The sequence below is a fragment of the Xenopus laevis genome, chromosome 7S (assembly GCF_017654675.1).
Source record: "Xenopus laevis strain J_2021 chromosome 7S, Xenopus_laevis_v10.1, whole genome shotgun sequence".
In the NCBI taxonomy this organism is placed as follows: Eukaryota; Metazoa; Chordata; class Amphibia; order Anura; family Pipidae; genus Xenopus; species Xenopus laevis.
The window spans coordinates 12,338,357-12,410,445 of NC_054384.1; the positions used below are offsets into that span (position 1 = coordinate 12,338,357).

The 72,089-nt window shown below is 41.3% G+C and overlaps 2 protein-coding genes and 1 long non-coding RNA gene across 4 annotated transcripts; 1 reads left to right on the forward strand and 2 right to left on the reverse strand.

Moving 5' to 3' along the window:
• Window positions 1-4,474: 4,474 nt before the first annotated feature.
• bnip3.S (BCL2/adenovirus E1B 19kDa interacting protein 3 S homeolog) lies at window positions 4,475-21,583 on the forward strand. Of its 2 annotated transcripts, none has more exons than XM_018226872.2 (6): window positions 4,475-4,685; window positions 8,204-8,384; window positions 9,492-9,573; window positions 11,769-11,875; window positions 11,947-12,096; window positions 17,721-21,583. In XM_018226872.2, the coding sequence occupies exons 1-6, from the start codon at window positions 4,640-4,642 to the stop codon at window positions 17,764-17,766; spliced, it is 612 nt and encodes a 203-aa protein (XP_018082361.1). In that variant the 5' UTR covers window positions 4,475-4,639; the 3' UTR covers window positions 17,767-21,583.
• On the reverse strand, window positions 14,765-15,169 carry LOC121396204. The gene is made up of 2 exons (XR_005962879.1): window positions 15,121-15,169; window positions 14,765-14,867 (listed from the first exon to the last, which is right to left on the reverse strand). It is a non-coding gene; the product is annotated as an uncharacterized LOC121396204 (long non-coding RNA).
• A 6,374-nt stretch (window positions 21,584-27,957) lies between the features above and the next one.
• ppp2r2d.S (protein phosphatase 2 regulatory subunit B, delta S homeolog) lies at window positions 27,958-49,075 on the reverse strand (the record flags this gene model as incomplete). The annotated part of the gene is given in 10 exon segments (NM_001086149.1): window positions 27,958-28,245; window positions 29,640-29,731; window positions 30,822-30,991; window positions 32,843-33,007; window positions 34,433-34,610; window positions 36,112-36,224; window positions 38,593-38,758; window positions 40,456-40,553; window positions 47,121-47,195; window positions 48,845-49,075. Coding segments are annotated over 10 exon segments (1,344 nt in total). The 3' UTR covers window positions 27,958-27,965.
• Between the last annotated feature and the right edge of the window lie 23,014 nt (window positions 49,076-72,089).

Below are 72,089 nucleotides of genomic sequence, written 5' to 3' on the forward strand. Positions count from 1 at the left end.
CCAGTTTGGTCTTTATTCCATCCAAGGCAAAGTGGGTATCCCCGAAAACAGTCTACCCCTACTTATCTCTCAAGCTCACGGCATTGGCCATAGGAGTTCTAAGCTCACTTTGGCTGAAATGCAAAAACATTTCATCGCAAAGAATCTCAGACAGCATTGTTCTACCTTTGTTAAAACTTGCCTCACCTGTCTTAGGGCCAACACCTTAGGAACACACAAAGTACACCAAAATTTGCCTCCCCCAATTGCACCCTTTTCTCACTGGCAAGTTGATTTTACTCATATTCCTAAGATTGGCAAACTACAGGAATATTTGCTCGTTTTTACCGACCATTTCTCTCGCTGGGTAGAAGCTTTCCCTTGCCGTCACGAAGACGCCAAAACCGTTGTTAAGTTCCTAGTTAATGACATCATACCCCGATTTGGTTGTCCGCAACAAATTAATTCCGATAATGGCCCAGCTTTTGTTAGTAAGGTCCTCCAGCTTCTAATTTCCACCTTACAAATCACATGGAAGTTTCACATTCCTTACCATCCACAGAGTGCCGGTGTTGTTGAGCGAATGAATCTGCCACATGGAAGTCCTTTTTACCTGCAGTGCTAGCTGAAATACACATGACACCACATTCAGTTACTAAATTATCTCCTTTTGAAATTGTCATGGGACGCCCATTTCCCACTCCCTGGGTCAAAGGCCCCTTAGTCATCCAACACACTGATCTTAATTTAATACAGGAGGAGTATGTACGTAATCTTATTACTACATTGAATGGCATCTATGGTGATGTTTCTTTGTCTTTTCCTTTGCCCCCCCAGGAGCCGACCCATCCATTTCGCCCAGGCGATCCTGTTGTGGTTCGACAGCTCCATCGCTATCGAAAAGGGGGATTCCCATTTGGCCCACGAGTCACAGTGATTGCCATCACACGGACAGCAGTCCTTACCGATGCCAGCGACCATTGGATCCACGCTTCACGAGTGAAACTCGCGCCAACACTTCCAACGCCGGAACTGAGTAAAGCTGACAACACGGAACATGACACCACCACCAAATCCGTCACAGAAGGACCCGAAGATGACGTCTCAGGACCTCACACCCCTACCACCGATGATGATGAGGAAGTCCACAAAATATGCACTATGGTGCATAATTGGCACTTTCCTTTTTCTATTTTTCCCGATTATGATAATCCTTAACTACATATGTTACCCAAACCCTCACAGCCCTTTGGGATCAGTTTGTTACCAGTTTTTCAAGAGCAATACAAGACTCCATCGCCATGAATGATCAAACCCCATCGCCACCTTCGGAGGTCAGGCTACTAATGAATGATCAGTTGCAATCAAAGTGATGGCACTACCACCTTCTGGTATAACTCCATTGGCAAAAAATCTTAGCTCAGATTGGTGTCACCTTATTGATTGTCTTAATTTTTGTTTCATTTCTTTTCTGCTGTATAATTCCCTATATCAGGAAATTAACTTCATCTTTAATTACTTCTTCTGAGGGCTTGCAACTTAAGCTTATTCATGCTGCTCGCGTATAGTCACTTATGTGACTAAAAGGGGGATTGAAAGGGATTGCAAGGGGCTAATGTATTTTCCTGCCTGAACACTTGATTGCACAAGTATGCTTCTTATCAAATACACACAAGTTGTAGACTGTGTAAACATACTATAGCCACTCAGGTGTTCAAACATTACCAAATATAGGGTAGTTATATTGTGTATGACATCACAATGGAATCTCTTTGTTTACTATGCTATATAAGTTGTAGTACTACCCATAATAAACTGAACTTGTTTTGCAACACACAAGCCTACAGTGTCGTTCATTGCAAGTTCCCTGATCAGCACGCCTGGAGAGATGATATCAGATGGTTTGCCGTTGCATCAAGTATAAGACGAGCCGGCTCGCAGCTGCAAGGACAGTGCAGGGATAGCACAGTGGAGTTTATTGGCCCTAACAGTGTTGAGGGTGGCAGTAGTCCAGGGTTCCCCAGCATCAATTAGTGCAACCAGGGCCGCTCATGCCTCAGGGGCGGCAGTAAACTGCCAGTTACCAGAGGTGGCAAAAACTGCCTCTGATAACTTTAAGAGCCTCCGCTAGTTTAGCAAGCAGCCGCACCGGTATCTGCGCCGAGTGTGAGAATACGACGTATATGATCAAGGATCAGCTATAGGATATATATATGTGCAAGGAGCGTATTAAATGAATTACATCAATATGCACAAGAACTGCATCCATTTTAGCGCAACTGCACAGTTGTATTAGAAAATGACCCTTATGTTTGCCAGTTTGTCCATCTTCTCATGAATGTTGCTCAACTGCACCTTTGCAAGCTGGGGATCCGTGGACTTACTGTCACCAGGAGGACTAACTGCCATCTGGACTGGCCGAAAGCACCCGGGTTCCCACAACAGGTTCTAATCGAAAGAAATGGCTAGGTGCACAGCCCATTAAGCAAAAACCCACATTTCGGGAATTTTCCCCTGAAGGTCTATATACAATCGCTTTGTGAGCAATATAACATTATGCAATTGCTTTTGGGACCAATAGAGGCTTAATTGCTAAAAATGAATACCAATTATCTGTTGGACCTTATTAGCTTGCAAGTGTTGGGTTTAGTCCTTAGCAGTGGTATTAGACTTTTACAGCAATTCCTTATGTGGAAAAGTCAACAGAATTTCAAACAATGTGTACTGGTTTTTTTTTTGCTAAGATGTCAGGCCACATGTGGTACGCTTGGGAGCTCCCATTAAACAGTAATATTTTTAAGGCATTGTGTATATGTTTTAAATGGTGAGTTCATGTGTTCAAGTGCACTTTAAAGGAGAAAGTCTTCTTGCACTTGGGGCCCCAGGCCGGTGCTCCTATCAGCAGAAAACCGCACCGGCCCGGGGTAATACCAGTGAGCACCACAGAGCAATCCTCTTCCGTCTTCTTCTTTCTTAGCACGGCTGCGCATGCACAGTAGAACGAAGAGCCGAACTTTAACTAAAAAGTCGTCTATTTCGTTCTACTGCGCATGCGTCTGCCCTGGGAAATTTGAAGAAAAAAAGAAACCGGAAGAGGATCGATCCATGGTGCTCACTGGAATAACCCCGGGCCGGTGCAGTTTTCTGCTGATAGGAGCACCGACCCGGAGTTTCAGGTAAGTCAACACAATCACTTGGGGAGCCTAACATTTGGCACCCACAAGTGCAAGATGACTTTCCTTCTCCTTTAAGAATAATAATGATATCCTGATGAGTGTTGTATATTTGGCTTTTTTTTTATGGTCATCTCAAAATAAAGTTTCCCACAGCAGATTGTAGGGTTGACTGAGGTGTGCGAGGCCCACTGGGGCTGGTACTATAGGGCCACCACAACCCCTCTAGGGCCCTGACACCAGCCCCTCCCCCTGCGCACCATCCTTATATGTTTGCCATGATTGGGGGAGGGAGGGAAGAGGATTGGGGGAGGAAGGGCAGAGGATTAGGAGAGGGAAGAGGATCGGGAGAGGAAGGGCAGAGGATTGGGGAAGAAGGGAAGAGGATTGGGAGAGAAAGGGCAAAGGATTGGGGAGGAAGGGCAGAGGATTGGGGGAGGGAGGGAGAAGATTGAAGGAGGGAGAAAAGAGGATTGGGGAGGGAGGGCAGAGGATTGAAGGCGGAAGGACAAAGGATTGAAGGAGGGAGGACAGAGGATTGAAGGAGGGAGGACAGAGGATTGAAGGCGGAAGGACAAAGGATTGAAGGAGGGAGGACAGAGGATTGAAGGAGGGAGGACAGAGGATTGAAGGAGGGACGACAGAGGATTGGGGTCCACCAGTTTTGTTTCCAGTGTCCAGTCAGCCCAGGGTTGTGTCAATGCACTTGTGCCCAGGGCCTCCCACACAAACACAAATGATTTGATGATGAATGACACACAGACACAGCAGACAATGGTGCACTGAGGTGCGTGAGGTGCCATTACACTGCCATTATGGCTATTCATATAATGTTTATAACGGTTATAGTGTTGTGGTGCCATAAAGATTATTATTATATATACACCACAAGTAATGGGCAGTTAAGGAATATCTGAACTCGTGAGCCCCGAGGAGCGGCAACATAAGGCAGAATTCCTGTTTCATACAGAGATTATCCATGGTGAGTAAATAATAAGGATCACTTAATCCTCCTGTGACTCACCCACTGACAATAACAAGAGCCTTTAGACTCCCTGTAACTAACACAACTGGAGAGCGGGACACATGATTTTATTTTATTATGTCAATTGTTTTGGGGTGGCGTTCCCTTGTAAGGCCTGCAACACGCTGAAAACACAGGCGACCAATGGCGTGCTTCCTAGCAACAGCCTATCAACGCTAAAGTAACATGATGTTTACTCGGCGGGGGAAAGCGCTGAGCTGGCCTCACACACACATGATGACGTAGTGGGCGGTCGCTGCCTGCTGCCACGGAAGGCGGTCCTCCTTCCAGCCAATCAGATGGCGGCTACGTGTGCAACATCACGGAGCTGCGTGAGTTAGAAGCAAAACAATAATAAGGCCAACAGCGAGAGAGACAGAGAGAGAGAGAAGCAGCTGGAGCTGCAGGGCAGTGCTGAACCCGCAAAGGCTACTGAGCGAGTGCTCGGGGGGGAAACATCACCATGTCCCAGAATGAAGGACCGAATCCACAGGATGAACATTTGCAGGGTAAGGATTAGTCCCCATTTCTGTGTCCCCAGCTGTTCCAGAACTACAGCTCCCGGCATGCACTGCATGACTGAGTGACAATAGCAGCAATGACTGAAGATAAGCAGGCAGCCATGGTTTAGGGGTGTCAGGGGTTATTATGATCATACAGTATAGACTGTGTATGGCTGATAGGGGTTCTGCCTTCTGGATGGGTGCAGAGAAACCAGTGCAGGCAGCAGCAGGCTTGTCAGATGACTGATAATCATGTAGCATTACCTGGCAGCCTAAAGCTTCTGGCAGTTGTAGTTGAGTGACAGCTTGAGAGCTACAGGTTCCCTATCAGGTCCTGTGCTGGGAATGTTTGCTATTATTATATGGGCTGACTTTGCGGCACGGATAAAGATTTGGGGGTATGTGATCCCCCATTTTTGAGTCTGTACTGATATACCCAGCCTGTCATTGCCCAATGCCCTGAACTGGTCCTGCCAGGAAAGTTTGTAAAGAAAAAAATCAAGTAAGAAGGAGCACACCCTTAAAATAAGATAATATGTGGTGCTAATCCATACGAGGCTCCCCATAAGGGTCTCCAAAACGTACACAAGAAACCAAGAGCGGATTGCACACTCCGTTTACAAAAAAACCCAAAAAACCAATGTTTATTACATCAAAAAAAGAGGGGTTACAAAAAACCATCGGTGAGCCCGATGCGTTTCGACCATAATGGTCTTCTTCAGGGGCACGCATAATAAATAACCAAAAACAAAGCTTTCTTACACAACCCAAGAACGGATTACAAAACAAATTACAAAAAAATCATAGGCGTTTCGAGCATAATAGTCTTCTTCAGGGGCACAAATAATAAATAATTAAAATTGATTATTATTTGTGCCCCCGTTATGGTCGAAATGCGTTGGGCTCACCTATGATTTTTTGTAACCCCTCTTTTTTTGATGTAATAAACATTGTTTATTTTTTTTGCAAACTTTTGTGCAATCCGTTCTTGGTTTCTTAGATGGGTTTATTGAGGCATAAGGAAGATTTCACCAAGGTGCCCATTGCCAGGATTTAGGAGGCTTTGTTTACAGTCCCAGGAATGGAGTCTTCCCATGTGTTTGTTCCTCCCAGTCAGCAGATCCCTGACATCAAGTGCAACGTCAGCTCTGCCTAAGATTAGTCTTTACCCGACTCATGAGCGGCACTTCTCTGCCCGGCTGTCTGCCAGCTGCTCTTGCTCCTGTATGAACTGCACGTCTCATTCCTGTATTTGCCCTCTGTAATGTTCACTCTTTGGGGGGGAATTCACAAAAGTGGTGATATTGAGACAAAATAAAACTGGAGATAAAAGTGGCGGATTTCCCACCAAATTCACAAACCTCTATCTTCACTTTTGTGAATTTGTCTTTTAAACCGACAGTTTTCAGATTTTGGGGGGAATTCACAAAAGTGGAATTTAGGCGGATTTCTGTTTGTGAATATGGAGAAAGTATTTTAAACCAGTTTACCACCACTTTTACTCCAAAAATGGTCTCTCTTCAATTTTGTGAATCCCCCCCCCCCCCTTTGTGTTTGTCCATATTCATATACAGCTTATCGTTTCCTTGGACTGTGGGTGATGGGAGTTGTTGGGCCGCAGGTCGGATAGTACTATTTTCCCTACTGAAGCATCAAGCACAAAATGAGCTTCATCTGTCAGACACTGATGCCATGGAGGATTATTATATTTTAATGCAAAAAGCACTGTTTTTTGTGAATCTAAATTGCAATCACCTGTGTGTTGTGACATTCTAATCCCCTGTATATACCGTATATTGTGAGTGGGTCCCTAGGCTCAGGTAAGTGACGGCAGCCCTGAGCATGTGCTGGGAATCAGCAGAAAAGAAGGAGCTACTTTAAAAGAACAGATCCTCTTTGCTAATGGGCTGTGCTCCCCTTGGTTTAGGAATGAAGCTGAAGACATATGGGGTCACTTACAGATCCCCTGAGCAGAAGTGCAGGAGCAGTAAGAGGCATAAAGACAATTCTGCCCTGGGCAAATGGCTGTGAGTCACGGTGCAGTTTCAAGGGGTGCAGTCCAGCCTTATCCTCACCTCCTGCCGTCCCTTAATTATGATTTAAAGGGGTTGTTCCCCCTTAAAATTGCTTTTCGTATGATGTAGATATTCTAAGACAATTTGCAGTTATTTTTTGTATTTTTGTTTTTGAGTTATATAACCGCTCTTCAGTTTGCAGTTTCAGCAATCTGGTTGCTATGGTCCAAATTACCCTGGCGACCATGCATTGATTTGTTTAAGAGAATATCACTAGGAGAGGCCTGAAAGAAAGACAAGTACAGGTATAGGATCCTTTATCCGGAAACCCAATATCCAGAAAGCTCAGAATTACGGAATGGCTCCCATAGACTCCATTTTATCCAAATAATCCAAATTTTTTAAAATGATTTCCTTTTTCTCTGTAATAATAAAACAGTAGCTTGTACTTGATCCCAACTAAGATATAATTAATCCTTATTGGAAGCAAAACCAGCCTATTGGGTTTGTTTAATGTTTAAATTAATTTCTAGTAGACATAAGGCATGAAGACCCAAATCACGGAAAGATCCGTTATCCGGAAAACCCCAGGTCCCGAGCATTCTGGATAACAGGTCCCATAGCTGTAATAAAAAGTAGCAATAACAATACATATGTAGCCTTAAGGGCAGATACACATGTGAAGATTCAGAGAGATTTAGTCGCCTGGCGATAAATCGCCTCTTCTCCGGGCGACTAATCTCCCCGAAAAGCCTTCCCGCTGGCTAGAATGTAAATCGCCGGCGGGATGTCTCTTCGTTTCCCAAAGTCGCCCGAAGTTTCCTTGTGAGGCAAAACAAAGCTCTCCAAGTGCCATCCCACCGGCGATTTAGATTCTAGCCAGCGGGAAGGCAGTTTGGGGAGATTAGTCGCCCGAAGCAGAGGCGATTTGTCGCCGGGCAACTTAATCTCCCAGAATCTTCACGTGTGTCTCTGCCCTAATGAGCATTTGTTTTATTTTTTTTCGATGGGGTCAGTGACTCTCGTTTAAAAAACTGGAAAGAGTCAGGAGAAGGCAAATAATTTAAAAAACGGAAAAAAAAAAAAAATAAAGTCAGTGGCTGCAAACTAAAAATTCAAATACACTATAGGGATGGGATCCATTATCAGGAAATTCATTATCCAGAAAGCTCCCAATTAAGGAAAGGCCATCTCCCATTTTAGTCGCCAGGCGACTAAATCTCCCCGAATTGCCCAGTGTGCCCCTACCCTTAAGGCTCCCCAATAGTGCAGTTTGGGAAGGGAAGGCTTTGGAGGGAGGTCAGTGTATTACACAGGCTTTAGTTCTCCTTTAAACTCAATAAAGCCTTTATCAGTGTACGATAAATAAATACACATTTACAAGTTTACTCATTTACGCAATGTTTGTTGTGAGACGTAGTTGTGACAGTCCCTCTCTCATTTATTGGAGGCGAGGGCCCTACTGACCTTCTACAAACGTATCATGTTCTTATTTTTGTTTGGGGCCAGCAGGTTCCTGGGTAGAACTGCACTTCAATAACAATGGAAATTTCGCAACGACGCATCTGCGGGGCCAGGAACAAGGGCCGGCTTCTATATCTATTCACAATGGCGACATGGAAAAAATTCTCCTGGACGCTCAACACGAGTCCGGCCGCAGCAGCTCCAGGGAAAGTTCACACTGTGACAGGTATCTATTAATGGCAACAGCTCTGTTACGTCTCTCTCTCTCTCGGCACCGGATCACGTGGAAAATCCGGGACACACAGTACAGATGCTGGGTGGCATAAAAATTAAATACAGAAAGGCTTTCTGGGGTCCTACCATAATGCGGCACCCCCAAGACTTATGACTAATATTTGTTATATTTAGAGCCGCATTTATCAAGTGTCGAATTTCGAATTCATGTGAGTTTTTCTTTTTTAAAAAAAATGTATTAAAAAAAAAAAATCTAATTTCCTAAACTTGGGTGAATAGGATTGGCCCGAAAACTCGAATCAAATTTGATTCGAGTTTTAAAAACTGTCAGGTAGGCTGCAAGCAATTCCAAATTGATCCTAATAAGTTTCCCATTGACTTAAACAACAATTTGGCAGGTTTAGGTGACGTATAGTCTAATTAGAAAATCGAATTCGAATTTTTTTAAAAAAATCGAATCAAATTTTAACAATTCTTTAGTCGAATTTAACAGTTTTGGCCATAAAAAAAACCCTTGAAAATTTGAAATTCTAATTTTCAATTCGACCCTTGATAAATCTGCCCCTTAAAGAAGAAGGAAAGCTACGAGGCATTTTATTGCCAATAGATTAGCAGCAATAGTGCAAGCTAGAATGCTGTATTTATTCTGTAGAATGTTTTACCATATTTGAGTAAAAAGCTCTTGAAACTTTCTCTGTTTGTTTAGGATAGCAGCTGCAGTATTAGCTTGGTGTGGCATCACTTCTTGCCCGAGTCTCTCCCTGCTCACTTATAGCTCTGGGCTCAGATTACAGCAGAGAAGGGGGGGGAGCAAACTGAGCATGCTCAAGCCCTAGCCATGGAGGTTTAAGATGAAAACAGGAAGTCTGATACAGAAGCCCATGAGTACACAATAGAAGGAAAGAAATGTGGTGATTTATTTGACAGAGGACTCAGAGCAGCATTACTTTGAGGGTTTACTGGTGTATTTATATAGACCTTTCTGACTTACTTAATTTTAGCCTTTCCTTCTCCTTTAATGTACTCTTGACTCGCTGCCGAGTTGATTGGTGTCAAACATTGCACTAATCCTTTCTCTGTTGTTGGTTTACATATAAAGCCCACCTCGCTCTCAGACCCCGAGTATCCAGAGATGCAGTGAAAGCGATACAACGGGGAGCAAGGAAAAGAGCAGCTCACAGGTAGGAGGCCTCACCCAGTGCGAGCTGTCCTCTTTGTGTTATCTGGGTGCAACTGACCCATTAACTTTCTAATCTCTGTGCTAGAAGAATTATCAGTTCTTCCCAGACCAAGGCTTAAGGTGGCCATACACGGGCCAATAAAAGCTGCCGACAGACCGTGTCGGCAGCTTATTGGCCCGTGTATGGGGCCCCCCGACGGGCTTCCCCGATTGAGATCTGGCCGAAAGTCGGCCAGATCTCGATCGGATGGGACGAAAAATCCTGTCGGATCGCTGCCGCATCTTTTCGTTGATGCGGTCCCGCGATCCGACCGCCCATTACTATTCGTTAGGATCCGCTCTTTGGGCCCTAGGGCCCACGATCGGATCAGCCCGATATTGCCCACCTCAAGGTGGGCATATCGGGGAGAGATCCGCTCGTTTGGCGACATCACCAAATGAGCGGATCTCTCCGTGTATGGCCACCTTTAGGTGCATTCTCTCATGTAGCTGTATAATTTAGACTCTGTGTGCCACCCCTATCTACTTTACCACAAGAAAGTGAGCACTGTCAATTCTGACTGTGTATCTGAAGTATCTCTAACATATTAGTGTAATCTGATGATTTCCAGTTGCTAATGATATAAGTATTCCAGCCAGCCTGTCCAGCCAACCACTTATGTTGTATAAACAATTTCTAGAAGATCTCTGGCTGCCTAACATGCCCCATACAGCCCATCAAACTTACCTTTTATTATTATTATTAGTATTATTATTATTTATGGATGCACCAAATCCACTATTTTGGATCCGGCTGAACCCCCCGAATCCTTCTCTAAAGATTCGGCCGAATACCAAACCGAATGGGAAGGAAGTGGGAAGGGGAAAATATTTTTTACTTCCTTGTTTTGTGACAAAATGTCACACGATTTCCCTCCATATGCAAATTAGGATTTGGATTTGGTTCAGCCAGGCAGAAGGATTCGGCCAAATCCAAATCCTGCTGAAAAAGGCGGAATCCTGGATTCTGCATCCCTATTATTATTATTAAACATTAGTGATGTGCGGGTGGCCCGATACCTGCGGGTTGGGCAGGTTCGGTCTGACCTCGCACGCGGCAGGCACCACCGGTGAAGAAGCATGTGACCGTCAGATGCCGGCTTCCGACTTCCCGGCTCGTCTTTTATAGATGCTGCACCTGCTCACCCCGCCCCTTTTGTTACGTCATCAGCGGGGCAGTCGGCGTGGGTCTATAAAAGCAACGCAGAAGTGCGTATACGGGCGGGCGTGGGCTAATGGAGGGCAGGTTAGGGTCGGGTGCGGGTCAGGCAAATCCGACTATTAAACACGTATTTTTAGAGCGCCAACATATTGCGCAGTACTGTAAAATAAATGTACTTATACAAAGAGATCACATGAATTACATACATATAACAACAGAGTTACATACATAACCAGTACCTGTACCAAAGGTGAGGCAGGCCCTGTGCAAAAGAGCTTACAATCTAAAGGGGAATGGACCTAGTTCTATACCACGCTCGGGCAACTTTCTGCTCTCTATCATTAAAGGGGACTATTGACTTTAGAATTTTAGTATGATAGTTATATTCTGATGCAATCTGCAATTGGTCTTTTTTTTTATTATTATTGTGTTTTGTTTTTTTTTTTAATTATTTCTTATTCAGCTATCCCGTTTGGAATATCCGCATCTGTCTGGTTGCTATGGTCTAAAGTACCATTGAAACCTAGCAGTGGCTTGAGAGAGAATGGAATATGAATAGTGGAGGGCTTGAACAGAAACATAAAAGATAAAAAGTAACAATAGTTTTTTTTTTTGCCTATAAAATAAAGGATGAAGACCAGTTGAAAAGTTGCTAAGAATTGGTAATAGTAAACGATAACTTAAAGATGAACTATTAATGGGCCTCTTTAATACGTTTAACCTTCCTCCCGGTAATGAAGAGCAACCAGTTCGCACTTACTTCATCAGTCTAGTGCGGTTAGTTAATAATGAAAGCCCATTTCTGATTGGTGGCTATTGCACTTGTGTAAGATGGATGGAGCCAACTTCATGTAGGCATGTGGCTCAACATCACTTATTTAGATCCGTATGATCGAAATGTCTTTAGGACAGAGGGGGGGGCTCTGAACTGGGAATACAAATGGGGAGCAGTGAGTTGCATGGACATTGGCCAGTGCTGTTTTGCCTCTTTGCAGTCAGAAGAAGATTACATCGAGCGGAGGAAAGAACTGGAATGTTTGCTGAAGAGAAATTCCGACTGGATATGGGACTGGTCTAGCAGGCCTGAAAACATCCCACCAAAGTAAGAGCGGTGTCAGGTGCAGGTGACCCGGTGCCAATGGGAGAAATCTGTACTTATTGTTTGTTTTTCAGAGAGTTCCTTTTCAAGCACCCAAAGCGCAGCTCCGCCCTCAGCATGAGGAACACCAGCGTCATGAAGAAAGGGGGGATCTTCTCTGCTGAATTTTTAAAAGTCTTCCTCCCGTCGCTGCTGCTTTCTCACTTGCTCGCTATTGGACTGGGGTGAGTGCGCGATGACAGAAAGAAAGAACCAATAGAATTGCCTTTAGGCTTTGTCTTAGGCTCTGCTTCTTCATTATTACAAGTAAAATGGCTTTAAAGGAGAAGTCAACCCCTTCGGCGCTAAAATTCCTCCCCCTCCCCTATGTTGCCCTCCTCCCCCCTGGGCAAATGGCCCTAAATTGCTACTTACCACTCGGCGCAGGTCCTGTCCATGGAGTTCACAGGCGCCATCTTCTCCCGTGCGGTTTTCTTCCTGGATTGCCCGGCGTTTGGCGGCGCATGCGCAGTAGGAGCTCTAATGCACATGCGCCGAAAGTCACGAAGTTTCTGAAAAAAGAAATCTGAAAACTTTGTGACTTTCGGCGAATGCAGAGTAGAGCTGAACCGGCAAATACTCCTACTGCGCATGCGCCGCCAAACGCCGGGTGGCAGGACCTGCGCGGAGGGGTAAGTAGCAACTTGGGGGCATTTGCCCAGGGGGGGAGGAGGGAGGGGGCAGGGATTTTAGCAGCAAAGGGGTTTAGTTCTCCTTTAAAGGAGAAGGATATGCTCGGTGCACTTGGGACCCCCAAGTGATTGTAGTGACTTACCTGAAACCCCGGGCCAGTGCTCCTATCAGCAGAAAACTGCACCAACCCGGGGTTATACCAGTGAGCCCCATGAAGTGACTCTCTTCCGTCTTCCTCTTTCTTTGTGTGGCTGTTCATGCGCAGTAGAACGAAAAAGCTGAACTTTAAATTAAAAGTTGGCTATTTCTTTTAACTATAAAAAAAACCTACCCCACAAAGACCCCCCTCCTCCCCCCAGCCTAGCGCCCCCCCCCCCCCCAGGGAAATGCCCCTAACTTTTTACTTACCCCTCGGTTTAGATTCAGGGATCGCAGTTCACGGCAGCCATCTTCCGGGTCTTCGTGTCTTCTTCCGTCTATTTTGGCGAATGTGCAGTTGTCGCTACTCGGAAAAATGCTCCAACTGCGCATGCGCCGCTTCGCTGGTCTTGTTGTCAGGTTATCGAAGACCCGGAAGATGGCTGCCGTGAACTCCGATCCCTGAATCTGCACCGAGGGATAAGTAAAAAATTAGGGGCATTTCCCCGGGTTAGCAGCTAGGCTGGGGGGGGGGAGAGAGGGAGTGTACCTAGGGTAGGGGGGTAAGGTTTTTTTTTTTTTTTTTCGTTAAGGGTAGAATTCTCCTTTAAGAGTTGAATTGCTTGGAGCATAGACAGGATCTATAAAAGCTTGTACAGGTATGGAATCCGTTATCCGGTAACCCGGTATTCAGAAAGCCCCAAATTACGGGAAGGCTGTCTCCCTTAGATTGAATTTTATACAAATAATCCGGATTTTAATAAATGATTTCCCTTTTCTCTGTAATAATAAAACAGTAGCTTGTACCTGATCCCAACTAAGATATAATTAATCCTTATTGGAGGCAAAACCAGCCTATTGGGTTTATTTAATGTTTATATGATTTTCTAGTAAAATTAAGGTACAAAGATCCAAATTACGGAAAGATCCATTACACAGAAAATCCCAGGTCCCGAGCATTCTGGATAATAGGCCCCATACCTGTACTTGGATCCATTAAAATCGCGTCAGTCTCGCTGTCCCCGTTAAGGATAGCCCCTTGTCATGTCAGATTTATCCCGTGTAAAATTTGTTGCCCGTTGACTTCAATGCATTTGGCAATTTTTTCGTCATTTTGAGAAGCAAAACGGGTCAGATTCACCCGTCACTAATAGGGAATAATAAAATAGAAGGATATTAGAAGTCACTAAGGAGTTCCATGACCACAGAAAAAGCACAAGGGTGTTCTATTAAAGTTAAATATTTGCTACGGCTAAATAATATAAACCCTTGGGTGTTACAGCATAAACGACTTTCAGTTTACTTGAGGAGTTTCAGTGAGAGTTTTATTAACCTATCTCATGAAATATTTGCCACACTTATTTAATGAACTGCCCTGTCCTTGTTTGAACTGTAATAACAGAACACAGGGTGAGAATGACATGGTTTATTAATGTACTCGGTACATTGTGTCTCCATAACCTGAACTGTGCCCAACAGAAGTGATTGGAATGTATACACAGCTGTGCTCCTATAAAATCATCCGTTCATCTGTTATTCCGCTACCTGGAATGGGTGACATCCAAAGACCAGTGGCAGGGGAAATAGGATATAAAAACCTTTTACAAAATTGAACTGAGGTGGTAGAAAGCACATTATTTCTTGGTATTACACCTCGCTTATTTGGTTGCAACTGGACTTAGGAAAGGCAGTATCGCCCCAAGCATGGTGTTCTGTTCTACGACCTGTTGATCTGCACGTGGAGCTCTGTTCTTTTGACCTGTTGTTGATCTGCACGTAGAGCTCTGTTCTGTTTAAACTGTTGTTGATCTGCACGTGGAGCGCTGTTTGACCTGTTGATGATCTGCACGTGGAGCTCTGTTCTGTTTGACCTGTTGATGATCTGCACCTGGAGCTCTGTTCTGTTTGACCTGTTTTTGCAGCTGGACTTAGGAAAGGCAGTATGGCCCCAAGCATGGTGTTCTGTTCTACAACCTTTTGATCTGCACGTGGAGCTCTGTTCTGTTTGACCTGTTGTTGATCTGCACGTGGAGCTCTGTTCTGTTTGACCTGTTGTTGATCTGCACGTGGAATTCTGTTTGACCTGTTGTTGATCTGCACATGGAGTTCTGTTTGACCTGTTGTTGATCTGCACGTGGAATTCTGTTTGAACTGTTGTTGATCTGCACGTGGACTTCTGTTTGACCTGTTGTTGATCTGCACGTGGAGCTCTGTTCTGTTTGACCTGTTGTTGATCTGCACGTGGAATTCTGTTTGACCTGTTGTTGATCTGCACATGGAGTTCTGTTTGACCTGTTGTTGATCTGCACGTGGAATTCTGTTTGAACTGTTGTTGATCTGCACGTGGAGCTCTGTTCTGTTTGACCTGTTGTTGATCTGCACGTGGAGCTCTGTTCTGTTTGACCTGTTGTTGATCTGCACGTGGAATTCTGTTTGACCTGTTGTTGATCTGCACGTGGAGCTCTGTTCTGTTTGACCTGTTGTTGATCTGCACGTGGAATTCTGTTTGACCTGTTGTTGATCTGCACGTGGAGCTCTGTTCTGTTTGACCTGTTGTTGATCTGCACGTGGAGCTCTGTTCTGTTTGACCTGTTGTTGATCTGCACGTGGAGCTCTGTTTGACCTGTTGTTGGTCTGCACATGTAGCTCTGTTCTGTTTGAGCTTTTGTTGGTCTGCACATGGAGCTCCACAAGGTACTGGTTTATTATCACAGAGAAATAGGAAATTGTTTTTTAAAATTAGGATTATTTGGATAAAATTAAGTCTATGGGAGACTCTGTAATTTGGAGCTTTCTGGATAACAGGTTTCCGGATAACGGATCCCATTCATGTACTGTTATAATCATACATGTATGCTGGAAATGGAATATCTATGTAGCATTGGGCAGGTTTGATTATTGTAGCTGCCTGTGCACCATGTTGGCCAGTGCTTGATACATGGGCAGATAAAGAACTGAAGAACTACAGCTCTTATTTAATGCCCAGTGTTACAGGCTCAAACAAATGGAACAAAAGTCGACTATACACTATAATCCCTACATCAGACCTGTCCATTTGGCCCTTGAGCCGTATACCATACAGGATCCCCATAGTATGACCAGTCACTAAATAGTGCGGTGTGAATTGTGTTGAATTAGATGTTGGGTTACGTTGTAGGACCACAGTGCCAAGGGTTTGTGTAACTATTGTGTTGCTTTTATCTGTCCTCAGTCTGACTTGGGAGACCTAAAGAAATGCAACAGGTTGTCCCCTAATAAGGGAAGGAAGCAAGAAGTGGCAGGTAACCTGGAGAATACAGCCTGCTCTAGGTCCTGAGGAACATGGCAGCTGAGAGACTCCTCAAAATATCTTTGTAGCTGCCAGTTGCTGTGGGATTAGCTAGAACATCCGTTATGACTTTCTGGGAGTTTGTCCTTTAAACAAATGTGGCATGCCCCTCAAATTAGTTTTAAAAAATTCCTCACACATGAATCTTTAAAGGAGACCAATCATATAAATGAAAAAACCCTAATTTTGTAGGCAATTATAAGTAATATATGGTGTTGCTTTTACATGGTGCTAAAAATTTATATTATCAGTCCTTTATTGGAGCTCCCTATAGATGTTCTCTGGTCCCTGTCTGTGTTTCAAATGAGGGGTGGGCGTGTCCTAACGGTCCCTGCCAGAAGCACAGTAGGAGGGGGCAGCCAATCACAGCCCTGCAGTCACACAAGCACAGAGAGGCTTCAGTTCCCTATCAGGTCCTGCTAGCTGCTGATTGGTTCCTGTCCTACAGTGCAGTGAGCTGAGAGCTGCCGGCTCCCCTGCACAGCCTGGGAATTCAGGAAGTGGAAGGGAGGGATTATTAGGGTTTTTGCAGAAATATTCAATAAATCAGCCTTAAAAACACTACTTTTTTAAGCACAATTCTATCTAAATGATTATAACGCACTGGTACATTTTAATTTTTTACACAAAATGTCTCCTTTGATAGTTTGGACTTTTGAAGGCAATCCCGCTTTAAAAAACAGAAAACTGACCTAAGAGGAGGATGTAGCTTCGTTTTATCGGTTCGCCTGGTCTGAGGTGGCGAAGTAAACTCTGGCAAAAGAAGTAGCGTTCAGTAATATTCAGTAATATTCAGTAATATTCAGTAGCATTCAGTAAAGTTCGCATCTTAGAAAATTTGTAACGAGTAGGGATGCACCGAATCCACTATTTTGGATTCGGCCGAACCCCCGAATCCTTCCTGAAAGATTTGGCTGAATACCGAACCGAATCTGAATCCTAATTTACATATGCAAATTAGGGGTGGGAAGGGGAAACCCTTTTTTACTTCCGTGTTTTGTGACAAAAAGTCACACCATTTCCCTCCCCGTTCCTAATTTGCATATGCAAATTACGACTCGGATTCGGCTCAGCCGGGCAGAAATCCTGCTGAAAAAGGCCGAATCCCGAACCAAATCCTGGATTCGGTGCATCCCCAGTAACGAGCATTCGCCTGAGCACAAAGTCGTCCGGCGATAGGGTTCGAACCAACGCTAGCGACGGCCCCATTCACTAGTGAATTTTCCTCTACGCCTGCCGATGTCCCTGTGGATGGGATTTCGGGCAAATTGACGCTAGCGTCGACCACTTTGCCTTTTAGTTAATCTGCCCCATGGTCTCGCAAGTAGGGATGGACAAATTTTTTCGCCTTGTTTCGCCGCGGAAATGACGCCCATAGACATGTATGGCGCCATGAGTCAAAAAAAAAAAGACGCGCGCCAAAAAAATTTTTGCCACGCGACAATTTTTTGGATGCCCATAGACTTTAATGGGCGTCTGCGACATTCCGCCGGCGGCAAATTTTTGGCGAAACTATACAGGTCAAACTCGCCCATCCCTACTCGCAAGACTCAAGATAAATATAGGGAGCCTTTATGTACTAAATTCTGTCTCAAGTCCTAAGCCTCGAAGACGGTGCCTGCTGCTTATTGACCCAACTTGTGTCCCAGCAAATAACAACAATACTTTATGTGCCCCATATTCATTATCTGTTCTTTTTCCTTTCGATAGTGTTTACATCGGCAGACGCCTCACCACCTCCACCAGCACTTTTTAAAGGAGAAACTCTCAGCACGAGATAACGGTGAACACCCAAGGGCGCGACTCCTGCACTCGATATACGTTTTAGCCTATTGTTTTTTTTTTTTATTTGCTCTGTAAGTGAATTTTGCTTGTTACGCTCAACGTATCAGAAAGTGGGTCCCTGAAACCAAGGTGACATTTTTAACGTCAACATTCATCTACTGTGAAACGTAACGGCTTCTTGCGATAGTACGAGGTTCTTTTCATGCAGACGCGTCGTGTTCTTTTGCCTAATCCACTAGGAAAGGAATGTTATTTTAAAGCCCCCCGCATGCACCGACCCTTGTTTTGTCTCTGCACGGGAGAATTTGGGTTTGAGGAAATGATTGTATAGAAATATAAACGTTTGTACTGTGATTACCTGTGGGTTTTTTTTTAATTTCTGGAGCCATGTGCATAAATGATTAGCCCATTGATAACTTACTTATATGGTAGTCAAGAATGTGGCCATTGACCCTCGTTATTCTCATAGCTACCTACCTAGAATTAAAAATAGAATTTAACCAATCAAAACAAGGGCTACGTTGTTCAGGAAACCCCAGAGCAATACCTGTGCGTTGGATGGATACCCCAAAGCAATTGGTTGCCACAATGCCTATAGCCTGCAACCATTTTGATTAAGTAGCCACTTTTTATATATAGCGTCAAAGCCTCAAAATAATTAGGAGTAGTACCAGGTTGCTGGGAGTAATTGTGTAGTAGTGTCAGGTTGCTGAGAGTAACTGTAGTATCAGGATGCTGCAGTAACTGTGTGTCACTTTCTACTAAGGATGCGCCTAATCCACTATTTTGGATTCGGCCAGACTCTTCTGAAAGATCCGTACGAATACCGAGCCAAATCTGAGTCCGAATTTGCATATGCAAATTAGAGCTGAGAAGGTTAAAACATTTTTTACTTCCTTGTTTTGTGACAAAAAGTCACGCGGTTTCCCTCCCCAACCCTAATTTGCATATGCAAATTCGGGTTTGGCCAGGCAGAAGTATTCGGCCGAATCCCGAAGCGAATCCTGGATTCAGTGGATCCCTTCTTTCTACTGATTTAATTGGGTAGCACCTGACTGTGGGATGAATGTGGTGCCTCCTGTTGGGGAAGTGACTTATTCCAATGCCCAACATTTTGTGGCTGCGACTTTTCTTGTGTCAGGCAGCTGTGATGGATGCCCCCCATAACCCTTACTTATTGGAACAGCAGAGCTAAAGGTGAGGTCTGTGCATGTTGACCAGACAATCCCAACTGAGAGCTCTGTGCTATGGATAATCCGTTGCTTAATTAATCAGGCAGGAATTTAATCTGCCATTGCATCAGGTCCATTGGCAGATGAGGAATTTGCATTTCCTCGTCACTTCCTGCTGTTCCCACTGTTTCAGATGTTGGACCATGGGAGCCTAACTAAAGGAATTAGGCTTGCCACCCAGCCGGTATTTTACCGGTAAAACGCCTGCCAAGTCCGGGGCCGGTACTACAAATTTATCGGCAATGTAGTTGTCGTATAAATAAAATAAAAGCCCTCGACCCGTCCCCAATTCGCTCAGAATTTACCTATTTTTCAGGCTTCTGGTCATCGCGCGATGTTGCTCCGCCCCTTTTGTATCATGGTATGTGGCCCCTCCCCCTTTTGCGCCACGGACCGCCCCCATCGGGCGGTAAAAGTTTTCAGAAAAGACGGCAACCCTAAAAGGAAGGTGACCATACCATGCCAATGCCTCCTCCTTCTGTCTGGCCCATGGGCCAATCCCTTGGATATTGTGCCGGACTGGCCAATGCACAGCCATCTTTAAATACTTTGCATAGTAAGAAAGAGTTAAAGGAGTGAGGTAACATAAATTTGAGCATAATCCCTCGATATGACGTAGAGAAAACATTATACGGGGGCAGAAGTAGGGCAGGGTAATGTGAATGGTTTATTCAGTTTGCCACATACCCTTGTAAGTAACCCAGATGGGGCTAACAAGTATGTACTAACAATAGTCCAAAATGCCTACTTTGTAGCAATGGACAAAGGGCCGATGGATGAAGGCGACAGTACACTATAACAAAAGGAAATGACTTTAAAATGAATTATTAAATATATATATAGAGATAGTTCCTTGAAAAACAGATGCACACCGGGAACTTTTAACCATCAAAAATAATTCCTTTATTTAATACATTTTAAAAGACAATTCAGGGCCAATAGATAAATATTTTAGCAGAGTTTTAAATTTAAATTTTAACCCCAGTTCTAGAATTAAAGCCTATGAAATGTGTTTAAAATTGTCCCAGGATTCTCAAAGCACCTTAAGAGGGGAATATCCAGTAGGGTGAGCTGTAATGGATCTACAACTCCCAGCATTCAGTAGGGCGAGCTTATCGCTGTATCTGACCTACAACTCCCAGCATCCCTTATCAGGGGATCGGACGTCCCTGTTTGAAGATAAAAAGCTCGGTAGGAAATTAAATGTGAAGTTACTTTTTGATACATTTTTCTGTAGCCAATGATCGGTGTATATACATGGAGATTCATTATCGATGAGGTTTGTTTTTAAGCCAAAGTTGTTTTCTAAGGGCAGAGACACGCTGCGATTCGGGGAGATTAGTCGCCCGGCGACAAATCTCTTCTTCAGGGTGACTAATATCCCCAAACTGCCTCCCAGCCGGCTAGAATGTAAATCGCCAGCAGGTGGCACTTGGAGCACTTCATTTTCCGAAGTTGCTTCACAAGGAAACTTCGGGCGACTTCGGAAAACGATTCGCTCCGAGTGCCATCCCGCCAGTGATTTTCATTCTAGCCAAGGGGAAGGCAGATCTGGGAGATTAGTTGCCCCGAAGAAGAGGTGATTAGTCGCCCGAAGAAGAGGAGATTTGTCGCTCAGAAGAAGAGGACATTAGTCGCCTTGAAGAAGAGGAGATTAGTCGCCCGAAGAAGAGCATATTAGTTGCCCCAAGGAAGAGCAGATTAGTCGCCCCGAAGAAGAGGAGATAAGTCGCACCGAAGAAGAGGAGATTTGTTGCTCAGAAGATGAGGACATTAGTCGCCCCGAAGAAGAGGAGATTAGTCGCCCCGAAGAAGAGGAGATTAGTCGCCCCGAAGAAGAGGAGATTAGTCGCCCCGAAGAAGAGCAGATTAGTCGCCCCGAAGAAGAGCAGATTAGTCGCCACAAAGAAGAGATTTGTCGTATGGCGACTAAACTCCCCGAATTGCAGCGTATCGCTGCCCTAAAGGGACATATACTCATGCACTTAAGCAATGTACATTTTTGTTTATGTTTTCATGGTAACAGCACACTAAACTCACAGCTACTATCCTGACTGTGTAAGAGGAGCACCCCCTGCTGTTTCGAACAGATGCAAAGATCTTAAATTACCAATCCCGGAAGCGTCTCCTGGCGTTTCTCAGATCATAGTGAAAGGAGCTACAGAACTGCACGAGCAACTTCAGTTTTGCAGCCGTGGGCGCTCCCCACAGTTACGATATCATGAAAACAAACAAAGAAAAGTAATTTAAATAACAAAAGTGCTCAGAAGAGCAATGTGACATGAAGTTGAAGTATATGTCGCCCTTGTACTTAGGGATTTATTCACTGTAATATGTTTGTACTGTTTGTCTTTTGTCAGATGCTGATTTAGAGTAAAGCAGGTCCCTCTCATCTACTTTATGGCCATTGGTGGTGCCATAGTCACTCACTAGACTAGTATTGTATTCAGCGACCCCCCACGGCACAACCTGTAGCCCCCGGGCTGCCTTCCCTCATCCAAACTCTGTATATTTCATATGTGAAAAATAAATAAAGGTTTGTGTTTTGAAAATCAATTTTTGTTTGATTTTTGTTTTTATTTGCTATGTTGGAGATGAATTCCTGCCTTAACGTGAAACAGTGTTTAAAGAGCATGTAAAGGCAAAAAAATAAAATCCCATTTTACTTTCTTTAATGAAAAAGAAATCTATCTCCAATATACTTTAATTAAAAAAATGCGTACCATTTTTATAAGAAACCTGACTGTATGCAGTGAAATTCTCCCTTCATTTACTGCTGTGGATAGGAATTGTCAGATGGTCCCTAACTGCTGAGCAGGGAAACAATCATACTTATGAACAGCAGGGGGAGCCCCCGCCTTACTTCCCAGCCATGCAGAACTCAAGCAGCTTTGTTTATGATGATCCCTAAGCAGCCCAGATCACACTGAGCATGTGCACAGTCTTAGTCTTGCAAAGATGTATAACAAAGTTACAAGATGGTGACCCCCTGTAGCCAACTTTGAAAGCATAAATCATTTGTTTGATTAGGCTTGTGGTGCAGTCAGTTCATGTTTATGTTTAGTATACAAAATACAGCATTTCTAGTCTTATTCTATTTTAGACTTTACATGCCCTTTAATGTAAAACGAGCCAGGAATGGTCGGTATGAACCATAAAATGTTGCTATAACCAACGGAACATTTGGGACACATCTCCTCTTCTTCGTGGCGACTAATCTCCCCAAACTGCCTCCCCACTGGCTAGAATGAAAATCGCTGACGGGATGGCACCCGGAGTGCTTCGTTTTCCAATGTCGCCCAAAGTTTCCTCGTGAGGCAACTTCGGGCGACTTCAGTAAACAAAACACTCAGAGTGCCATCAAAGGGCGAAAAGCGACCAATCGAAATCTATTAAAAAAATAGATTTTTAAAAAATGGGTGAATGGATTGAAACAAATTTGATTCATTTTTTTCAAAAGTCCACCAAACAACTCCAAATTAATTGTAGGGGGTCCCCCGTAGCCTAAAACACACATTCTGCAGGTTTTAGATGGCGAATAGTCGAATTCTTAAAGGGACAGATACATTTAAAAATTCAATTATTTTTTTTTAATTCGAATTGAACGTGGACTATTCCCTAGTCGAATTACACCAAAATAAACTCTAAATTGGAATTTTCAATTTGACCCTTGATAAATCTGCCCCATAACGTAGGAACAGTTAATTACAGCAGCAGACACTGACTAAACTTCAGGTTTTCTTCTCCTTTAAAGTGCAAGTCCCGGTCCTGCCGCTATGGGATTAGCTCGGCTGCAGGAAGCTTCAAATTTCTTCCACCAGTCTAGCCAATCCTCTTGAGGCTGTACCGGGACTTACATTTTGAGGGGGGGTAAGGAAGTAAAGATTTTTTTTTTCGATTTCTTTTCTTGAATCTTCATTATCAGCCAGGTTTTTGAAGGCTTAGCCTCCCCTAGCCTTGGTGAAAATCTGCCCAAGTGTTGGGGTGAAAACTGCCTGTCCGGATTTCCAAATTAGGAAATCCAGACAGGACATTGAAGTAAATGACATGGCGATCAGCCAATAGCTGATTGCCATGTCACAAGACCCACTCCTGCAGCACTGGTCCCACCTCCTACATCACCTGCCCCGCCCCCTTGCCGGATTTGGGAAAACAAAGTTGGCAACACTAGCTACAGCCATTGGAAGCTTGAGCTCCCTCCTCTGGGCAGCAGAAACCAAGTCACAATCCATAAGCAGAAAAAGCAGCAATACCCGTCAGTTTTGTAGTCGGTATAGGTTTGTGTTATACAGTCATTGAGGCAATATTGTATCCAGTATAAACACAATTTGACTCTAGGCCAATGTACTATATTGTACCCTGAGCCATTGGCTGGAGCACTAAACTACCCTGCTCACTTCTAACAAGCTTTGGCTCTTCTCTTTGGGTTAGAAGGTGCTCTTGTTGTTGATATTAGCAGTGTAAAACTGCTAAAGTCATAATCTAAAAAATAAAAAAAGTTAAATATAAAATTGAGAAGAGCACTCTAAGCACATGCACACTGTTATATAGAATATACATCCCCTTTAATACCAGAAATAACGGTGTTCCAAGTGTCAAGGATCGTTGGATGTTAATTACAGATATATGTTAAAGGGGAAGTAAAGTCTAAAATAGAATAAGGTGTATTTTGTATACTAAACATAAAACTTACTGCACCAGAATCATAATTAAACAAATGATTTATGCTTTCAAAGTTGGCCACATTTGGTCACTATCTTGTAACTTTGTTAAACATCTTTGCAAGACCAAGACTATGCACATGCTCAGTGTAATCTGGGCTTCAGTTGGGAGGTTAAGCTTAGGGATCGTCAAATCATGAAAACAGCACGTCAAATAATTTCTGCAATAATCAGAAAATACAGACTGCGTTGGGTCTACGGATACAAATCTCTACACGTTCGCCGGCTGCTCTACAGGGAAACAAACAAAGCTGCTTGAGGTCAAGGAAGAAAGATGGGGCTCCCCTTGCTGTTTAAAAGTATGATCGTTTCCCTGTAGAGCAGTTAGGGACCACAGTAGTCACAGGACTATCCACAGTAGTCAGAGCAAGTAAAACAAAGGGGGAATTTCACTGCATACAGCCAGATTTATTTTAATAACGGTACACTTTTTTTAAAATTAAAGTATATTAATAGATTTTTTTCATTAATGAAAGTAAAAATGGGATTTTTTTTGCCTTTAAATTCCCTTTAAGGATCTATTGCATGATCAGAAGCTGCACATTTTAAATCTCACCCTGGTTTGATTGTATTGCTGCCTGCACCTCCCATGCTTTACTGTAGTAAGTGAAGGGCAGAAAAGCTGCCATCTTTTTAACCCTCTGGTGGCAAGAAAGAAGGCTCACTTTAAAAATTTAGTTTTTTTCTAGGACACCATCTACAGTCTCAGTGAGGAAGTATAAAGCTGTACTGTGGCAGGGAACATAGCAAGGTTTATACTCACAGATCATGAACCTGCAAACTGCATAGGGGTAGGCAAAAAAAATAAAATAAAACCGTTTGCCTTCACCAAAGGGCAGTTTTATCAAGGGTCGAATTTTGAGTTTATGGGACTTTCTAAAAACTCCCATCAACTCAAAAAAAACCAATCGAAATGTATTTTTAATAAATATTTTTTTTAAAAAAAAACGGGTGAACTGCAAATTTAACCACCCCCAAAAAAAACACCAATTCAGTAGGTTTTAGATGAATAGTCTAATTCTTAAAAAGTACAGTACATGATAAATTTCAAAATTCAGATTTTTTTTCAAATTCAAATCGAATGTGGACTATTCCCTAGTTGAAGTACACAAAAATAACTCAAAATTTATCGACTTTTGATAATCTGCCCCTTAGAGGCCCATTTATCAAAGTCCGAATTTCTCATTTTCTGAAAAATACATCCGCACGGGCTTTCCCCCCTTACTTTTCAATAATTTGGGAAAAAAACCCGAAAAAAATTGTTAAAAAATACCAAATCGTACAAATTTTTCTTAAAACTCAGATTTTTCCCCGAAAACCTTGAAATCTTTGGATTATTACAAGAAACCCAACGCAGATCATGATATCTTCAGGATTTATCCCATTGACTTATACGCAACCTCTGCAGATCTGAGATGCCGGATTTTCTGATTCGTCCTTTTTTCCATCCTCGGGGTATGATAAATCCCGAAAAATTCATGTTTTTTTTCCCCCACTAAAAATTCGGATTTTATAGTAAAAAAAAAAAAAAAAAACCTCCAAAAAACAAATTTTTCTGGTTTTTGGCATTCGGAGTTTAATAAATAACCCCCTTAGCAAATAACACACTTCCAAGTCAGGTAAACATTTAAAATTTATTAAACTTTTTGGTCAAAATAATTGAACAAATATATACAATCCCGTTCGTTAGCTCTGTTTCTTACCCCCCGGTTTTTTCACCTCTATGAATGTGGTCAGATTTTCTGTCTTTTTTGTTTTTTAATGGCCAAAAAGTTCCACATCTGGAAATAGTGTCACAACCCATATACAGTATATTCAGATATTCTTCTCTTTTGTAGAAACGTAAATGATTGTGATTCTATTTGAAGCTGGGCCTAACGAGAGCGAGGGTGGCGCACTATATCGACATAAATTAGGGACGAGGTACAGATTTTGTTCTTGCATATTAACTGTCGGAATTATAATTGACCATCGAGTTGTAGTTAAAAGAGGAGCGGAGGGAGGTCGCCCTGTGTTAGGTTTCCACTCGGCACAAGGTCTCAAGGTTTAGGAAACCGGACTTTTAGGGGCAGATTTATCAAGTGTCGAATCTTGACGCAATGGGAGTTTTTTAATCTCCCATAACTTCAAAATTCGAATAAAAAAGACCAACCGAAATTTATAAAAAAAAAAAAATCAAGTTTTTTTCTGTGGGTGAATATTTGATAATTCGAATCGAAGTAAGATTGTATTTGATCGAATTCGTATTTTCAAAAAAAAAAAAACCCTCGATTTTTCCAAGTCCACCAATTGACTCCAAATAGGTTCTTGGAGGTCCCCCAAAGAGACAGTACATGATAAATTTCAATATTCTAATTTTTTTCAAATTCGAATCAAATTCGGACTATTCCCTAGCTCGAAATTCAATTTTTTTTTTTTACTTTGAATTTTCACTTTGACCCTTGATAAATCTGCCCCTTAGTGTCAATCGAATGCATGATAAGTTAAACCGATTTGTTCATTGTACATTCTTACAACTCTAAGGGGCAGATTTATCAAAGGTTGAAAAGTGAAAATTTGAATTAAAACAAATTTGAATTTTGAGCTAATTTTTGTGTTCTTCAAACTAGGGAATAATCCAAATTCGATTTGAATATCAAAATTTATCATGTACTGTCTCTTTAAAAATTTGACTTTGACCATTCGCCATCTAATACCTGTTAAATTGCTGTTTTAGCCTATGGGGGACCTCCTAAAACCTATTTGGAGATTTGGAGTCAATTGGTGGACTTTCAAAGTTTATTTTTGGAAAAACTTTGAATCTAATTTGATCGAATGCGCGGTTGATTCGATTCGTACGATTTGAATTCGATTGAAAACTGACCTATTTGCCCAAAAAAAATAAAAAATTTTAAATTTCGATCTGTCTTTTTTAATTCAAATTTTGAAGTTATGGGAGTTCAAAAAACACCCATTACTTCGAAGTTCGACCCTTGATAAATCTGCCCCTAAGAGTTTTGGCATAATGTAATTTTAAAGATTGACCTGGGGGGGTTGAAGTGCAATGGTAGATCGCATGCAAAATGGAGGGGGGGAAACTTTAATAGTAAAAAAAATATATAATGCACATAAGGTATAGTCCAGTCCGTAAATTATCCAGCTAAAATATCCCATAATACTGTGCAAAATCCCTGTAGTTTTTTTTTAAAAAAACTTCCTATTTTAAAGAACCGTTGCGACTCTCCGAAAAATATCCAATTTCATTTTGGACAACGAAAGTAAGATTTGATCTTGGTTATTGTTTTTAATAGAATTGCTCAAATAACATGCAATAAGATCATTTGGGGGAAATTCCAATGCATTTTTGGTCAGATCTAAAAAACACTTTTTTTTTAAGGGTTTATTTATTTTTTTGTTTTACTTAGTGGTTCCACCGGGTGGCACGGTCATCAGTACAGCCAGTAAATATACATGGGAAAAAAAAGGTCAACTGAACCGGCTTGAGTTTTTAGCCAAGTGCTCGGATTATATAAATAAAAAACAAAACAAAAAACACTGCCCAAATAAAGGCCAGGAGGAGGAATGTTACAGGCAGTGATGGGCGAATTTGTCCCGTTTCGCTTTGCCATGAAATTTGCAGATTTTGATGCCGGCGTCAATTTAATTGTCGCCAGTATCAAAAAAAAACAAAAAACGACGCAGGCGAATTTTCCGGATTTGAAACGCTGAAATACGCCGCAAATTTGTGCCTGCTGAATAAATTCGCCCATCACTAGTTACAGGCATTACCAAGTATGTTCTCAAAGGCCCAAACAGAACAGCGGAAAAAAAATGTGTCAAATTAAATAAAAAAAATAAAATAAAAACATTTCCAATTTTTTGTTCCTGTTTTTTATTTTTTTTTTGGTCAATGGTGTGGAAAGGAAGGCTCAGATTTCAATGGTGAGCGCAGGCTTTTTAGGAGATGTCCGTCACTTCTGTTTCTGGTGGGAGTGTTTTTGGGAAGCCTTGTGCTCTTCCCTCCCCCCCCTTTCCTTTACTGGAGGACAAACGTTTTCCGTGAAATCCAGGTCGGCTTCCATCTTTGCGAGTTTCTAATAAGGGAAGGGCATCCATGTTGTTTCCGGGAGGAGGCCTGAACTCTTACAGATAAACAACTAGGCTTAACTATGCAAGAACAAGACTTTGTCCTCAAAAACAAAAGAAAAAAAAACTCCCCAAAAAGTAATATTTTTTTTTTAGTTAACTTTGTCCTGGAATATATACAAATTATTGGTGGCGGCGACAGCGATGATGTTGTCTGTAGGGTGCCACGCTGTATGGAGGATCTTTTTGTTGAAGTCTAAGCTGTCCACGTTGATCTCGTCTTTCTTTCTCTTGCCGCCTGTACAGACTTTGCGCGGCTTTAAGGTGGCGCGGGGTTTGCTGCTTTCCCTCGAAGCTTCCAGTGTGATGTCCCGACGCGTGTTGCGGTCGAACATCCTGAAGAAGTTGTTGTAGGAACCGGTCATGATTGAGCTGCCGAGAAACCAAATCAAATGTAAAGGTTTATTATATTAACGTGCATTTAAAGGACCAGTGACATCAAATAAAATTCGTTAGCAAACCACCAAAAAAATCAAAAAAACACCAAGACTAATTAAACTTTAAAATTGGATCAGGGACGAATCTGAAAATATTGGGCAAAAATCCAAATCATGCGATTTTTTTCCCTCAAATCGCGAGATTTTTCTGATTTTTGCCTGAAATGTCCGAAATAGTCGGATTTTCTGGCCAATTCCAGTACAGACCACAGAAACATCCAAATAGGATAGGGACCTCTCCCATTGACTTTTATACAACCTCGGAAGATCTGAGACGCCGGATTTTCGGAATCTGACCTTTTCCATGTTTCTAATATAGTTAGTTAGGCAAAAATGTAATGTATAAAGGCTGGAGTGACTGGATGTCTAACATAATGGTCAGAACACTACTTCCTGCTTTGCAGCTCTCTAACTCGGGAGTTAGTCAGTGACTATAAGGAGGGCCACATGGGACACGACTGCACCAATATTTGAAAAGCAGGAAGTAGTGTTCTGGCTATTATGTTACACATCCAGTCACTCCAGCCTTTATATATTACATTTTTGGCTAACTTACTATAATAGAAACATTTTTTATTTTGCACAGCTAATCTATTTACCCAGTTTTTATTTTTACACAATTTTGAACAAATACTTTAAAGGGATACTGTCATGGGGGAATTTTTTTTTCAAAATGAATCAGTTAATAGTGCTGCTCCAGCAGAATTCTGCACTGAAATCCATTTCTCAAAAGAGCAAACAGATTTTTTTATATTCAATTTTGAAATCTGACATGGGGCTAGACATATTGTCAATTTCCCAGCTGCCCCTGGTCATGTGCCTGCACTTTAGGAGGGAAATGCTTTCTGGCAGGCTGCTGTTTTTCCTTCTCAATGTAACTGAATGTGTCTCAGTGGGACATGGGTTTTTACTATTGAGTGTTGTTCTTAGATCTACCAGGCAGCTGTTATCTTGTGTTAGGGAGCTGTTATCTGGTTACCTTCCCATTGTTCTTTTGTTTGGCTGCTGGGGGGAAAAGGGAGGGGGTGATATCACTCCAACTTGCAGTACAGCAGTAAAGAGTGATCGAAGTTTATCAGAGCACAAGTCACATGACTTGGAGCAGCTGGGAAATTGACAATATGTCTAGCCCCATGTCAGATTTCAAAATTGAATATAAAATAATGTTTGCTCTTTTGAGAAATGGATTTCAGTGCAGAATTCTGCTGGAGCAGCACTATTAACTGATTCATTTTGAAAAAAAAAATTTTTATTCCCATGACAGTATCCCTTTAAGTTTCCATAGCATAAAGTAACCTAATCAGATGTTTGGTCATGAATAACTCTTACCTGTCTGATCCATTCCAACAGCATTCAAACTTGTCAAAAATGCAGTCGTTTTCATACAGTGAGCACAGCTTGCTTCGTAAGTACTCATGAACCTGGAGTCACAACAAAAGGGGGAAAAAAGAAAGTGTCAAAACTCAGAATAAGCAGATTTTTTTTTTAAAGATTAAAGGGGAACTGTCGCGATAATAAAAATTTTATATTAGCTTCATCATACTGAAATAAGAAACTTTCTAAATATAATCAGTTATTCTGCAATGTTTCTGAAATAATCACGTTATCTCGGCATCTGTTTCTCTTCATTCTGTCTTCATACAGCAGTTGGGTGTCAGATATTCATTGACAGTTAGATCCAATATATCTTATAGGGGGGCTCCTTTCCTAGCAGATGAATTAGAGCTCATTCAAATAACGGATTCCAGTACAAACAAAATCTAACAAAATAACTGCCTTTTGTACAAATCCTGCATGTAGAGAGACACTAAGGGGCAGATTTATCAAAGGTTGAAGTGAATTTTCCAATTAAAAAAATTCGACCTTAATTAGGGAATAGTCCAAATTTGATTTGATTTTTAAAAAAATGAAATATCGAATTTATCATGTACTGTCTCTCTCTAAAAATTCGACCATTCACCATCTAGAACCTGGCAAATTGCTGTTTTAGCCTGTGGGGGACCTCCTAGAACCCATTCGTAGTCAATTGGAGGGCTTTTTTGGCAAAAACGTTGTTTCTACTTCGAATGCGCAATTACTTCGATTCGTACAATTCAAATTCAGCCCGAATATGGACATATTCGGCCAAAAAAACTTTGACTTAATTTCGGTTGGTGTTTTTGAATTCAAAGTTTTTCAAATTCGACCCTTGATAAATATGCCCCTTAGTCTGGTGATTTTAATAGAGTGAGCTCTAATACATCTTCTAGGCAAAAGGAGCCCCCCATAAGATATATTGGATCTAACAGTCAATCAATATCTGACACCCAACTGCTGCATGAAGACAGAATGATGAGAAACAGGTGCTGAGAGAGGAATAGTGAAGATAAACTTGATTATTTCAGAAACAATGCAGAATATTTAATTGATTGTATTTAGAACGTTTCTTATTTCAGTATGCTGAAGTTAATATTAAATTTTCATTTTTGCAATAGTTCCCCTTTAAGAAGAAACGACAGATAACTTACTGACCTGATAGGTTTCTACTGGCCGGCTTTCCATGTTGAGGTCCCACACCTTTACAGACAAGTAATCTCTAGTCATCATGTAACGGCCGCTATGGCTGAACTTGACGTCTGATATTGAGGAGATTATTTCGGAGAAAAACGACCTGCTGCTGGGGTCTTCTGGTTCTTCGAAAACTAAAGAGAACATTTATTTTGTTTGTGCAGGAAAGCGCAGCAAAAATAGGCCATTAATGGGTTCTGCAGCATTAAAGGGGTGGTTCACCTTTAAGATAACGGTTATTATGTGGTAGAATGGCCATTTCTAAGCAACTTTTCAATTGGTTTTCATTATTTATTTTTAATAGTTTTTCTTTTTTTTGTTTTTTTTAATTATTTGCCTTCTTATTCTGAATCTTTCCAGCTTTCAAATGGGGGTCACTGACCCCATCTAAAAACAAACGCTCTTATTGCTAATTTTTGTTACTCATCTTTCAATTCAGGCCTCTCCTATTAATATTCCGGTGTCTAAAGCTGCCACTAACCATTCAGATCAAATAAAGTAGTAAAAGAACAGATCAGCAATGTTCTGCCCCTGACAGCAATCGTACGATAGTTATGTCCGACAAAAGCTGGTGACAGTCTCCCACTGAAAATCGTACGATCAGCAATACACGCAGAGATATTACCCACAGCCGACAGAAATTTTTTAACCTGTCCCATCGACCGATCTCCGACGGACGAAAAATGTCGGGACTCTCCACACACGGTCCGAAAATCGTACGAATCCTCGATTCGTACGATCAGATCTTTGCGTCTATGGCCAGCTTTATTCACATCAATGCATGGTTGCTAGGGTAATTTGGACCATAGCAACTAGACTGCTGAAATTGCAAACTGAAGAGCTGCTGTTTAAAAAGCTAAATAACTCAAAAAACACAAATAATAAAAACCAATAGCAAATTGTCTCAGAATATCACTCTCTACATCATACTAAAAGTTAACTCTTAAAGGAGTTGTTCACCTTTGAGATAACGTTAGTATGCTATAGAGAGTGATATTCTGAGACAAATTGCAATTGGTTTCCATTTTTTAAGGTTTGGGAGTTATTTCGCTCTTTATTCAGCAGCACTTCAATTTGCATTGGAAGCAATATGGTTGCTAGGGTCCAAATTACTCTGGCAACTATGCACGGATTTGAATTAAGAGACTGGAATATTAATAGAAGGGCTGAATAGAAAGAGGAGTAATAAAAAGTAACAATAATACATGTGTAGACTTGCAGAGCATTTGTTTTTAGAAGGGGTCAGCGACGTCCATTTGAAAGCTGCAAATAGTCAGAAGAAAAAGGCAAATAACTAAAAATATAAAAAACAATGCAAACCAATTGAAAAGTTGCTTAGAATTGACCATTTTATAACATACTAAAAGTTATACCACCCTTTTAAGGTATGAAGATCCAAATTAGGGCAAAATCCGTTATCCGGAAAGCCCCAGGTCCCCAGCATTCTGGATAACAGGTCCCAAACCTGTACTATAATAAAGGCACTTCTTCACCTTGGCAATAAGTGCGCTGCAGCATTGTATGTCTAGATTAAGATGGAAATCAGATATCAAGCTGTAAATGGCCACAAACATGCGTGCACAACACTAGTGATGGACGAATTTCTCCCATTTCGCCGAAAAATTTGCAAATTTCCCTGCAAAATTCGCAAAAAATCTTGAAATTGGTAAGGTCACAAAAAAATCGTGAAATTTTAAAATCAAGCAATTCAAACGTTTTCACAAAAAACCCCCAAAAAACTAGCAATTCTAAAGTTTTCACGGAAAAATCGGAAAGCAAATTTTCACCAGCAAATTTTCGCAGATTTGTGAATTTATTCGCCAGCAGCGAAACGTCGAAATTCAACGCAAATTTGTGCCAGCCGAATTTATTCGCCTATCTCTTCACAGCACAATATACAAGTGTATACACACCCACGTTAGCACAGCAAACATGTAACAAACAAAGGGGGGGAACAAAAGGACCTCATGAATCCCGGAACTTACATTTTGAATGTCTATCACAAAGTGCAGCATCGCGCATATCACACAGTCTAATTGTTCCTTTGCTACTGCTGTAGACAAACATATGACAATGATGAGGGTGGAATTCTGCTGCCGTTATGACTTCGGTCAACTCCTCCATGTTAGCCGGCTTAATATCTACAATGTCTGAAAGTTCAATTAAGGGGTTTCTAACAATCAGAGAGAATTAGACACAAAGACCAAGAGTTGCACCTCACAGCCAAAGGGCTTTACTTCTCAGTTACACTATATATTATAAAAGAAGAGAGAAAAGTATCCCCTATTTACCAATCACGTTACTTTAACACGGTTTCTATAAGACAACTGGATACTTGTTGATAACAATTAAAGTAAAATTGTGAATAAAGTTAATTAAAAGGATGCTGATATACTAATATTGTGATATAATTAATATCTTTATTAGCACCTAAAGTGCATGGGTGCCATAAAAAATTTTTTTTATAAATAAAGTGACTTGTTGCTCAATCAATCCATACAAATTTTTTTGAATTGATTAGAAATTAATTCTATCTATTGCATTCAATTGTGCAAAAAATTAATTAATAATAACTATAAAGTTATATAGTGCTTTATAAAATACCAATTAATCCAGAAAATTCATATATCTGCTCAGATTGCTTGATTAGTAAGAAAAGAAAATTAATAGTAGGTGGAGAAGTCCCATTAGGCTATCTGATATTATTCTGTCTCAGGGACAGAGGTGAGAAAGTCAGGGTTTCAGGGACTGTGGTCTCGATATTATTTTATCTTTCTTGTATAAGAACTAACTGTTCTATAAAACCACAGATCCCCCTGGCCCTTAATAAAGAAAACAGTATTTAGGTTAGATGAAGGAATTTCTGAGCAGAATAGAAAGAAACCGTTTTAAAAAGGTTTTCACTAAAACACCCCCCAAGAATTCAATAAAATGGTATGAACTGTCTATACAAGGAAGCTGCCGACGCGCGTTTCGCTAGTTAGCTTTCTCAGCTTTAAGCAGATCTATGCATTTTCTGGATTAATTGGGATTTTATAAAGCACTATATCACTTTATAGTTATTATTAATTAATTTTTAACTTTGCCACGAACCCCACTACAAACTCTGCTCCGCCAGCCAACACTCCTTCACATGCTGTCACTTGAATAGCCAGGGAGGAGAAATCAAGCACTGCAGGATGGATGGTCGCCCTGTCGCCTTTTTTGAAGAGGTTATTTCTTAATAAAGGCTTTGCAATTTAAAAGTTTCATTTGTCTTGTTGTTATTTTTTCGTTGTATACCAACAAATTAAAAACATTTTTTTTTTGATGTTACTGTTCCTTTAATCAGGAGCATCAACTTTAAAATATTCAATTTTCTCCTTTAATGATATATTTATTTATCTGAGGGGCCCCTCCAAATACTGTGCTTTGTTTTTATGGTATAGGGCATGTTAACATGAGCGGTGTATTGATAAAATCTGTATTACATCTTATGGTTTTGGAGCGCATAGTCAGTCACTATGTTGAGACCTTCAAGAGGGGAGTTCTAGTTCACCTTCAGTGTTGGCTTAGAGTTATGACGCAAAGGATACTAAAACTTCTATCTGTAATTTCTAAATGCCATAAATTAACTCTCAGGTCATCTGCTGAAAGGTAAGTTTGGTGGTCGCTATTTACGGAAATTGAGTTTATATGATATGTGTGTGCGTTTGCAAATATCCTTCGTGGACTTGCTTCAACCATTAGGTCCATGGGTTTCAATATTGGTACCTGAAATGAGAAAGAAACGCAAAGTGATTAAAGGGGTTGTTCACTATATTAACTTTTAGTGTGATGTAGAGAGTTGGTTTGGAATTGGTTTTCATTTTATTATAATTTGTGGTTTTTGAGTTATTTAGCTTTTTATTCATCTTTGCAATTTCAGCAATCTGGTTGCTAGGGTGCAAATTACCATAGCAACCATGCATCAATTTGAACGAGAGACTGGAATATGAATAGGAGAGGGCCTGAATAGAAAGAAGAGTAATAAAAAGTAGCAGTAACAATAAATTTGTAGTTTTTAGGAATGCACTGAATCCAGGATTAGGTTCGGGATTCGGCCTTTTTCAGCAGGATTAGATTCCGATTTGGCCAAATCCTTCTGCCCAGCCAAACCGAATCATAATTTGCATATTCAAATTAGGGACAGGGAGGGGAATCGCAAGACTTTTTGTCGCAAAGCAAGGAAGTAAAAAATGTTTTCCCCTTCCCACCCCTAATTTACATATGCAAATTATGATTCAGTTCGGTATTCGGCCAAATCTTTCTCAAACGATTCAAGGGTTTGGCCGAATCCAAAATAGAGGATTCTGTGCATCCCTAGGAGTTTTACAGAGCTTTTATTTTACATGGAGCCAGTGACCCCCATTTTAAAGGTGACGAGGTCAGAAGCATATAGAAGGCCAATTGAAAAGTTGCATAGGATTGTATAAGATACTAAAAATGGCCACACACAGAGAGCCGCTCACTTGGCAACGTCGCCAAACGAGCGGATCTTTCCCCGAAGTGGATCTTTCCCAGATATGTCCACCTTGAGGTGGGCGATATTGGGCTGATCCAATCTTGGGACTGTATCACGAACAGATGACGCCCGCAATCCGAAGGGATTTAGCCCTGTCTGATTGACATCTGGCCGACTTTTAAACAGGTATCAATTGGGGAAGCGCATCAGAGGGCCAATAAGCTGCTGACTCGTTCTGTCGGCAGATTTTCCCGGCCTGTGTATGGCCACCTTAACAGTTAACGTAAAGGCGAACCGACCCCTTGGAAGTAATGCATAAAATACCACATCTTGTAGCGATCACCAGGGTTTGTATTGGTAAAAGCTCCAGATGTCCATATTTTGGTCACTACACCGAATCATTCTGCCCGGCTGAACTGAATCTGCATATGCAAATAAGGGGTGGGGAGGGAAATTGCGTGACTTTTTGTCAAAAAACAAGGAAGTACATCTTTCCCCCCTTCCCACCCCTAATTTGCATATGCAAATTGGGATTCAGTATTCAGCCGAATCGTTCACAAAGGATTCAGGGGTTCGGCCGAATCCAAAATAGTGGCTTAGGTGCATCCCTAACAACGACCTTCCACTTCAGAGTGTGTGCAGTGCTTCCCCAGAATATCTTATGCCCAACAACAAGGTAACGGCTATTCCTTTCTAATGAGAAGTACCCTCCTTCATATCGGAACACTTTACCCAAAATGTGATTTAGCAGGGGCAGAAAAAGGAACATACCCGTAAAGAAGTGATTCTAAATGGATCCCGCAGTCTGCCATCATCATCCTTTAAATTGTAGCCTTCAACTCGTTTGTCGCGCTCACTTATTTTCCACAATTTTATAGTTTTGTCTGCAGGGAAGATACTTTCCATTTAGCACATTCAAAGGAGAAGGATAGGCTAATACTTAGTAAGCTTTATCAGAAAGGTCTATATAAATACATTAGTAAACCCTCAAAGTAATGCTGCTCTGTGTCCTCGGTGAAAAGAAACACAGCATTTCTTTCCTTCTATTGTGTACACATGGGCTTCTGTATCAGACTTCCTGTTTTCAGCTTAAACCTCCAGGGCTAGGGCTTGAGCATGCTCAGTTTGCTCCTCTCCCCCTTCCTTTTCCCCCTCCCACAAAGGCACCTCTTTCAGGGACGCAAGAAAATAAGATGCAGAATTCTCTCATCCCTCGGCAGTGACTAATTTGTCTGTTTAGTAAGTGAAACCTAGGGGGTTATTTACTAAGGTCCGAATGCCTGAAATTCCCCGAAATCCTTGTGATTTTTTGTGTTATAATATGCTTTAAAAAAATCACGAATTTTTCAGAATTTATTAAACCCTGAGGGCTAAAAAGCCCGAATATAAAACCACGGCATCTCAAACCTGTCGAGGTTGCATAAAAGTCAATGGGAACAGTTCCATTGATTTTTGGTTGTGTCGGGTTTCGGGCAATTCACAAAAAACCTTAAATTTGGAGCTTTTCCCGCAAAGGTAATTTTCGGGAAAATGTAATAATAAATAAGCGTGGAAAACCCGAGCGGGTTAGATCGGAGTTTGTAGCAGCTGATATTGAGCTAAATTTGGACTCTGATAAATAACCCCCCAAATGTTGGAGAATAAAAAACTGTCAGGGCCATCAGAAATCAACATCAGGGCCATCAGAAAGCACCTTGCGAGGAATTTCTATGTCTCTCTCCACCTGCCAATGGTGCTTATTAGGTGTTTCAGTTAGTGGAAATCTGTGCTCAAAAACATGCCCCTAAACCTACTGGGAATGCCATGCAGAACTGCTTTCATTTTATTCTGTTTGCAAAGAAAGCCTCAGGGAGCTAAAATACGGCATACAGAGTACTCTCTCTATCAAGGTGCAACCAGATGGATTTTCAGCTGCTCTGTTATCCAGGTTTTCCAGATCTGTTGTTATCTGGAAAACCTTTATCCAGAAAGCTCTGAATTACGGAAAAGCCGTTTCCCATTGAATCAATTTTATCCAAATAATCAAAATTTTTAAAAATGATTTCATTTATCTCTGTAATAATACAACAGTAGTTTGTACTTGATCCAAATTAAGATATAATTAATCAGTATTGGAAGCAGAATCAGCCTATTGGGTTTATTTAATGTTTACATGATTTTCTAGTAGACTTATGGTAAGACGATCCAAATTACAGAAAGATCCGTTATCCGGAAAGACCCAGGTCCTGAGCATTCTGGATAACAGGTCCCATACCTGTACTGTGTAGTCAAACAGGACTATTTTCACATAAGTTGAGTTGTCTGATATCCTTGAACTCTACATAGGTGTGGCTAATGTAATAAATCAGTGCACAAATTGCTGTGATCAGGAAAAGCATTTCACACTTAAAAGGGGTTGTTCATCTTTAAACAAATTTTTCAGGATAAAATAAAAACAGGGTAAATAGATAGTATGTGCAAAATAAAAAATGTTTTTAACATAGTTAGCCAATGTAATGTATAAAGTCTGACTGTATGTCTAATATAACAGAACAGAACACTACTTCCTGCTTCTCAGCTCACTTGGTTTCCACTGATTGGATACCAGGCAGTGACCAATCAGTGACTTGAGGGGGGACACATGGGCCATAACTGTTGCTTTTGAATCTGAGCTGAATGCTGAGGATCAATTACAAACTCACTGAACAGTTATGACCCATGTGGCCCCCCTTCAAGTCGCTGACTAACTCCGAGTTAGAGAGCTGAAAAGCAGGAAGTAGTGTTCTGTTATACATCCAAGCACTCCAGCCTTTATACATTACATTTTTGCCTATAACTATATTAGAAACATTTTTTATTTTGCATATACAATCTATTTACCCAGTTTGTTATTTGAACACTGAACTGTTCCTTTAAACTTACTTTTAGTATGATGTAGAGAGTGATATTCCGAGACATCTTGCAATTGTTTTTTTATTATTTGTGGTTTTTGAGTTATTTAGCTTTTTATTCAGCAGCTCTCCAGTTTGTAATTTCAGCAATCTGGTTGCAAAGGTCCAAATTACCATAACAACAATGCATGGATTGGAATAAGACTAGAATATGATTATGATTCAAGAGCCTTAATAGAAAGAGGTGTAATAAATAGTAGTAGTAGTAACAAATTCATAGCCTTAGTGAAAAAATGAAGACCATGTTGCTTAGAATTGCCTACTCTATGACATACTAAAAGTTAACTTAAAGGTGAACCACAAGTCAAAACTATGTACTTACCATTGGTAGACAGTAAAAAATTAGCAGCATTCTGCTGTGGCAACCACCTAATTTTGTTAATTTTTTCTTCGATTTCTAGACTTTTCAAGTAATCAAATTCAGGCTCATGGCTTTGAAAAGTGCTGTAAACGTTATATTCACCCCTCGAATGAGGACGACTTTTATTCTAGGAAATAAAAGCAAAAATGTTCAATGATGAAGTGAAACAAGACATTTGCAAACTTTTAGGGCAGAGATACGCTGTCAGATTCGGGGGAGATTCTCATTCTAGCCGACAGGAAGGCAGTTCGGGCAGATAAGTCGCCCCGAAGAATAAGAGATTTGTCGACTCATCTCCCCGAATCTGACATTGTGTCTCTACCCTTAGGAAAAAAAGTGATAAGAAAAGTTGATAAATAGAGCTACTATTAAAGGAACAGTTACACCAAAAAATTGAAGCATTTTAAAGTAAAGCCAATATAATGTAGTGTTGCCCTCCATTGACAAAACTGGTGTGTTTACTTCAGAAAAACGTATTTATATAAATTAGCTGCTGTGTAGCCATGGGGGCAGCCATTCAAGCACAGGATACACAGTAGATAACAGATAAGTACTACTATAGTTTATATAAACAAGCTGCTGTGTAGCCATGGGGGCAGCCATTCAAGCACAGGATACACAGTAGATATCAGATAAGTACTACTATAGTTTATATAAACTAGCTTCTGTGTAGCCATGGGGGCAGCCATTCAAGCACAGGATACACAGTAGATAACAGATAAGTACTACTATAGTTTATATAAACAAGCTGCTGTGTAGCCATGGGGGCAGCCATTCAAGCACAGGATACACAGTAGATAACAGATAAGTACTACTATAGTTTATATAAACAAGCTGCTGTGTAGCCATGGGGGCAGCCATTCAAGCACAGGATACACCGTAGATAACAGATAAGTACTACTATAGTTTATATAAACAAGCTGCTGTGTAGCCATGGGGGCAGTCTCTCTAGCACAGGATACACAGTAAATAACCGATAAGTTCTTATGAATACCATTGTATACTACAGAGCTTATCTGTTATCTGCTGTGTATCCTGTTCCTTTTCTCCTTTTTCAGTTTTAAATGGCTGCCCCCATGGCTACACAGCAGCTTCTTTATATAAACTATAGTTGCGTTTCTGAATCCAAACACCAGTTTTACCAGTCTAGCACAACAGTATATTATATTTTCATTACTTTAGGACACTTCCATTTTTTGGCGTTACTGCTCCTTTAAGTTTGTTGTTTGTATGCCTCTTGTCGCATGTGAAAAAAAAAATGCAATCAAAATGCATCTGTAATGACCATAACCCCCTTCAAGGCATTCATCAATAAAAACAATCCCAGCTTGGTCAGCCATTCTTTTTGTATCAGAGACCTTCTCCATGTCAACAATGTCCCTTCTAAGTAGTAATTCCCAAATTATGGGACCCCCCCTAGGAGTCCCAGAGCAGTTCTTAGTGCCCCCCCCCCAGACAATGCTCAATTCAAGGACCATTCTGCAGCCATCTGCTCCCAAAATGACCTGCGGTGTAACACAAAGTGTAAAACATGCAGCCTTTTTTTTTTTTTTTTGCACACTGCACAGGCATTGTAGACGATCTCTAATATAATTCTGGGCCTTAAAGCTGTAGTTGCTACTTGTAGCCTGCTAAAATAGATTTCACTGTTTCCTACCTGTAAAGGTTTATATAGGATGTTTGCTACACTTGAAACAATGTAATGGAATAGGAGCCAACTACATAGAGCAGCCAAAAGTCTCCATTCATTTCAACTTAGCAGGGCGGATAACAGAGCCCGGGCTCCAGTAATAGATCAATACTTTCTCTAAATCCAATACTGACCTCTTGTTCCCTTTGGAATATAACAACTCTCCCGCCTTTGTCGCCTGTAGCTAGCAACTCTCCGGAACAATTGAATTCGACAGTTGAAATAATATCAGCTGTAGAAAAAAAAAAAAAAACACAGAACATCGATTGTGATATAATTTAACATGTATCTAAGACTATGTATAAATCAAGTAGGGAAGAAATGTTGTACATTATGTTTTGTGCTTCTGTACCAGCCCAAGGCAACCACAGCCCTTTAGCAGTAAAGATCTGTGTCTCCAAAGATGCCCCAGTAGCTCCCCATCTTCTTTGCTGCTGTCACTTACTGAGCCTAGGGACCCACTCACAATATACAGTACACATAGAATAGAAATGTCACAATATATGGCTGATTAGTAATTAATACACATAATTACTACATGGCAGCACAGAAACCAGTACAATTAGCATCAGAAGTCAATAATCAGCCCTGTATACACAGGATACACAGTAGATAAAAGATAAGTACTACTATAGTTTATATAAACAAGCTGCTGTGTAGTCATGGGGGCAGCCATTCAACCACAGGATACACAGTAGAGAACAGATAAGTATTACTTTAGTTTATACAAAAAAGCGGTTGTGTAGCCATGGGGGCAGCCATTCAAGAAAAGGATACACAGTATATAACAGATAAGTACTACTATAGTTTATATAAACAAGCCGCTGTGTAGCCATGGGGGCAGCCATTCAAGCACAGGATACACAGTAGATAACAGATAAGTACTACTATAGTTTATATAAACAAGCTGCTATGTAGCCATGGGGACAGCCTAAGTACTACTATAGTTTATATAAACAAGCTGCTGTGTAGCCATGGGGGCAGTCATTCAAGCACAGGATACATAGTAGATAATAGATAAGTACTACTATAGTTTATATAAACAAGCTGCTGTGTAGCCATGGGGGCAGCCATTCAAGCACAGGATACACAGTAGATAACAGATAAGTACTACTATAGTTTATATAAACAAGCTCTAGACACTAAAAAAAAGAAAAAAAGTCAACCATAGTGGTTAAGAGAGAAATGTAATGAATATTTGAACCGTATGACTTAAGAGGGTAGCATTGCAAACCCATACCTCTCTCTTCTGAGGAAAAATGCAAGTCTCTTTCCAACAGAGACTAATGTGAACGTCATTGGTGTTCAAGGGAGAAAGCTTTGCCTAAAATAAATGATTGTAACTGTTTTTCATGTGCACTTCATCCAGCACTTCACTGCCTTCCTGTAAGAAAACATCTTTGTCCTACAAGCTTGAACTTTTTTTTTAGTAAGCGGGACCCCTGAGCACTCAACAAAATTCTTATGCTTTATAACTTAATCTGGATCAATAGAAACCCACTTTTTATATAATCTATAAAATATCCCCAATGCTTAGAAAACCAACAAGGCAGATTTTAAATATTTAAAATTAAAAACATTCGGTCGCAATGCACAACATCTCTGTGTGCAATGTAGGTAAAATAAGTCTAAATTAAAGGGGAACTATCGCGAGAATGAAAATTTAATATAAGCTTCATCATACTGAAATAAGAAACTTTCTAAATACAATAAAAATTCTGCATTGTTTCTGAAATAATCACGTTTATATTCACTATTCCTCTCTCAGCATCTGTTTCTCTTTTTTCCTGTCTTCATGCAGGAGTTGGGTGTCGGATGAATGATCCAATATATCTTATAGGGGGGCTTGTTTTCCTGGCAGATGTATTAGAGTTCACCTTAAAGGGGTTGTTCACTTTCAAAACACTTTTTTCAATTCAGTTGTTTTTAGATTGTTCCCCAGAAATAAAGACTTTTTTCAATTACTTTCCATTTTTTACTGTTTTTCCCAAAATCTAAGTGTAAAGTTGCATGTTCGTGTCTCTGATGTTTTGAGTCTGGCAGCTCAGTAATTTAGGTGCAGACTCTGAACTGTTACAATTTTGCAACATTTAGTTGATCCATTTGTAAGCAGCTTCTCTGGAGTATTAGCGACTATTGTATCAATTCTAACAGCTGCCTGTAATGAAACTCAGAGATTTTACCCAGTAGGGACAAAGATAAGAAATCTATTAACTATGGGGCCCATTCACTAAGCTCAAGTGAAGGAATAAAGGAAAAATAATTCAAATTTCAATTTTTTTTTGGCTACTTCGACCATCAAATTTGCTACTTCGACCTTCAAATCGAACGATTCGAACTAAAAATCGTTTGAATATTTGACCATTCGATAATCGAAGTACTGTCTCTTTAAAAAAAAAAAAACTTCGACTCCCTAGTTCGCCACCTAAAACCTACCGAGGCCAATGTTAGCCTATGGGGAAGGTCCCCATAGGCTTTACAAGGTTTTTCTGATCGAAGGATAATGCTTCCATCGATGGATTATTCGATTTAATCGTTCAATCGAAGGATTATTCCTTCGATCGAAGGAATTGCAGTAAATCCTTCGACTTCGATATTCGAAGTCGAAGGATTTCAATTCGGCAGTCGAATATCGAGGGTTAATTAACCCTCGATATTCGACCCTAGGTAAATGTGCCCTTAAGTGTATCCTATTAGAACAGTTTACAGGGTCGGCGACCCCCCTCCCAGAGCTGCTTCAGAAGGTGAAAAATTACACTTTACACTTCAATATTAGAAAAACGGTCACACATAAATAGAAAGTCATTGGAAAAAGTCGTTTATTTCTGGTGATCGGAAAACAAATTGTAGTTTGAAGGCTAATTCCAGTACAAACAAAATCTAACAAAAGAACTGCCTTTTGCGCAAATCCTGCATCTAGAGAGACACAAAGTCTGGTGATTTTAATAGAATGAGCTTTAATACATATTCCTCTAGGCAAAAGGAGCCCCCCTATAAGATATATTGGATCTAACTGTCAATGAATATCTGACACCCAACTCCTGAATGAAGACAGAATGAAGAGAAACAGATGCTGAGAGAGGAATATTGAAGATAAACTTGATTATTTCAGAAACATTACAGAATTTTTAATTGATTATATTTAGAAAACGTATTATTTCAGTATGCTGAAGCTTATTTTAAATTGTAATTTTCGCGATAGTTCGCCTTTAAAGATTTTTTTACAGCCATTAGCATCTGTGAACTGTGCCAATATCATAGCACAACTAGAAAAGTGGAGGCACGAGGCTCTCCTGGGACAATACACAATCCAGGGTAACATTTTAGCATCCCTTGTGTCTAACAAACAGGCAGACTTGACCTTTACTTCCCCTTTAAAACCTACTACATTATAAAGGTTGTGCAAATGCAGCAGAAATTTACCTTGTTCAACAACATTCATCAACACAGAACTAACCGTCTAAAAGCCGTCAAACTTGATCCGCCTCTGAACTCAGTCTAGCACCGAAGGCAATTATAAGGCGAGTCTGACAATAAGATACAATCCTAGACATGCTTAGTGCAATTATAAAAAATCCCAAGCTTGGGTTTGCCATGATAGGATATGCTGGCATCAGTTAATAGTGCTACTCCAGCAGAATTCTGCACTGAAATTCAATTCTCAAAAGAGTAAACTTTTTTTTATATTCAATTTTGAAATCGGAGATGGGGCTAGACATATTGTCAGTTTCCCAGCTGCCCCCAGTCATGTGAATTGTGCCTGCACATTAGTATGGAACTACTTTCTGGCAGGCTGTTATTTCTCCTACTTAATGTAACTGAATCAGTCTCAGTGGGACTTGGTTTTTACTATTGAGTGTTGTTTTTATATCTACCAGGCAGCTGTTATCTTGTGTTAGGGAGCTGCTATCAGATTACCTTTCCATTGTTCTGTTGTTAGGCTGCTGGGGGGGGGGGGGGTGATATCACTCCTACTTGCAGTACAGCAGTAAAGAGTGACTGAAGTTAATCAGAGCAAAGTCACATGACTGGGGGCAGCTGGGAAACTGACAATATGTCTAGCCCCATGTCAGATTTCAAAATTAAATATAAAAAAATCTGTTTGCTCTTTTGAAAAATGGATTTCAGTGCAGAAGTTTGCTGGAGCAGCACTGCGTTTTGAAAAAAACAAACAAAAAACATGTTTTCCCATGACAGAATCCCTTTAACATGACATAATTCATTGAAACAATATCCTATATAGAAGTCTATGGACCACTTGGGCATTCTGCAAGTCTACAAGTCATGTACAGGGCTACAGCTTCACTATTCCAAATACTTCACTGTTCATTTACTTTATGAATGTAAAAGTGATGCTGCTGTCAAAACAGAAGCCTGTGGACTACATGTGCCCCATTGGATATTTGTGTCATACCCCTTATATCTAAGGTTCTATAGAGAAGCTGCATCACATCATTTTGCTCTACAGACTCAACAACTGCTTTACTACATTTCTGGCCCACTGCAAAAAAAATTCTGGACAGAACCTTTCTACCAGATAGCGGACTACAAGTTTCACAGTTGCCAATTCAGCCTTTTTCAGCAGGATTTGGATTCGGCCGAATGCTTCTGCCTGGCCAATCCGAATCCTAATTGCATATGCCAATTAGGGGTGGAGAGGGAAATCACGTGACTTTTTGTCACAAAACAAGGAAGTAAAAAAAAAAATGTTTTCCCCTTCCCACCCCTAATTTGCATATGCAAATTAGGATTCGGATTTGGTTCAGCATTCGGCCGAATCTTTCGCAAAGGATTCGGCCGAATACAAAATAGTGGATTTAGTGCATCCCTCGCTGGCACTGGTGGGGGGCAATTTAGAAAAAAAAAACTACCATTACACCACAACCAGAGTGTGGGCTCTATTAGCTCGTACCTTGGGTCGGGGATAATATTTTTTCCCAACAGGTGCCCTTTAAACTTGTTTGTTACAGAGACATTTATAAATATCAGCAATTTGATTATCAACACAATTACAAGCTGCTGAAGAAAAAAAATTGTTCAAATACTTCAATTGATTCAGTCAAAATTATCGGTTTCGCAAATTTACGGCGAAACGGGTCAGATTCGCCCATCACTAATTACCTTATAGATGGCAGATGAGTTTAACCCTTTCAGTGCCATCAGACTGACATATCCTTTGTTCAGAGATTATTAGCTTGTAAATCAGACCATATTTTTTCTTGGTGACTGCAAGATATTGTGTTATCAGAGACTTAAGATGAAGAAGCTTCATCAGAGCAATCATGGCTGCTCCCAAACGGAAGTAACAAATAAATTCTTATACCTCTACTTTGCCAATATGGTCTAAAATTAAAAGGAGAAGACGGTAAATGAGAGCTATAACTAGAAAAAGATAATGGAATACTTTTAACCATTTTCCTGTCAGTAACATAGATTTTATGTTGCTGGCAAGAAAATCCCAGCAATGTAGATTCTTTATTTTGGGGTAATATTCAAATAATTTGGGAAAAGTGTGTTGCTATGCTCTGGAGCATTCCCTACAGCAGGAGGAAAGAGATAACGTATTTTATAATAATCTATATGGTCTCAAAAACAGCCTTATCTACTTATCTCAACGTATTTCAAAGTTCCATATAATATATCTCTGTTTGACAAATAATCCTTTTTTTTATTGTTCTTTATTATTTAGATATTTGTGAGCTCTTCAACCTAACATTTGAGGGCAGATTTATTAAAGGAGAACTAAAGCCTAAAAATTATTATGGCTAAAAATGCCATGTTTTATATACTGACCTTATTGTAACAACCTAAAGTTTCAGCTTGTCAATAGCAGCAATGATCCAGGACTTCAAACTTGTCAGAGGGGGGTCACCATCTTGGAAAGTGTCTGTGACACTCACATGCTCAGTGGGCTCTGATTGGCTGTTGAGAAGCTAAACTTAGGGCTCGTCACTAATTATCCAGCAGAAAATGAGCTTCCCATGTAATATAAGCTGATGCTACAGGTTTGCTGATTATTAAATTCTGATGCTAATTGCACTGGTTTCTGTGCTGCCATGTAGTAATTATCTGTATTAATGACTAATCAGCCTTATATTGTGACATTTCTATTCTATGTGTACTGTATATTGTGAGTGGGTCCCTAAGCTCAGTAAGTGACAGCAGCACAGAGCATGTGCAGTGAATCAGCAGAAAAGAAGATGGGGAGCTATTGGGGCATCTTTGGAGACACAGATCTTTACTGCTAAAGGGCTGTGGTTGCCTTGGGCTGGTACAGAAGCACAAAACATAATGTACAACATTTCTAGCTACTTCTTTAGTTTAACTTTCCTTGTCCTTTAAGGTTTAACTGTAAATATGAATTAAAGCAATGCTGTCCAACTGGAAGCCCATAGGCCGGATATGACTTTCCAATAGACCTTTACAGCCCAAGGGCTCCATAAAGTTTTGTATGACATGAACAATGTAATATATATATCCAGTCCCTAAACAGATGACAAATAATCAGCCCACCACATAGACAAATCACTGCCCTCAGTTAATTAATGAGTATCTACAATACAAGACTATACTCTCTATAAGGATATCCTCTAGCAGTTGTTGAACTATAAATATTACAGAGAGTCCTTGTGCAACTAAAGCTGGGGCACGGTGAACATATACAGCACTGTTATTGCGAATAGTTCTGTGTAAAGGAAGGGGAATATAATTTCCCGCGCAGCTCATGATGAATTTTTAGCAATGTTGCCCTGTCCAAGTTGCGACTCGCGACATCTTTAACCATTTGTGCTGTACAAACCTTCCGCCACATCCTCGTCGATGGCACCTTTTACTTGAGAGAAACACCACTGGAAATCATTCCCTCCGCCCACTCCTGTAAGAGAAAGAGAGAAGCCAAAGAGTGAGAAATGCCCCTTCTGCTCATTTACCAACCTTGGCATTACCAGTGGCAAACCAAACCTGTGCCCCATCCCCAGCTTGTTGGTCATAGAGGCTGGGAGTGTAATATGTAGGGATGCACCGAATCTAGGATTCGGTTCGGGATTTGGCCTTTTTCAGCAGGATTTGGCTGAATCCTTCTGCCCGGACGAACCGAATCCGCATATGCAAATTAGGGGCAAGGAGGGAAATCCCGTTACTTTTTGTTACAAAACAAGTAAGTAAAAAATGTTTTCCCCTTCCCGCCCGTAATTTTCATATGCAAATTAGGATACGGTATGCGGCCGGATCTTTCGAAAAGGATTCGGCCAAATCCAAAATAATAAATTTGGTGCATCCTTAGTTATATGCAGTGATGCACCAATCCAGTTTCGGGATTCAGCCCAATCCTTCTGCATGGCTGAACGGAATCCTAATTTGCATATGCAAATGAGGGTCAGGGAGGAAAATCACGTGACTTTTTATCACAAAAGAAGTAAAATATTTTCCCCCTTACCACCCCTAATTTGTATATGAAAATTAGGATTCGACCAAATCTTTTGCTAAGGATTCGGGGGTTCGGTCAAATCCAAAATAGTGGATTCGGTGCAGCCCTAGTTATATGCACCAAACCCAGGTTCTGCCTTTTTCAGCAGGATTCGGCCGAATCCTTCTGCATGGCTGAACCGAATCCTAATTTCCACATGCAAATTACGAGCAGGGAGGGAAATCACGTGACTTTTTATCACAAAACAAGTATCAAAAATGTTTCACCTTCTAGTTAACTTTTAGTATGTTATAGAACGGCCAATTCGAAGCAACTTTTCAATCGGTCTTCATTGTTTATTTTTTTTTATAGATTGTGAATTATTTGCCTTTTACTTCTGATTCTTTCGGTCACTGACCGCATCCAAAAACAAAAGCCGCGTAAGGCTACGCATGTGTTCTTATCGCTTCTTTTTATTGCTCATCTTTCTATTCACGCCTCTCCTGTTCATATTCCAGTCTCTTATTCAAATCAGTGCATGGTTGCCAAGGTAATCTGGACCCTAGCGACCAGACTGCTGAAACCGCAGAGCTGCTGAACGGAACGCTAAATAACTCAAGACACAAATAATAAAAAATGAAGACCAATTGCAAATTGTCTCAGAAGGTCAGTCTCTACATCGCGCTAAAAGTTAATTTAAAGGTCATTTAGGAACACCCAGCCTGTAACCCTTGTAGGTAAGTTGCCAGCCAGTAGATACTGTGCCCTTTGTCCATTTAGATCACCCCAAAAGGCCCAACCCCGCACCCCCAATAGAAAAGCATCAATAATGTCTGACATTCAACATGGAATAGCAAAGCTTTCAACACCTGACAGGCAACACAGTTCTGCAAAGCATTCTGGGAGGTTTGGTTGCACTACAGCTGCCATCATGCACTAACAGGTAACACAGTGAAGCAGCAGAGCGAGGCAATATTCTCTAGGCCATAATGAATGGCAGCTACAGGGAATTGTGGGAGAAGCATGCTGATGCACAACTAGCACTGAGTGTCCCTGAGCCCACAGGAGGGATGTCCAGGCCCAGCTGATCCCGCCCCTTTCGTCTCTCTGGTATTTACCTGCCATGGCTGCCCTCTAGGACCAGGCCTTTCCCGAGCCTCCCGCGGACGGGAGGGAGTTTCCGCCCTTCAGACTCTCGCTGCCCTCCCTCCCCCGGTGGCGCGGCTGCTCGGATAGGCGCGTGTACGAGTCCCTGCCTGTGAGGGAGGGGACTGGGGGAAGGAAGGAAAGAGACGGGAAGCGCTTCGGGGAAAAAAAGGGGACACAGCGCTCAGTAGCCGCCACTCTTGGCTTCGCCGGGACGGGGTTTTCAAAATGGCGCCCACGGCCCGTCGACATGATTCGGTGACGTCATTTAACCCTGCAGGCGCCGGGCGCGGCACTGAGGCAAAAAGAGTGAGAGTGAACGATGCGGGCGCCCCTCCCACTTCTGACCGGCACCAATAGTTGGGGGCGTGGCGTTTGAGGCTGGCCCCGTGCGATTGGTCGGCAGAGGCTGCGCGTAGATACATAGGTGTATTTATACATCGCCAGGGATATTTATAGAGACCACTGGCTGCTGTTATAGCTCCGGGCTGCGTGTGTTTGTGTTCCGACTTCTGAGGGACACGCGGTTGGACGGACAGATGTTTCTAGTGTAGGGAAGGAAAAGCATTTGTCCTGTGTAACTGCCGGTGTTTCCCATTCAGATCAGTCATGTGACTCGTGTGGAACCTGCTGGGGCCCCTCAGCTGTAACATCAGCAGCATCACTGGTTCCTATGGCTTCTGGGCTGGAGAGTGAGACTGAGGAGGAGGAGGGGCAAAATAAAAAGAATCCAGGGCTGCCATCAGCACAGGCCCATAATACTAAGCATGGCCTTTAGCATACCTCCCAACATTTTGGAAGTAAAAAGAGGAACATTTTTTTTCCCGCACGTAGCGTAACAATTTTATGACCACACCCTTTCTGTGGCCACACCCCCTAATTACCATGTTTGTTTTACAAAATTTGGCAGGTTATGAAAGTTTGAAAATATTTCTCCTTATCGAAACTGTGTTTTTGTCTCAAAATTGTTACAAAGTATCTTATTTGCACCTGTTAGCTGTTCTGGGCTCTCTGCTAAAAGCCAATTAAGTGAGAAACTTTGTTTCTTTTTCTGGCTGTTCAGTGCAGAGAAAAGAGGGACTTTCCAGTACAAATGAGGGACTGCGGGTTGAGCTGACAAAAGAGGGACTGTCCCTCCGAAAAAGGGACAGTTGGGAGGTATGCCTTTAGGGCAAGACCAGATGTGACGTTTTCACGTTGCGTTTTAAAAAAAAAGCTCAGTCGGGTGTAAATATGCATAAACGTTACTACCACTGAAACGAATGGAAAACGCACTAGGGCAATTCTCACAGGGCGCTTGCAAGCCGAAATCCGCCACGGGGCGCCAGTATTGGCGTTTTTCAGCAGAAACGCCAATACGTCAAGAAACTACCAATGGATTCAATGGGATCTGAAAACCTTACGTAAATACACAGCGTATATTAAATATGGCTTCCGAATTCTCGTAAGATAAATGACGCATATACATTTTTACGGCGTATTAGGCCGTGAAGTAATTACGTTGCATATTGACGATCATTCTGGCTCAGTTTTGCATGTAAATAGCTTTTCTACTTGCCTTAAATTCTTCCGAGATGTCTTCCTCCAAAGCCAGCGCAATTATGGGGAATGAGAACAATGAGAAGTGCATGTTGGGAAAAGAAACCTACGTGTTGAAAAACGCATGTTGACGGTCGCGTGTGGTTTCAGTGGCATATTATGCCCGACTGAGCTTTTTTTAAAACGCAACGTAAAAACGCCACGTCTGGCCTTGCCCTTAGGAGCCTCCAATTATTAACTCATGGGTCCCCTGGGCAATGGGCCCTGCTAAAAAGTATAATGGGGCCCCCATAAAAAATAACCGGTGTATACCTGATCACACCCTTTATGTGCCTTGGCCTGGCTATTATTCTAAAATCTGCCCACTATCTACCCAAACCAGGCCAGCTCTCTAGTCTGTCCCCATTGTGACCTTCAGTGCTGTAACTGCAGGGGATGCGATTGCACATGGGCCTACACCCCTTGAGGCCCCAATTAGGGTTGCCACCTATTCCGGAAAAAAAAAATATTAATAACATCGGGATCAACCATCATTTTAAAATACCGGCCAGGTGGCAACCCTAGCGACGATAAGCATATTGCAGGCACCAGGCCAGTAGGAGTTTTCAGAAGTGCAGGCAGCGGTCATAAGTTTGGAGGTTGGGTGTACATCCCTCACACTCCTCAGCTAGTTACACCACTGCACAACACCGTATCAGGTCCAGTCTGAGATTTAAAATAGGTGATTCGGGTACAAAGAGGCCCAAACAGCCTCCCACATGCCCAATAAATAGCAATTGACTATAGCATCTTACACAGTAGCCTTTCTGGCATTAGCCAGAATCTACTGCTTACAGATTGCCAGCTTAGCATCTCTTCACCCAGCACCCCCCGCATACCCCTGGGTGCAGCCCTGCACAAACAGGACAGATAAACCAAATAACAGACAAAACAGGCAGGTTGGCACTGGTTGCAGGCAAAGCAGAGTTGAAGCAAGATAAAAATAGACAATGATTAGAATAGAGGCAAGAGTCAAGCATCAGTGATCCAGTATCAGCAGAACGCACACATACTTATTCTCAGGCAAAAAATGCATCACTATGTGCCGGAATTGGCACCGACATCCATCTACTTCCCCCACACCATCACCAGCCTGCTGGAGGCACAACCTCACACCCAGTCACATATATACAGTATACCAGTTGAGATAATCATGGCAAATGTAAATATAAAGTTTGTATACTCTCAGTCCAACCTGACTTATCAGCCAGACAGTACATGGATATTGGTTGGGAACCGGGGTTCCATGGGTTATACAGAATTTAACCAGTCAGCGCACGTGACAGTAAATGAGCTATCCCCAAAACTGGCCCATGTATGGTTAGCTTTAATGGGCCATTATACAGTTCCATCTTGCAGAAACCTTGGAGAACTGGAGAGTTCCATCTTCTCATTAGTTCCAGTTGCCCATGACCCAGTGATGAGCTCAGTGTCCTACCCAGGTCATGCCTGTCTGCAAACTTCTTGTTAAAGGGGTCCTGTCACCCAGACATAAAAAGCTGTATAATAAAAGTCCTTTTCAAATTAAACATGAAAACCATATTATTTTTATTATCAAAATATCCATACCTGTTATAAACCAATTGACAGTCTCAACTGTCAATCATATATTGTGTGCCCCACCTCTACGCCTTAGGCATAGGGGCAGGGCAGGCAATTACGTTCACTTTCCATTCTGTCCTTCCTAGATTTCACTGCACTCCCCACATTCTCCCTACCACCTCTCCATCTAATTGTGCAGCGAGTGCATGGGCAGGGGTGTCAGGTCCCCCATTCAGGTACATAAACAAGTTTTTGGCATGAGTCAAAGCTTGCCTTAATAACAGTGTCAACAAAATGGCAGCTGCCGTCTTGCAGTGATTGTGAATTCCAACACTACACAAAACTAAGATTTAAATCATTTTTATAGTATAAGTGAAGTTCATTTTGCTTGGCTAACAGCGTAAAATAGGATTTGGAATTATTTCTTACGGTGACAGGTCCACTTTAAGGGTTTGCAAAGGAAAGGAAGGCTAGGGGCTAGTCAGACTGAGATAATGGCATCCTAGGCACAAGCTGAGCCAACAAGAGCTTTATAGACACAAGAGGAACAATATAACGACTGATTCATCTCTTAAAGGGGACCTGTCACCCAAACATAAAAAGCTGTAAATAAAAGTCCTATTCAAATTAAACATGAAGTTCAAACATCCATACCGGTGATAAGTTGGTTTAAATGTCTCAACTGCCAGTCATGTCCCTCTTTAGACATAGAGGTGGGGTAGGCAATTACTTTCACTTTCCATTGAGCACTTCTTGATTAGTGATGTGCGGGTTCAGGCCCGACTGCCGCATCAAGTCTTTGGGTCGCGGGCAGGTTTGGGTTGAGCAGTTCCTTCCATTCACCCCGCCCACAACCTAACACTTCCGGCTCCCCCATTTATAGATTTGCGTTTGCCCAGCCTCTTTCGTGACGGGTACAGGTCTTTAAATGGAGGGGCCGGGTGCGGGTCTAGATTCCTGTTCTAGATTCCACTGCCGTTCCCACATTCCCCCTCCCTCCTCACCAAATGAACTTGGGCATCAGGTGCCCCATTCTGGTGCATAAACACAGTTTTTTGCATGATGCAAAACTTGCCTTAATAACAGTGTCCTCAAAAGGGCGCCTGTCTGCTTGCTGTGGCTATGAATTCCACATCATAAAACAAGATTGGGGTAATTTAAACAGTGTAAGTGAAGTTTATTTTGCTCGACTATCATAAAATAGTATTCGGAATTATTTTTAGGGTGACAGGTGCCCTTTAATGTTTCAATTAAAGGGATCCTGTCATCAGAAAACATGTTTTTTTCAAAATGCATCAGTTAATAGTGCTACTCCAGCAGACTTCTGCACTGAAATCAATTTCTCAAAAGATCAAACAGATTTTTTTATATTCAATTTTGAAATCTGACATGGGGCTAGACATTTTGTCAATTTCCCAGCTGCCCCTGGTCATGTGACTTGTGCGTGCACTTTAGGAGAGAAATGCTTTCTGGCAGGCTGCTGTTTTTCCTTCTCAATGTAACTGAATGTGTCTCAGTGAGACATGGGTTTTTACTATTGAGTGTTGTTCTTAGATCTACCAGGCAGCTGTTATCTTGTGTTAGGGAGCTGTTATCTGGTTACCTTCCCATTGTTCTTTTGTTTGGCTGCTGGGGGGGGGGAAAGGGAGGGGGTGATATCACTCCAACTTGCAGTACAGCAGTAAAGAGTGATTGAAGTTTATCAGAGCACAAGTCGCATGACTTGGGGCAGCTGGGAAATTGACAATATGTCTAGCCCCATGTCAGATTTCAAAATTGAATATAAAAAAATCTGTTTGCTCTTTTGAGAAATGGATTTAAGTGCAGAATTCTGCTGGAGCAGCACTATTAAATGATTCATTTTGAAAAATATTTTTTTCCCCATGACAGTATCCCTTTAAGAAACAAAGCAAATAAAAAAAATGGTGTAGTTGCCCTTTAGGACAATGGCAGAGGCTGTTGCCAGCATTTTGACTCCTTTGCTACCCCCTAAATTGCAACAATCCCCCCCCTTTGCCATGACACTTTTAGGCCGATGATTTATGCTTTGCTTTTTTGGTTCCTTGTTATCATTTTTGGTGTAATTTCATTTTACGGTTTTGAATTCTAGCCAGAGAAGAGGAACAGATGCGCCAGTGATAGAATTTGCAACAGCTGATCTTTCAATAAAATGTGCTGCTATTCCCATAAATAGCTCCCACTTATTCCTTTTTTTTTTCAGATGAATAACACACTTTTCCTTATTTATATTCACTTACTTGCCAAAGGCTGCCGCTTATTTCTAGAGGAAAAGAGAAACTATGACAACAGGATGAGATGTCCAAATTATGTACACACAGAACAGAGTGTAGAGACATGGAATTACATCGATGTCATTTTAAGCGTTACAAGAAAGCTGTGAATGGATCAGCCGTACCTGTCGGCTCCACAAAGCAGCGCGGGACCAAATAGGGAAGGCACTTTAATATAAGCTTTATATATAAGCATTTATGTCCCTTTAAAAGATAATATTAGGACATTTAAGACCAGACCTTCTCTGCATATTGTATTTATACCTATAGGGGTCATTTACGTTGTGAGCAAAATGCATATACTGTATTTTTCACAGCAGTTGCAGGTATATAGTATTGATGTTCGGTGTATTTGTTCACTTCTAATTTCACACAGTTAGATAAATTGTTTCCTTGGAATAGGCCCTCTAAGTAGTGATGAGAGAGTCAGGGAAACCCTATCCTGCATCCAGCCCTAACCTGCAAATGTTTCCATTGTAGGACCTGCACCCTATCCTAACCCCCAACATTTTGCCATTTTAGGACCTGCAAAATGTTGCTATCGTAGGACCTGCAACTGACCCTAACACTCAAAATGTTGCCATCGTATGACCTGCACCTGGCCCTATCCTGCAAAATGTTGCAGTTTTAGGACCTGCACCCGACCCTAACTTGCAAAATATTGCCATCCTAGGACCTGCCCTCGACCCTAACCCGCAGAATGTTGCTTTCCTAGAACCTGCACCCTACCCTAACTCGCAAAATATCGCCATAATAGTAAATGCACCCAACCCTAATCTGCAGAATGTTGCCACCCTAGAACCTGCACCCTACCCTAACTCGCAAAATATCGCCATAATAGTAAATGCACCCAAACCTTACCTGCAGAATGTTGCCATCCTAGAACCTGCACCCTACCCTAACTCGCAAAATATAGCCATCATAGTAAATGCACCCAACCCTAACCTGCAGAATGTTGCCATCCTAGAACCTGAAAATCCGGCATCTCAGACCCGTCGAAGTTGCATATAAGTCAATGGGAGAAGTCCCAATGATTTTTTAATGTGTGCTAGGTTTTTGGCAATACCCTGAATTTTTTGAGTTTTCAGGCAAAATTCTGAATTTTTGGGTGAAAAATCCAAAAAAATTGTCAAAATCGGATGAAAAATCCAAAAAAATCGCGAAAATCTGATTTTTCAAGATTTTTCCCCGCAAATAAAATTTTTGGGAAAGTGTATTCATAAATAAGCCCAAAAAACCCGTGCAATAAATGGTGTTGCAGAAGCAGTAGACTTGAATTTAGTAATGGAATGTGTTTATACCAGTGAATATTTCCTATACCAAACCTAAATCGGAAGACTTCGATGTGTGTCACTAGAGTACTAATTCATTGCTGGAGCCCTACTGTACTTGTCTTATCTAGTGCTGCTCCTGCATATATTTTAGTTCCACTAGCCTTAACACACAGGGTGTGAGGCTCTCCTAAATTCTGGCTTGTCAACTAACAGATAGCACTTACTCCTACCAACATACTACAAGGGCTTGACTGGCTCCTGTCTGTCACATGGGGCTACCTTAAGCCCACCCATACTAGTTAACAAGAGTTATCACTATGCATCATGTATGATTTTTAAACACTGAAATGTATCAATAGGCAAAACAGTCAAATATCTACTGGTGAATAAAAAACTGGTTTTAAAGGAGAACTTAAACCTAAAAATGAATATGATTAAAAATGTCATTTTATATATCTTGTGCGAATTGCACCATCCTAAAGTTTCATCTTCTCAATAGCGCTCGTTTCTGTGCTGCCATGTAGTAATTATCTGTATTAATGACTAATCAGCCTTATATTGTGACATTTCTATTCTATGTGTACTGTATATTGTGAGTGGGTCCCTAAGCTCAGTAAGTGACAGCAGCACAGAGCATGTGCAGTGAATCAGCAGAAAAGAAGATGGGGAGCTACTGGGGCATCTTTGGAGACGGAGATCTTTACTGCTAAAGGGCTGTGGTTGCCTTGGGCTGGTACAGAAGCCCAAGATTTCTAGCTACTTCTTTAGTTAGGTTTTAAAGCCACTTTGGTCAGAAAGCACTTTACTACCAGATTCCCTCTTCCTTAATTCCTGAAAGATTCCTGGGAATGTCAGCATTTTCCATAGGTAGCATGATTTCCGCTAAAACGATTGGGAAGCAGTTGCCAATTTCAGAGAATTTTGCCCTCCTCAATTCGTCTTCAGAAGGCCGTGAAGGTCAAAACATTCAATGCAACATTAGCCTATAGAATAATCTACTAGCGCATGGACTATTCTGCCAGTGTGTTCACAGCGAGGCTCTTTTTGTGCTACCAAATTAGGCAGGTAACCAATTCCATTGGGCTTCCAAAGAAGTAGCCTTTAAGATGTTTTTCTAGTGTTTGCACATTATAGAGTAGTTTGGTCCTTACCAGAACAAGTACTTGGCCAGAACAAGTCTATTGCTTGTTCCTGACAAGATCATGTTACCATTAGCTAACTATGCCATGCACCATCATTTGGAATTCCACTAACTGACCAGTAGCTTCTTAGAAAGTGTTCTGCCAAAATTTATTTCAACAGGGCAAGATAACACTTAGGGGCTGATTCATTAAGGGTCGAATATCGAGGGTTAATTAACCCTCAATATTCGACTAGGAATTGAAATCCTTCGACTTCGAATATCGAAGTCGAAGGATTTAGCGCAAATTCTGCGATCGTACGATCGAAGGATTATTCCTTTGATCGAACGATTAAATCCTTCGATTCGAAGGATTTTAATCCAACGATCGAAGGAATAATCCTTCGATCAAAAAAACTTAGGAAAGCCCATGGGGACCTTCCCCATAGGCTAACATTGACTTCGGTAGCTTTTAGCTGCCGAACTAGGGGGTCGAAATTTTTTTTAAAGAGACAGTACTTCGACTATCGAATGGTCGAATAGTCGAACGATTTTTAGTTCGAATCCTTCGAAGTCGTAGTCGAAGGTCGAAGTAGCCCATTTGATGGTCGAAGTAGCCCAAAAAATACTTTGAGATTCGAAGTTTTTTTACTTCGAATCCTTCACTCGAATTTAGTGAATCAGCCCCTCACAGTGAAGAAAGTGAGCAGTCAGCTGTATACTGGACTAGGTGTGGAGAGCAAAGCCAAAGCTCCTATTGGCAGTCTTCCAAAAATAATAGAAGCATCAATTAATGCTGATGCAATGCTGCAGAACGTGTTTGTGCTCTGGAAACGCTCTCAATGCAGCAGTTAAATATTTTTCAAATAAGATCAGAAACGAGCTCATTGCTTTCATCTGTAAATAGATGCTTGGATGAATAAGTCTCAGACGTGTTTTGAAGAAATGTTGGCAAACGGCATGAATTAAATTGTTGCCTCTATGACTTCTCTGCTTTGCTCATAAATGAGTTGTTATCTGCCAATATTTTCCTGGCTACCCATAATGTGCCAAAGCATTGGAATAAAAACTCATTTAAACCTCAGTCCAAAATCCCATGATTCATTGAGTGAATGTTAAAAATCATTTTTGTCATTTGTGAAGCATCACGTAGAGATCCACATAAGCACGTTGTATCTTGTATACCTTATGGAGGCACATCCAGAAAACACATTAGGAAATGACAAACCCTTATTGAGCTATGAGACCTGTTATCCAGAATGCTTGGGACCTGGGAGTTTCCAGATAACGGATCTTTATGACATTTTCTGCTGCTCAATCTCTGTTTTGTACAAATAGAAGTCTTGTGACAGATAGGGGAATGGTATTATATTGGTCAAGACTGCACACCTTCAATCCCCAAGGTCCTATTGGGGATAAAAAACAAAGTACAAAGGATCAAGGAGTGGTAGTACCTAAATCTACTTTTACGATTCATTTAAGTGTACAATATATCTCACAAAAAAGGTGCCAGTTCAAATCTGCTATTTAATCCTTTAGGATGTAGAGTGTTCATATCAAATATCCACTTCTGTTCCTTACACTTTAAAAATCTATGTTTTGCTTTGTCTTACTTTTTTAATATCGTTCACCTTCCCAATATTGCAGGTGTTGCCCTGTGGTAACTGTTCCCCTCAGGCCCGGACTGGCAATCTGTGGGTTCTGGCAAATGCCAGAGGGGCTGCTGGAAGATGCCATAGACAGTCACTATTTAGTGGGCTGGTGGGGGGCTGTTTGGGCCTCTGTGTGGCCTGTTGGGGTCTGGGTACCTGAAATGCCAGGGTCTATTTTGATTCTCAGACCAGACCTGGTTCCCCTCATATCCAACAGGGCCTAATTCCATGATCCTCCAATCAATATACTGCCCCTGGTTTCAATTCAAATGACCTGCAGTGATCCCCAAACAATGACTCATGTTGCTCCCCATTCCCACTGATGTTGCCCCCAGTGGCCTTTTAACAAGTCTTCACTTTGAAATTCCAGTTTTTTTGAAATTCCTGTTATTCAAGCTTTGGAGCAGTGAAGACACAGGTTTTCTCCAACAGAGTCTCACGCGGGCTAGCAGTCCACATGGTGCTATCAATTTGCCATCAATATCAATTAGCCATCAATTTTGCAGCCCTTATTTGGCATTCCCCAAGAAGGTTAAGGACCCCTGACATTCAGAATCTAGCTCTATAGGATATATTTATATGGACAGGTTTGGAAAGAAAAGTTATCTAAAACATGCCCCTAAATGCCCTGACATGCCCATGCCACACCACAAACCTCATGTGCCTCTTTTATGTTCAGTCTCTTTTCATCTCCTTGCATTGGGATGACCCTTCTTATTCAAAGACATTTCAGAGGTATGGAACAATAACCAGAAAATGTTTACCCTTTAGATCAGTTGTCAGACTTTTCATACCCACTGATGGATCTCAAAGGAGGCTTCAACTAGAAAAGTTGTGGGTTAGGATCCCTGTTAGCAGATCGCTCAATTACAGATATATATAACATGATTGCTGAACTACTCATTCAGAAACAGCTTTTAAGATTATCTACGCACCCTACTGGTATAGTTGTCCCATCAAAATCTGTAAGTTGCGCCGGGGGGTTGGCATATGCCCAATTCCCAAACCCCTGTTATGTGCAAGAAGACAAATAATTTGTGGCTGTAAATTTGAAGTAAAGGCTTTCCTTTTATCCACTGTAAGGGCAGAGACACACTGTCAGATTCGGGAAGATTAGTCGCCCGGCGACAAATCTCCTTTCCAATGGGACGACTAATCTCCCCGAACCGCCTTCTCCTGCCTTCCAGCCGGCTAGAATAAAAATTGCCGGCGTGATGGCACTTGGATAGCTTCGTTTTCTGAATTTGGCTCAAGTTGCCTAACGAGAAAAAGTGTTTTGAGTGCCATCCTGCAGGTGATTTTTATTCTAGCTAGCGGGAAGGCAGTTCGGGGAGATGAGTCGCCCCCGTTGAAAAGGAGATTTGTCGCCGGGCGACTAATCTCCCCGAATCTGACCGTGTGTCTCTGCCCTAAGAGTTCCTATCTACAATGAAGAGAACATTGCTTCATTTAAGAAAGAACGAGAGCCAAAGTAAAGAGTCGGGCTGAGATGAGGGAGAATGGATTCGTGCTGAGCCTTGCCAACATACCTTTGCCAAGGGATTAGTCCTGACATTTTATCTGAGCTCATTCTATTGTGTGGCTGTTTCCATTCCACTAATGTATTCCTCCCTAATACACTTTTCTATTTACCGCCTTTCCTCGACGGCTTAATTGCTCAGGCTTTCACACAATTTGTGTTTCTGTTGACGCACGAAGCTTTGAAGGATTGCTGCAGGTTAATGTGACTGTTTGGTACAGCGGCAGCGTGAATTAATGCCGGGACTTATATGCAATCTCGGCAGGTCTGAGATGCCGGATTTTCGGATTCTAACTTTTTCCATACTTGGGGTATAATAAATTCAGAAAAAATTCATGATTTTTTGTTTTCACTAAAAATTCGGATTTTATACTAAAAAAACACAATTTTTTCGGGTTTTTGGCATTCAGAATTTAGTAAATAACCTCTTGGGTGTAGTGATGCAGCCAAGTCACCATAGAAATAGAGGTTATGGCATGGGGCTCCTGATTTGGCAGGTGGGCCCCTGACACCCCAGTTCAACATTAGCCTCAACCTCACTTATTTGTTAAATGGTCAACCACCTGTTTTTCCATAAAACACAAGTTTGCTTAAAAATAACTTTGAAATCAGCTAACTCACTATCAAGGTGAACAGCTCCTGGGTATCCCTCTCACTATCATGTGCCGTCATAAACAGAACAAGCCAGTTTGCTGCACCTGGGAAATGACTGATGAGCTGTGCTTCCATTGCAAACCATTCCCTAGACAGAAGTAACAAGGTCTTCATCAGCTAAACAATTTTTCATCAGCTACAATTCCTGAGGATACAAATGTAGCCGCAAGTATAGCAGAGCTAAAATGAACCCAAATGTTATTTATTTGACACCATCAAGGGCTCTTACACACGGGCGGTTTTACCTGCATTGCGCTTTCTTCCATTCAGTCGCAGTGAAAGCACAGTAGTAGACGCAGTCAATTATTTTGAAGGGGGCTGTACTCACACAGACGCATGTAAGCGCCAAATGCAGGTTGGGACGCAGCATGTTGCATTTCACCTGTGTTTGGCGCATACATGCGTCTGTGTGAGTACAGCCCCCTTCAAAATAATTGACTGCGTCTACTCCTGCGCTCCCCTGCGGTTGAACGGAAGAAAGCTCAACATCGGAGAGCGCAGGTAAAACCGGCCGTTTGTAAGAGCCCTAAAGATACTTGCATCCAAACATGTTCCCTGCAGCAGCCTTGATGCATTGGGGATAAAAGGTCAAATTCCAAACCAAATCCAGAAAATCTCAAGCCTGCAAGCCTGAAACCAGATAATTGCACATAAGTAAGGGGTTATTTACAAAGTGCAAGGAGGGGTGCAAAGTACAAAACACTTGTGCACACACCATTTGCACAATGCTCTTTAGAGTCCAGAGACCTTCATATGTCCCATTAATACAGTTTTGTATTCAAGAGGGGCATTCTGGGAGAGTGCCAATTGGTGCAGGTCACACCTGAGCCTGGATGCAAAAACTAAGATGCATATTTTTGTGCCTTTAAAGGGGTTGTTCACCTTTGAGTTAACTTTTAGAGAGTGATATTCTGAGACAATTTGCAATTGATTTCCTTTTTTTATTATTTGTGTTTTTTGAGTTATTTCGCTTTTTATTCAGCAGCTCTCCAGTTTGCAATTTCAGCCATCTGGTTGCTAGGGTCCAAATTCCCCTAGCAACCACGCACTGATTTGAATAAAAGACTGGAATATGAACAGGAGAGGCTTGAATGGAAAAACAAGCAATAAAAAGTAGCAATATCAATAAATGTGTAGCCTTACAGAGCATTTGTTTTTCGATTTGGGTCAGTATTTGAATGCTGGAAAGATTTAGAAGAAGAAGGCAAATCATTCAAAAACTATAACAAATAAATAATGAAGGCTAATGGAAAAGGTGCTTAGAATTAGCCATTCTATAACATACTAAAAGTTAATTTAAAGGTGAACTACCCCCTACTAACACTTTCTTCTAATGTAACAACAGCCACAGCAATTTGGTGCCACGTGTACTAACCCATAACAACCAATCAGATGTTTGCATTCAGAGAAGTGAGTTGTAAATAATTTCTACTGGTAGGTTTGCAAGTTTTATTATATTAGCCTCTAAGTCAGCGATCCCCAACCAGTGGCTCTTGAGCAACATGTCGATCTCCGACCCCTTGGCTGTTGCTCCCAGTGGCCTCCAAGCAGGTGCTTATTTTTGAATTCCTAGCATAAAGGCAAGCTTTAGTTGCAGAAAAACCAGGTGTATTGCTAAACAGACCTTCCTATAAGCTGCCAGTGAGGCTGCAATGTGAGTAGAGTATCAGTGCTTTTGAAGTTGGAAGTATTTGAAGCTGTCCTGATTTCAGCAGGATGGGGGGATACAGACTTTCATGTCTGAGATTATGCAGGTTTCAGTAGTGCCAGGGAATTTCATAAAAATTCAGATTCCGGTGGTTTTAGGTATTTTAGTTTATATGAAGCTGTCAGGGGAACCACTACAAACATTATGCCTTACACTGACCTGTCCTGGCTCCAAACATTCTTAAAATTCTTAAAAGGGCCCTGCAATCTAGAGTTTGTGCTTGGTTATAGGCCCAGCTATCTGGCCTGGTGTTCCTGGCTATTCTATTACAGCCAGAATGCTCGGGACCTGGGGTCTAGAGTTTGTGCTTGGTTATAGGCCCAGCTATCTGGCCTGGTGTTCCTGGCTATTCTATTACAGCCAGAATGCTCGGGACCTGGGGTTTTCCGGATAATGGCTCTTTCCGTAATTTGGGTCTTCATGTCTTAAGTCTACTAGAAAATCATGTAAACATTAAATAAACCTAATAGGCTGGTTTTGCTTCCAATAAGGATAAATTATATCTTAGTTTCGATCAAGTACAAGCTACTGTTTTATTATTATGGAGAAAAAGGAAATCATTTTTAAAAAATTTGGATTATTTGGATAAAATGGAGTCTATGGGAGACAGCCATTCCATAATTCGGAGCTTTCTGGATATCGGGTTTCCGTATAAGGGATCCTATACCTGTACTGATCTTCTGACGCTGTCTCTTGGCCCATCTTCTGTATTTGTCTTGCTGGCTGCTATCATAACCCTTTCTTGTTTACTGCTCCCGAACTCTGCCTGCTCCATGGCTTGCCTCTCGCCCTCCTGATTCTCTCCCACTTCTCTCAGTTCTATTTCTCTTCAGTCACTGAAGTGTTTGCAGTGAGAAGCAGCACACATGATTCTCCTACATTGAGCTCCAGTGAATAAATCCTGAGACATTGGACAATAACTTGATGACCAATAACTTGGCCAGACATATTGCTGACAATCAGAGATGTGGAAATGGTGGAATTTTCTGCACTTTTAGCATGAGAACGTGAGTTCAGGTCTTGTTGCATGGCCATCACACTAACTGGCATTTGAAAGCTCTCTAGATAGACAGCAGTTGTGGCTTGTTGGTTTCATATTTTGTGTCAGAGCTTTCAAGTTTTAGGGAATAAAGTAATGCAGAATGTGAACCATTGTCTTCTGTGTTCATAGTTTTTAATCCTCTTCCTGAGGAAGTTGAGCTGAAACCATAGAATATGTCAAGGATACATGTTTCTCTAAACAAAAGGGCATAGTTGCATTTGTGACTTCTGCTGCCCCTATGAAATTGTGCTGGGATTTTAATTCCTTTGGATTTGGCAAATGTGATATCTCACAGGAAGGCCTTGGTTTGATGTTCTTGTTGTCTATTTTGAGAGTTATATATATAAGGTCTCAATAAAATGAGATGAGTAGTATTCAGCTCAATAGGTTCCAGCACTGATAGAACAGATTTACAGTGACACTGCACTTTTATATAAGTTGTTTGTAATAGGAGTAAACTCTTTCAGTGTGAAAGGAGCCTATGTAATGATGACAGATGGACTGGTACAGGGTTTTTGGTTTGATCATCTTGTCAGTCATCTTGGATTGACAACGGTAAAGACCTGGACTTAAAGGAGAACTAAAGCTCAGTGGAGAATTAGACTTGAAATGTTACACCTTATTATTAGGCCTCTGTACCAACTTAAGGTCCCCACAGCTGTTTAGAAGGGAAGATCTGTGCCCCTGAAGATGCCCTCAGCTATGTAGCATCACCTTTATGACAGGCAAACCTCATTTTATTGCTTGATGATTTCCGATGACCCCTAAGCTTAGCCCAGAGCACACTGAGCATTTGCAGTGTCATTGACACTCTAAAGATGGCCTAACAAGATCCAAGATAGGGAGCTGCTGTAGACAACTTTTAACGCCTGCTGAACCTCTAGATTGGTGAGTTCAATAAAGTCAATACAGCATTTCTAGCCATAATCTTTTTAAGACTTTAATTCTCCCTCTCCTAAGGGGTGTTCCCTTCAAGGGTGGTCCGATTATAAATCCCATAGGAATTTCCTGGTTTCAGGGAATTGTGTTAAATGACATTTGGCCATCGCATTGTCAAAATGAAAGTACTGTAATATCTGTAAAGTAATATAAAGTACTCATTGATATATTAGGTCTGGTGTATTGATTCCTGATCGTTAGCCCCCAATGCAGTTTTCAATTGTAGCAATTCACTTTGATTAGCTTGCTGCTCCAAATGCCCCATTCTGAATGACGGCCAAGTAGGGTCCCCATGTTTTTCCATGAGCATCTTTGACCTCCAGAGTTGTTTTTACCACCAAGTCCCATCAAATCCCCAACCAGGTGACAACACTTCAGTCCAGAGCCAAAACAGTTAATCCATCCCATACACTGAATGGAAACAAGGAGCCAAAATCTCATCTTGAAAAGGAATAGAGGGAGGGGAGAAGGCATTCTCAGAACATTCTCCTGGTGCTATAAATAAACACTCCCATTATCTGTGTACTCAGCATTTGGGAGAGCTGTGTGAGAAACTTGTAAACCAGCTTTAAAAGTCATGAAATTCAGACATGCAACATCACGCCCAGGCAATACACATATAATGTTTTCTCTGTTCTTTCTTATTAACATTGCATTAGGGTCTATATATTAGCAGGTATGACTCAGTAACTCCTGAAATGCCTTTAAAAGAAGATAAGTTCAATGTGGATTTACCGAATACATACAACAATATTTGGATTTGGACGAATATTGAATTTGTCTCCAGACCTTTGCCTGAATCAAGAACTCAACGTGAGCAAAATCTTCCCAAACTTTATCAGAACCCATTTTGAGCTGTCAGGTCATTTAGTATCAGACTTGGGTCGACACACACTCAAAGCATGACATAAGAAGGGTTGGTATAGATCCATTTCTATATTTTTCATGTGTTTGACAGAACTATTAACTATTACATTCTCTTTGTTTATCTAATTAAAGGTGAGGGGGTTATCTTATGGGTGTCAGTGTGATCCCTTCACTGGGAACCCATTATCTGAATATATCCTGGTAATCTTGTCTTGTCGCTGCCTTGTTCCTGTTCCCTAGTATCCCTCCATGCTCTGTTTTTGGACTTCCCGGGTTTGACCTCAGCCTGATATTTGACTTTGCACGAACTCTGCCCGACCTTTTTGCCTATACCTCATTCTATTCTGTCTGCCGCCTGCCCTTGAATTTCAGCCTGATTCTGGACTTGAGTTTTTTGCTGCCTTATATCGCTCTGCAAAGGTCTGTGATTATTTTTTGTTAAATAAATACCTTTAAGTTACCCAGCACCTTAGCTCCTGTCTGTGAATCCTAACAGTCATCTTAACAGCCATAGACTCCATTTGGACTTGATCCTGACGTGAATCCATATTGGTGGGGAAACTATCCTACTGAGTTTAAGCAGACTTAAAATCTGGAGATCCACATAAAAAAATCCATTAACCAGAAAATCCCAGGTCCCAAGCATTCCATATTTAGGATCCCATACCTGGACCTGATTACTTGGCATGTACTTTGAGTATTTATCAGCAGAGGGCACTATTACTATATTTTTTGGAGTTGTCTGACTAATGTAATTTTTGCATGTGTATAGAAATTGAGAAAGGTTTGAATTTTCAGGATTCCTACAGGATTTTCTATATAGGTTAAATAACTTAGTGCTTATATTATTTAGTGTTTTACTTTTTCAGGCACCCAAGCAGGCAGAATCAGCCTATTGGGTTTATTTAATTTTTACCTGATTTTCTAGTAGACTTAGGTTATGAAGATCCAAATTATGGAAAGATCTATTATCTGGAAAACCCCTGAGCATTCACAGCAATTTTCCACTCTTTGCCACCGGCAAATAAATTCTCTGTTAAAAAATCTACTGCGTCAAAAAATTTGGGCGCGTGTCCGAATAGTCGTGCGCATAAATATTGTCAAAATTATTTGGACACCCATTGACTTTAATGCATTTGGCCAAAATAGGCGCGTCAAAATTGACACCCATTGACTTGAATGCCTTTTGCAAATTTTTCGCCGTTTTGCAAATTTCGCTGGAAATTCACAAATATTTTGGCAAGGAGAAAAGGGACAAAATCACCCATTACTACAGGTAAATAACATAAATGTGAAATGTTTTTTATTTTAGTAGAGACAGAAAGGCATTAATTACCTAATCAAGACCCAAGAAGTCAATGTTACTGTTGGATTTTACAGGGGCCTTTAATTCCCACTCTAATTATCCAACAAAGCAAAGAGATCCCACTAATATGACGCGCTTTGTGCTGACATATTAGTGGTATCTATCAAGTTGCTTATACCAGTGAGTGATAAGAAAAGAAAACGTATGTTGTTAGAATTCATGTATTCCATTCGGGATGGAAGCGCGGGAGAGCTGTGCTCTCACGTTAACAGCACGAGGGACAAGCAAGCGACCTCGAAACCAGCCACGTGCTTGGGCTGCAAAAACGCCAATGCTAAAAGATCAGCGAATATCCGGGAGAGTGTCGTGTTTTCTAATGAGAGCAGGGCTCTCGGACGCAAGCAGTACGTGGCGCTTATGAAATGCCAATTTCTGGCAAAAATATCATTTCAAGTAAACGAGCAAAATACTTAATGATCAAGGCTTCTCCTCTGTCATTACTCTCTATGGGGAACAGGATTTTTTTTCCTCTCCGCATTCCCGTTACTGCAAAATAATGGTTATAATGAGGCTTTTGTTGGCAGTAGATAAAGCCGACATTTATCACAGGACGTGAGGGTTTTGCGATATTGCGGGTGATTTTGAGCTACTGATCCCTTGCACTGGAACGCCGTCTGCCTTCTCAGATACTTTAATCTCTTCAGGGGCTGCACGGAGCTGCCGAATCTCGACGCTGGGAGAGAATAAATATCGGCAATAATCGTAGCCTTATGTCTCTTCAGGAATAACAAAGAAAAACAAATGGTAGAGAAGATGTATTTACAATAGACGTACGGCGCTGCCAGGGCTTCAGCTTTTTATCTTAGTAATTACGCACGCGTCTAACGGGGGAAGATGACTTCATGACTACAATTTAGTGGGTTGTGGAATCGATGGGAATGGCTTGTTCTTTTGGTGTAACGTACGGAAGATTAGACAGGTTTTGTCTGGAGTTATCATTGTACTTGCTTGCGTTACATCTAAAGGGAATTAAATGTCTAGGGCACGCAAATAAAATCCATAACTAGTCTAAACTAAGAAGCATATGTACAGGGCCGTGTGATTCGCTGTAAGTTCAAAAACTTTACAAGGCTTTATATATACTGCATAGGACACTCTTTGGCAGTGTTGTATTGGAGACTATTGAGCCCAGTGAAGGACCTGACCTCCAGGGGCCCACCTCCACCCCTGCCAAATCACTACAGTTGACCACCCCTGCCTGCAGCTACTGATAACACCCACCGACACAAACCCATGCCTTGTCCACTAGGGCCCGGGGCCAACTGGATTTCTTCCAATTCCCTGGTGGGACAGTCCAATGCTGCTCTTTGGTCATCTTCTGTTTGTGCAAGTTACATGGGAAGCGATGACCCTAACATGGAAACCTATTTGGCATACTTCCTAACATTTAAGATATTAGTTCAGGGACACCATAAACCACAAACCATTCCGGCCAACCATGGCAAGTTAACCACAAAAACAACCCCAATCTGCCTAAGTCCCAACCATTTGGGGTCCACAGTATGGGAATGTCCTGCAAAAAAATATGCTTTAAGGCCCCTATACATGGGCCGATAAAAGCTGCCGACAGACCGAGTTGAAAGCTTATTGGTCCGTGCGTGGGGCCATCTGACGGGCGCCCCTGATCGATGTCTCGCTGAAAGTCGGCCGGATGCCGATCAGGCAGGGTAATAAATCTAGTTGCGGCTGTTTGTTGGTGCGGTCCCGAGATCCGACCGTCCGTATCGCCTCCATTCTGATCCGATTGTTGGGCACCAGAGCCCACGATCAGTCCGATATTGCCCACCTCAATGTGGGCATATCGGGGAGAGATCCGCTTTTTTGGCGAAAATGAGCAGATCTCCCTGTGTATGGCCACCTTAAGTTACAGTAAAGTCTCCTACTATTGAACCCTTGTGCTCTTGGAAAGGGGGAAGAGCTCTTAGGTTGGAACTGTGTGATAATAGATAAAAATTATAGCCACAGAGCAACAAAGTGTTTTCTACTGCTGGGGTCATTGCCCATTTGAAAACCAGAAATAGGCAGACGAGGTAGGTAAATATTAAAAAAAAAACTGGAAAAAATAAATATGGAAGACCAGTTGAAAAGTTACTAAGGATAGGACTTTTTTAAAACCCTAAATGTTGACTTAACAAAGGTATCTTTAGTTATCTTTAATATCCTGAGTTAGCAAATCATTTTACTTTACTTTAATCACTACTCCTTGAGTAGCCAACCTGTCAAGTTAGAGAAGTTCCTGATATCAGCCTTGTCTGTTACGTTAAACATCTGTATCCATGGCAGGAATTGCGCCTGGCTTGGTAACTCATTGAATAAAGCAGAATAACACTTCCCATGACACCTCCATCCCTGCCTTGCACAAACAGGCTAATGCCCTGCCATCTGTGAACTTCTGTCTGTCTGTATTAGCTGGGACATGAGGAGTTGAAGACAGATGCCAATACGTGAATTGCTACTGGCTATGTGCCAACTGCAGATGTTCCTAAAACTATTATAATTTTCTGTGCCATGCTTATCATCCCCTCTGTAGCATGGTAAATATCCAGCCTTAAGCCAGGATTTTGTCAGATGATTATCTGGAAGCAGATGCTAATTTAAATAAATATTTTTCAGTTTCTCGCAGTGGGGCTAATGGCAGTATTTAAAGGAAAACTAAACCCTAAAAATGAACCTGGCTGCAAATGGCATATTTTATATACTGAACGTATTGCACCAGTCCAAAGTTTCAGCTTGTCAATAGCAGCAATGATCCAGGACTTCAAATTGTCACAGGGGGTCACCATCTTGGAAAGTGTCTGTGACACTCACATGCTCAGTGGGCTCTGATTGGCTGTTGAGAAGCTAAGCTTAGGGCTCGTCACTAATTATCCATCAGAAAATGAGCTTCCCCTGTAATATAAGCTGATGCTACAGGTTTGCTGATTATTAAATTCTGATGCTAATTGCACTGGTTTCTGTGCTGCCGTGTAGTAATTATCTGTATTAATTACTAATCAGCCTTATAGTGTGACATTTCTATTCTATGTGTACTGTATATTGTGAGTGGGTCCCTAAGCTCAGTAAGTGACAGCAGCACAGAGCATGTGCAGTGAATCAGCAGAAAAGAAGATGGGGAGCTACTGGGGCATCTTTGGAGACACAGATTTTTACTGCTAAATGGCTGTGGGTGCCTTGGGCCCAAAACATAATGTACAACATTTCTAGCTGATTCTTTAGTTACGCTTTAGTTCTCATTTAAGGACAGAACTATGATTTATCTACATTCTATTTTATTTACATCCCCCATCTCCACCCCAGAAAAGACCAACAAATATATGACACTTAAGGTAGTGGTTTTTTAGCTAAAGATTGCCACTCAACCGATATTATAGTAATATTACTAGCTACTGATTAAAGAGTCTCTGAGCCTTCTAAAAAGCTCTGCCATTGTATAAGCAAGCCCTGCAAGGTAGACATGCCAAGCTTAATTATAGATTCATTACCACCCACCAATGAGAGTCCACCCTACAAGCATTTCCAGTCATCTGACAGAGTTAAAGTTTTCTGTTATTACTCAGCAATGGTGAATATAGAGTATAGAGGTTTAGATATTCCAGCTATGATTTCAATGAACGAAGAACCAGGTACTGGATGTACCATAACCAATCAGATTCTATCTGAAGTGACTTCTTGCAGTTAGGGAGCCATCAGCCTTGGAGAATGAACATGTTTAGAGGATTGTGTGGCTTTATTTCTACAGTGAGGATATTGCTGCGCATTATCAAGAATATGTAGATATTTGGGGTAGGTGAAACAGTTGGCTTTGCTGGAAATTGTCATTAAAGCAGCTCAGATTTTATACTGAATATATACAAAATGTTATCATTTATTAGGTAGCATCATTAAAAAGTTTTTTGCCTATTCAACTAGTCACAAGCTATGCATCAGTTAATTTAGAGCTAATGCTGAGGCAACCAGACCACCTGGGTTTTCAGCCTGGGGTAACTATGACTGGAGAGTTAATATATGGGGCTTTTCACTAGATTTAGTTAGAACATGCCATGAGTCAAACTGTTGATCATGGGTTAGTCGGTATGTCCTGCATTTCTTGTCTTTTTCACTAGTTTGATGGGAACTTCTCTAGATATCAATCTGTCTCAGTGGGGATCATTGACGGTGGACCTTATTGGTCCAAGAATGTGTTCTACAACTAATGGCTCTACATGGGATCCCGTTGTGATCAGACTGCGGGTTCTGTGGTTGGATCAGCCCATTTGGTCCATCATTAGGGTTGCCATAACAGGCAAAGATCAGCTCATTTTGCAACCTGGTCGAAATGAGTGGTTCTTTTCTTCGTATGGTCAGCCTAAGCTTTGAATCAGTTGTGTGTCCTTCTGAGACTGAAGACCCAATGCCACCCTTTTTAAACCTATATTAAACTCTCTTGTACTTGAAAGGTGCAACGGTAAAGTTAATGCAGCTAAACTTTCAACATTAAAGCTAAATTTCTAGTTAAAAAAGAAAAGGAGAAATTTGGCCCCTACCGTTACCAGTGGCAACTTTTAGCCATGTAACTACATATGGTAAAGTGACACCTGAAGCACGGGTCTCGCCTTTCCACATTAGATAATCAACCCTAAAAATTAAACTGCATAGTTATTTTATTCCAGCTACCACCAGTTTTTTTTAATACAGCGATGCGCAATATGTTGGCGCTATAAAAATACATGTTAATAATAAAAACAGTGATTAAGAAAACTTTTCCTGGGTGACCTTCTTGCATAAAGTGCTATATGCATGGTGAAATTATAAAAAATACTCATCGAACATTACGGAGACATTGGAAACCATTTACCAGCAGAGGCCAGTAACAGCCTGTATAATGTTCACCTTCAGCACACAGGCAGCAGTATAGACCAAGAGGCAGATGTGCCTTAATATTACTGCTACGGGATTCCTGATCACACTGTGCTGGGAGACCTCATTATTATTAATTTCATGATGGAGGCTGAGGGCTGTGTAAATTTGAAAACAGGCCGTAATTGGCCCCTGGGCCGCACTTTGGACATGCCTGTCCTAAACCCATAGGGGATAGGGGTGGGCACTATAAATTAGGATTAGCATATAAAAAGCAGGATCTGATGTTGAGTTGAGTTGCTCAAGGATCATTATTCAGTGCATAAACTCACAAAGGATGGTTTGAGGGATTAGCAACTCAAAAGTGACCCCAAGTATGTAGGGATAGAACTAGAGGCGACTGCTAGATTAGAACAACTGCTATTCCCATATTGTATAAAATTAAGAACGACCAGCAGCACAAGAAGGAAAAAGTAACTACTTGAGAGGCACCAAGCACTACTTCTTTAGATGAAATGTAACCCTTCTAGTAGAGGCCTGCGTGGAACCAATTTTTGAGACCCACACCCGACCCGGACCTGCAACCCGAAACCCAGACCACAACCCACATATTTACCAACTTGGATCCGCTACCCAACTCAATCTGCTACTGCTTTATCTGCAACCCGATCGCAACCTGACAACTATCATCAAACAGAAAGTGCTGTTGCTGCAAACTGGAAATTACATCATCAGTAGTGGGCGGGGACACAAAAATTTGTGCAAAAGGAGTAAAAGATAAATAATATAAGATATGAAATATAGGTGAGATCAGTAACCCAACCCGCAA

What these genes read in the sequence shown, in the direction of transcription:
- bnip3.S (XM_018226872.2), top strand. Translation starts at nt 4,640, where the DNA reads ATGTCCCAGAATGAAGGACCGAATCCACAGGATGAACATTTGCAGG. An exon ending in GAAAGTTCACACTGTGACAG is followed by an intron (nt 8,385 to 9,491) that starts GTATCTATTAAT and finishes TTACATATAAAG; the next exon opens with CCCACCTCGCTCTCAGACCC. An exon ending in TTGCTCGCTATTGGACTGGG is followed by an intron (nt 12,097 to 17,720) that starts GTGAGTGCGCGA and finishes TCCTTTCGATAG; the next exon opens with TGTTTACATCGGCAGACGCC.